The 51,620-nt window shown below is 42.5% G+C and overlaps 1 protein-coding gene across 1 annotated transcript; it reads right to left on the bottom strand.

Annotated features, from left to right (window-relative positions):
- Positions 1 to 369: 369 nt before the first annotated feature.
- On the bottom strand, positions 370 to 50,887 carry LOC133021669 (FERM, ARHGEF and pleckstrin domain-containing protein 1). The gene is made up of 26 exons (XM_061088616.1): positions 50,708 to 50,887; positions 24,861 to 24,965; positions 24,726 to 24,768; positions 24,516 to 24,594; positions 22,713 to 22,810; positions 22,123 to 22,237; positions 20,084 to 20,231; positions 19,843 to 19,938; positions 19,588 to 19,751; positions 19,415 to 19,483; positions 19,256 to 19,331; positions 18,198 to 18,408; positions 12,461 to 12,648; positions 12,084 to 12,173; positions 9,895 to 10,028; positions 8,367 to 8,448; positions 8,024 to 8,261; positions 7,799 to 7,929; positions 7,154 to 7,222; positions 6,745 to 6,834; positions 6,329 to 6,411; positions 5,346 to 5,458; positions 4,934 to 5,100; positions 2,742 to 2,849; positions 2,014 to 2,165; positions 370 to 1,590 (listed from the first exon to the last, which is right to left on the bottom strand). Exons 1-26 carry the CDS (start codon positions 50,885 to 50,887, stop codon positions 1,509 to 1,511), a joined length of 3,111 nt encoding a protein of 1,036 aa, XP_060944599.1. The 3' UTR covers positions 370 to 1,508.
- Positions 50,888 to 51,620: the final 733 nt, after the last annotated feature.

Below are 51,620 nucleotides of genomic sequence, written 5' to 3'. Positions count from 1 at the left end.
ATCTGAGCTTTCTAAAATCATAATGTAGTTCCATTGTGTCTGGATGCTTGGATATGCATCACCCACCCTATTTAAACATGAAGACCTTGTGCAGGTTTAGATGGTTTAAAAATTATGATTTTTTTTAATTTTGAGCAAGACAGCACTCGCTGTACAGAACAAAAACAAGGCTCTGCACATAGCTTCTCATTGCATTGCTATACAACACCACACTATACAATTATATTAGTGTGTCTAAAGCAAACTTCTTGAGCAATGACGCCACCTGTAGGTCACAGCTGTAAATACACTTGTACAAACAAGTCTCCTGCCTGTGGAGCAGCAACACAAAACACAAGCGAACACAAATCAAAGTGTGAATATGTGTTTTATTGCTTTCATTTCCAAAGAGCTCTCTGACGTCTGGAAAAAACGCTGCGATTCCAAAGCAGAACAGAGTTTTTTTCCCCCCGTCTCATTCACTTCACTGCAAAACCCTGTCGAATGCACATTTCCATTCATTTATACCCATAAAAATATGTGGGCGTCTTCGTTCAGGAGGCAGCCTGTAGTTCAGTGAGGGCGACAGCACTTCGAACTGAAAGTTTCTCTTTTTTCTCACACATAATCTTTAAAGCTTTCACTGACACACGTCTTCATAATTCGATGATTGTGAACATTTCTCACATTTTGTCATTTCCCTGCTGAAGGGAAACTGAAGATTTCAAAAGAAGATAAATAGTCTGAGGCCTATTCATACAACAAACATCAGCAGATAGAATATTTACTTGAAATGGAGTTAGTGGTGATGGCAGCTACCTCTGGCCACATCGTGATCAATCCTAGGATTATGTTGAATAATACAACAAAAATAATTTCATATTTTCATCACTTTCTTTTTTTTAAACAAGAACACATTGTGCCGGTCCGGATGTGAACACAGCATTGACCTTTAAAAAGGTGGCCTGTTTTACATGATTTTAAATTACATGGTTTGAAGCATAGGAGACGCTCCTTTATCCCCATTGTAACAAAATACCATTTAAAAAGTTCAGGATGTTGCTATAAATCAGTTTTGGCACCAAGGTTGCAGGACAGTTTTCAAAGCAGCCGTTTTCAATAAAATGAACCAAGTAGACAAAAGTGTTGTGATAATGCAGTGATAGTTTAACCATCTATTAAAGAATGCTGAGTTTCTATATCACCACGTTCCAGCTGATGGCAAAAATGTTAAAACCAGAAAGATAAGAAGTGGTTGAGACCATTAGAAAACAGTATAAAATGACATCGGTAAAAAAAGGTTTCAGAGTTGAGAGTAAAAATGCCAAAAAAATGCAGTTTCTGATGCAGTCTAAACCAGCGGACATGTCACCATTAAAGCATTAAAAAGCACCAAATGTGCATGGGCACGTGTACAAATGTCCCGGATATACTGTATGTGGACAAGAAAAGCAAAGAGTCCAGGAGGGGGGGGGGGCAGGAAGAGCAGACGCCACCCGAACGAGACAAATGTGTGGAAGCGAGTCGACTCAGTGAAGATGAGACTCCTTGTTGTTCAGGAAGCGAGCGCGGCTGGAGGGGACCGTGGCGCTGCGGATGACCTCCATCCACCTGTGGGCAGAGAGAGATGCTTCATGAGTCCTCTGACGTCCGGGATGCCACAAGGCGGCGAAAGCTGCCTTCAGACATGCACTAACTCTGGACAATTTTTTAGAAATTATGTTGTATAATATATAAGAACGCAAACGTCTAAGTCAGTTGCTCCAGACATTTTCTGGAAATGTTTCCTATCAGTAAGCTGACAGACAGACGCAAAACTGGAATAATACAAATATCTCAAGGTGAAAAAGAGGAGCCATAAATGTAGAAGAAGTTGCAGAAGATGTCAATTTGGAAAGTCAACGAGATTAGAGAGCTTTCAGTGATAAAACCGTTGAAAAACATTTGATTTCCTCATGATCTTGTGAAAGGCAAACATCCCTGAGTTCATGTCTGAGAGCAGCTTTAGCAACTTTGAGTGTGGACAATAAATACCTCTCAAAAGTATATTCACTCTCCGTTCGGAAGTAATACACGTGGGACTTGAACTGCAGTTTGAAGACGTAGTCCTTGTGAATGTTTTCGGTGTCTGAGGGGACGGTGACAGAGTAACCCAGCAGAGGAAGGCTGGCCAGTGGATAATCATCCTGAGGAGAAAGAGACATGATAAATGACACTGAATTAAAAGTGACGTGTAAATTAAAAGCTCACTGGCATAAAAGAAAAATAGCTAAAATAAGGACCAATAGTGGAAGACATGCTCAAAAGATGTTGTTATTTCAAAGGAAGACATCTCTCATTGGTAGAACTGCTTAGAACTAATAGACAACTAAAATGTCAAAAAATTCCCCAGCTAGACTCAGGGTTTAAGATTCCTCTACCGATACATCTTGTATAAGGAAGTAAAACAATAAAAATAAAATTTTTTATTGATTACAGAATTTAAAGTCTGCTTATGGAGAAGAAACTCACAGAATGTGTTGCACAAGGAGCAACTCAATGTTTTCTGAGGTAAAAAGCGAGGTGACAAACTGCATGGGAAAGTGTGTTCACCACTAATATGACACAGAGATTTGACATTCAATACAAAGGTGTGATGCTTCTCAGCCCAGAGGAGGGAAAACCCTTTGATAGGCTCAGAACGAGGAGGAGGAGGAGGAGGAGGAGGAGGAGGAGGAGGAGGAATGACTGTGGTGTGTTCTCTGTGTTCACTGGACAATCACCTGGTGAGATTTGTAGAAAAACAGGCTGAAGTTGGTGAAGACCACCCAGAGCTTCTGCCAGCCGTTACTGTTCTTGAACTTCCTCAGTAAATTTCCAGACAGTTGATTCTGGAAAGAAGGAAAAAAGGAATTTGAAATTAACAACAAAACCAATTCATAGACATTTAGGCTCTTCAACAGGCTCTCTTTTATTCTATTCTATTATATTCCTGACTTTAATTCTACTGTTAGCATCATAACATGAACCATAAGAGTCTAGCAATGTTAAAAAACAGATACAATATATCCACACAGCTCTAGCAAGAGCACCAATTCATCAACCCTACCTCTCATGTTTTAACTTAATTAATTAACTTAAATATCTTCAATTTTACTATGCGTAAATATGTACATATATATAATATACACGTAGATATATATTTGTTTAGGTGAACTATAAATTACTCTTTTCTTATTGGGACATACACCTACACATACACATCACTGTTTAGAACTATAACTATAAAGCTGTTTGTACTCTTCTGATGCTCTTTTATGATCGTGGTGTTTACCATCAATTTCATTCTGAATCTTCAGGTGTCAAACACAAACTCCTATCAAAGGAATTGATGGATCACTATACTAAATACAACATGAGGCACCACAGCTAGTTCTATTCTATTTTTGTTCCTGTGAAGCCTTTAGTAACATTGCCTGATGGAGCAGTGGAATTTAAACACACACACACACAGACACACACACACAGACACACACACAGGGCCTCTCCTGTCTGCCTGGCTCCTTTACCTCTAGACTCCTGCAGGATTCACTAAAGGAGAGGCTCTGAACACGGTACCAGCAGATAACAGACAGAGGCACCGGTCCCTGGCCACTGGGGGGCCCCACCGAGGGGGCCTTATTACCACTGACTGGACTCGGGTCCTCTACCATGGAGGAACGCACAGACGCATGGGGAAGAGAGACAGAGAGAGAGAGAAAAAACAGACAGGGAGGGAAGGACAGAAACACAGAGACTGAGTCGGTGAAACACAGGCATGCAGTGGCAGGGGTTAACACATCGGTCACATGGTGAGTGTCCAGGCAAGGCTGTGAAGAGGAGGCTGTTACAGAGGAAGAGCAGAGCTAGACCCGGACACAGCTGGGTTATAGGGAGGCTACATCCCAAAACAGGATCCCATCTGTGAGTGCGTGATCAGGAACGTTTCGCAAATCTAGGTGCTGCTCTCTCTCTCTATTTATAGACATTCAGACATTTCAAGTGCCAGGAGGGGAGAGAGAGGACAGAGCCACACAGGAAAAGCCACAGTTTAGAGTTTGGATAAAGGAAAATTGGCCACGCTGAGCCACAGGAGGGAACAGGTGGGAACGGTATTTTCACTGAGGCTGCAAATAAATCGTCTTTAACACACAGTGGCTGGAAAATGAGCATTTATCAGATGTAAAAATAGCTCAAATATTGAGTTGTATGGCTCATTGTTTTCAGTTTTTAGACTTAAAGTAGTTTTTATAGACTAGAAGCACCACAGAACATTTCTTCTACATGAGGACGTCCCATTTTGTTTTTATTGTTGATTAAGCGTCATGTATGTGACCATCCCGTCATTGGTTTCATGCATTTCTGCTGATCGACAGTTGGTGGCGGTAAAGTGCAAAGAAAAGTTAGCAGGAGAGAAGAGGAAAGCAGGGGTCGCTCTGCATTCCTCTTCTTCAAAGGGGTCACTAGCTTCATATTTTTATATTAAATATGTAAAAACAATGTGTCAACAGGCACAGCGTAATAAATCAGTGATGCAAAAAAATGTAAACAAACTGTAGATTATCTATCTTAGTTTGTATTGTTGAGTGCTTGCATTTCAGTTATAGAACAAATTTGTAACCCATATGTTTCGATGATTAGGTCTCAGATTCTTAACCAATTTTTAAATGTTTAGGTATTTAGGTTTTTTGCAATTGTGAAAACTAAAAAGTGAAAAGAATGAGCCTTAAAATTAATCAAATATATATATAAAATTATATCCTTAAGCATAGTTAAGGTGATGCAGTGCAGCACAGGAGGATACTGTTACCACAGAGACATAATCACAGTGTATTCAGATACAGACACAAACAGTCAGAAGGAAGAAAACAGCGAGGCAGGAGGTGGGAGGAGGGAGGAGCAGGTCTGAGGTTGAGTGCTGAGGTTTGGCCGGTACCTCCACAGCTATGCTAAAGTCCACCATGGACACACTGGTGTTCCTGTGCCAGCACACGTGCACCATGGTGTTACCACGGTGAGGGGTGGGCCTCTCCGGCGCGGCTTGCGGCACGGCGGTCGTGTCGTCCTCGGACTCCACCTCCGCCGGGGAGTCCTCAGGGCATTCTGGGAAAGTCAGGAGGTTGTTACTGCTAGAAGACGAGCATGGCGGTGAGGAGAGAGGGGCTCAAACACAGACAGAGTCAGATTATTCAGAAAGCAAAGGGAGTCCTGGATTTCAGACGGTGTACTCATAGTATTTTGTGACAGTCACTGATGAGCCACTGTTTGTTTTTCATTCCTCGATGGATCAACTCTGGAGACTGAATCATGCGTTTCATATTGAACTCTATGTTTGTGTCGTAACTTACTGTTGTCGGTCAGATTGCAGGTCACCAGGTCAGAAGAAGTCCCGTTGCTGGTTTTTGTCATTTCTATCGCCGTCTTTATGTCGTCCATCCACTTCTCCATCTCCTTCACTGAACTAGAGTAAAAACACACACACATGTCACACAAGTGTTTGTTGGTCAGTCATAGTACCAATTGGAGTCATGTTCGTCCAGCTGCCAAATTTTCACTTAATAAAACACTAAGTCACAATCTGCTCATTACTGGAGTCTGGATCAGCAAAATGTGAGCTTGAAGACAGGAAAAGTGGTAAAAACAACATCTCACAATCAAAGAAATATTGTGTCAAAAACAAATAAGTAAATAAAAACACAGGAAAACACATGAAAAAAAACTACACACATTGTGATATTATTGATCGTTTAACAACAATTATCTATTTGAGGGGACTGTTGAGCCTTAGTGAAGGTATGAACTTCACCTTCTGGTAAAAACTGTGATTACAATTTTTTTAATGCAATTTTGCACAAGTGAAAGTAACATAAGTAATGTTTTAAATAAATGTACAGATGAGTTTTCCGTCCCACATTTACACACAGCTCCTCCTGTCAGGCAGGTAAGGCAAAGGACTGAGCCTGAGAGGCAGAACGCAGGGAACAGGAAGTGGCTCTGTCCATAAATCTTAATTGCTGTGAGCTCACTGTAATTAAGAGTGATGAGCACACACAACTGTAAACATTAGGGGAATCATATTAGGATTTTATATGGAAACACACCCTCCATCCCCAGTGGAAATTCAACCGTAATGGATCAACCTGTGAGGCTGAATCAATAATACAAAAATTAATAATGTGCGTATTATATTTTTATATATTTGCGAGAACTCAGCTGTGCATGTCTAGTGTTTTCCCAGACAGCTCCATATATAACTCTCCACACTCCAGAAAAAGAAACACACACTCACACAAGGTGTCTTTGGTGGACAGGTACAGACACACACACTCACCTTGCTGCCACCACCACCGACAGTCGCTCTCCAACCAGCGTGAAGGCGTGAGGAACGCCCCACTCGTCTTCACTCTCCCTGACCTGCCAGAAGAACGCACGGAAAAAACCCCAGACACAGATAAAACATTAGAGACGAGCGGTATCTGGGACAGAACGGACCGAAATAGACGGAACGGCAGAGGAGGAGGAGTGAGAGAGAAGGATTTGTGAAGATGTCCTCAGAGTGTGTGCGAGAGCGACTGTATGAATATGCGTGTGTGTATGTGTGCGTGTGTGTATGTGTTGGGTGGAGGCAATCCCAGAAAGACCAGTGGCAGCCGCTCAGCCGTTAAAAGAAGTTAATTCGCAGTAATGACAAACTGGTGACAGCCGTTTGCAGCACTTTGTATTCAGTGAAAGTAACACAGCTCTTACTTTCATGCCATGTAGCGGCAGCTGTCCGTGCACTTTGAACTGATTGGTCGTCGTCATCCCCCGACTTGTGTACAAAATGACATCGTTGAACTACAGCCAGAAAGAGGGAAAAGAGAACAGGGGCATTTGCAGTCTTTTAAATCAATTCTCAGTTTTTCTACAGAAAAATAAATTCCAACAGTTAATTACTATTTCTTCACCACAATGTTCCACTGTACAAACATTTTTATTGCTCTGTTTACAAGAACATTTCTAACCATAACAACAGAGCCTGAAGAACTTGTTATGTTTTCTCTGCCAATACCATCTGACTCATGTATAGGTGGGAAGATAAAAGTCTAATTATTTTTCCGCTGAGTTCACTCAACTAAATAATTAGATCAGTAATATCTGAGAAAGTGGGCGTTACCAGGAAGAACATTCGCTGCTGTAGGCCTTTTCCAGACAGTTTGCTGAGGCAGCCTAACCTGATGAACTCCTGAGAACGAGAACATGGACAATTAACACATCATTATTTATTACATACAAAAAACAAACAAACTTAAAAGCAGTTTTTTTTGGCATTTCAACCTCCACCGAGCAGGTTACTTTTGTTGTTGTGAGCACGATTACGCAAACAGTACTGAACAGGATTTCAAGAAACTTGGTGGAAGGGTGGGAATTTGGCCGAGGAAGAACCCATTTGATTTTGGCACGGATTTGGACAAAGGGGCGGATCCAGGAACGTTTTAAAATCCCTTTCTTTAATAAAACCTTTTTTTTTATTATTTGCACCAATTTCCCAAGGGAGTTTTTCATGGATCTTGGTCGAAAATAATTCTGGTGTATTAAGGGGACTGATTCCTATGAGTGTGTGAAATTTGGTGAGGATCAAAATAAAAATTCTGCTTTAAATGTGGTTTGGTGACGTTGGGTTAATCGTCTGAACCAACGAGAAGTCGGTCCTGCTACTCAAGGCACATTGGTCCATATGATATGTGCCCACAAGGTCGTCCTGTCTCTAAAAATGTAGGTAGACGTTTGAAAGACACAGAATCAAATTTCGTCAACTCACCCGACCAGGAACAACAAGATTGTCAATGCCAATCAAATCCTTCTTCAACTCCAGAAGCTTCTGGAAGTTCTCCATCTTGATTAAACTTCCCTGGAGCAGCTCCACCACCTCAGACACATCAGCCAGAGCAGCTGCAGAAAAACCCCACAGGAAAGCCGTCACTGAATATCTGAACTGGATTATCCTGCTGCTCCAGACCTACAAACATAGATTCGAGTGTCACACCTCTGCAGTCCCTGAAGTCCACGTGAGTAGCGGCGTAGTGTTTGCACAGGCGCTCCAGGATCTGCTTGTAGTGAACGAGGCGATGCAGCGGGCGCAGGATGAAGACGTTCAGGGGGACGTAGCAGACCTTCTGCAGCTCAAAGTCCCTGCAGAGACCCTCTACCTTGCGGGACGCCCTGCTGGCCTTCTCCAGCTCCAACAGGACTTCGGACTGCTTGTGCAGGTTTGCCGTCAGCGGCTGGGGACACATTTAAGTGTGGGATATGCCAAAAAACATATGAGTGTGGATGCATTTCAGTTTTTTACAGATATGCATGAGTTTTAAAACCAATCGGTGCTTCACCTTCAAACCTTGCAGATTCTTCAACATAACGTCTCCAATGCGCTGATAGTCTCCTTTAATGTGAGCGTTGGAGCGTCCTTCCCTACAACAGATACACAGCAGATTCATTAGGTTAAGACTTTTGGTTTTTGCTTTTGAAACACCTCAACTTTAAAACGACTAGACTGCATATTTATATCAAAAAGCTTACTCTTCTTTCTTCTGTTTTATTTTCCTTCTGAAAATGTGCATTTTTTAAATGAACCTTTATCAATTTGGATTCAATCCTCATTGCAAAGCAAATTTTACTTCAGAAAAGAGGTGATGGTTTCACCCCTGGCCATTTATTTGTGGGTGGGTGAGTTTATAAGCAAGGTTACGCAAAAACTACTCAAATGATTATCATGAAACCTGGACGGATGTGATTTGGATCAAGAAAAACCCACTCAAATGTTGGCACAGATCTAAATCAAGGGGGAAATCCAGTTCTTTTTTGTATCACCTTCTTAAACAGGGTGATAGGGTGTTTGAAACATCTGCTTTTGATAGCTGCCTTCTCCTTAAAGTTAGTTATTATGTTTATTACTGTTGAGAGTGGAATAACTGACTAAACAACAAACCAGCACTTCCACCTTATTGATAATTCACATGAGTTTCACCTCATCTCAAGTTGGAGAGAACTTTGAGAGGGACCCACCAGCAGGTGTCTCCCTTGAGCATGACTCTCCCCGCATTGGGAGTATAAGTAATTTGCTGCCACTGTATTCACTCAGAAGATTTATTTTTAACAGTGCATTTAAGGAAACATCTCTCAGTCTGTAAAACACACTCATCTTCATCTGTGACAGACTGATCTATAATGTTGGTCACAATGACAGAGCTACATATATCCACTGGAATATTTGAGTATGCAAAGAGAATAGAGAGACACTGTGTAGTGCTGGATAATTTACATACACATTTGAATCTGGTTCTTTATCACCTCTTTGACTAAATATTACTTCCGGCTTTAATCTAAAGCTCTAACAAAGATTTGCTATAAAAAGCACTGAAGTAAACATACAGTATATTACTGCAAGTCTGCAGTTAAGGGCCCTACATTTTACAGTCTGACAGGCTTTATGAATCACTGTCTGCACATCTGAATGTGTGTGTGTGTATGTGTATGTGTATGTGTGTGTGTGTGTGTGTGTGTGTGTGTGTGTGTGTGTGTGTGTGTGTGTGTGTGTGTGTGTGTGTGTCTGTGTGATTCAGCGTACGTTCGATAAAGCACAACATCATTAAGGAGGTCAGACAGCCGAAACCCACAGGCAAAAAAAAAGGCCGGCGACAGTGTAGAGCGGCTGTTGCTATGGAGACGATAGCTCCTCAGGTCAACTAAAGGGACCAGTGTTGTTGCTACCCCCCCCTCTTAAACTAAATGCCAATGAAACTCATTAAAAATGGTGGAGGTTGAAGTAGATTTGGAAAAAAAAACAAACAGACACGTCACTGGAGGAGTTCCTGACCCTGCAGGGAAACATCTGGGTGGGTGGGGGGGGAGACTCACCACATCGCCAGCCGCTGCTCCACCTCCTTCAGAAAACCTGCGTGAAACTTGTGCAGAGGCTCGAAGGTGGAGTGGACGGTGCTCTTCAAAGAGTCTGGAGTCGCCTCGTCCTCACCCACTGCACTCTGAAAAGACTGCCATCAAAAACATACAAACACACACACTTAGAGAAAAGGTCCGCCAGCGCTATCATTGGTGTTTTGCTTAATGTGATGTTGGAATATCTTCAAATGCTTCATAACCCTACAATCTGTATAACCTAAGCTAAAAGGTTAAACTGTCAATAAACCATAATAAATAACAAAAAGTACTTAAATTGTATTTAAAACAGACATATTCTTTCATTGAATTTTGCTAAAAAATAAACACAGAAAACATATTGATCCAAACAATTTCCAAATATAGAAACATGAACCAAATATTTTTAAACATCCCATAAGTTGTAAAAAAAAAATGGTTTTGAGAGCACATAAAGAAGTGTAACAACGTTAGCGTGTAACTATGTTATAGTGATTGTTTCTGTTTTAGATCAATTCAAACACAATCATGTCAACAACAATCTCTTGTAGTGAGTCAGGGGGCCACCAGCAGGGGTTAAGGGAAATCTATAATTATACATATTTTACACCCAGTATTGAGGGTTTATGTTGTAAAATTAGAAACCTGCTGTGAAACCCCTCATACTCTGATGAATTTGGGGGGTTAACTTTCTACACTTTGAAAACAACACAACAAAAAACTAAAAAACTTTTCCTATCTGAATCTAAAGTCTACGAATAGAGGATGTGGTGTGCTGCACAGATTAAAAAACCCTTCAAGGCAGATTTGTGACTTTAGATAAGAATAAAGTACTTGGCTCGTCTACAACACCACAACCTACCAAGAGAGATACCACAGGGGTTTTCCAGAGGGGGGTTTCTTGTTCAGAACCAATAAATCCAAGACATTTAATAAACCTGGATGCAGCAGGTATGAAATGTAAGTACTGTGCTTTGTTCCATGTATTTCCTGAATCCGTTTTGGGTTTTTGTGTCAAGACCCTGCTACTCTGTTCCAAATCTTACTCAGCACTGAAAGATGTTGTGTTAAAGCAGCTTTTCACTGGACGCTTCCAGAAGCCGTCTGTCTGTTCCGTTGCCCGTCAGCTCAGTGACGTCTTTAATCCTTTCATCGCCTGAGGACAGCGCAGGAATCAGAAGCCAATCACTCTTAACACATATAGCTTCATTAAGTCAAATGTTGCATGTGTGTGTGTGTGTCAGCGGCACAGTGGACACAGCTTTATTTAGCTGACGGGATGGTAAAGGGAAGTGGCTTTTAGGAAACTTGAGTGTTTCTAAAAAGCACCGGCTGTTGATATGATGACTTCACCCCAAAATGTGGTCATACCAACTAGTGTGTGGAAGGAGAAGGAGATGGAGACAGCACTCACACACACACACACACACACACACACACACACACACACACACACACACACACACACACACACACACACACACACACACACACACACACACACACACACACACACACACACACACACACACAAACAAACACACACACACAAACAGACACACACACACAGCTGAAACAAGAACGAGGACACGAGCCAACCCAAATATTTATGAGATGCCTGAGAGGCTTCTCTGAAATTTACAAGACGAGAAAAGCTGCAGCCTTTGAACCCGCCAGTAAAAAGAAGTGATGCTTCTTCTCCGCTTGCGTGTCGAGAATCAGACGAGCGGCTTCAATAAGAACATCCCTCCTTGTTTTCAGCAGAACGAGCTGCACTGCACATTTAATATCCTGTTTTCACGACGGTTTCTTCTTTGCAAAGTTATCAAATGAAATGGTGTCCGTGTGCTCGAAGCGAGCCGGCGAAATTCAAAGGAACAGGCTGAAACAGGGAGTCGCACGCTGCTAAATCCATCCATCTCTTTAATCACAAACACAGTTTAGTATTCACAGCCTTCAGTGAGACAGATAAATGTGTTTTCAGGGCACAGAGTGTGTTGAATGAATAAAAAATGGATTCACATCTGCCAAAATATCCCTGTATCACCGCCTGGCGCCGTGTTTTTTTGGCGGACGAGTTTGCAAAGGAGCAGCTAAGCGGAATAATCGATGTTGTCTACCCGGAGGACAGGGAAGAGGATAACAAACGGTGGACTTGGACTTGATCTTACCACAGTTATCACCTCCAGGTCCTTCAGATATGTTCGCTCTGTGGTCAGCAGCTCCTTGGCGATGAAATAGGCCCGATCTGTTGGAAACCTCTGCGAAGACAACACAACAGAGAGAGGATGCTGAGCAGGGGAGACCGAGCCATGTAACTGTGAGCAGCTCCAACAGTATTTGGTGCCTCATCAGTTGTTTTACCCGTCTAACCCCATTCTCTGTGGAATATTCTCAGCCTCAGCCCCAGTGGAGGTTTATTTAGGACATGTAATCTAGTTCCACTGCTATTTTGGGCATCTCACGATGGCTTTGCAGCACAACTTCAGGGTAGACAATCTTAATTAATGATGGAACAAAGTTATCCAAGCGCTCTTTGGTGACCGACCTTCCTCCGCACCTCGTCTTCGTCGTCGGTGCGAACGCTGCAGGCGTCATTGAGCAGCGGGCTGGTGAGTGGGGAGGGCAGCCGGCCGTCGGGACTGTGGCCGCACAGCTCCAGTGACTTCTGACCGTTGACCATCCCGTGGGAGTGAGTGGAGGACGCGGACAGGTGGGGACTGTTGGACGCCACAGCTGCCCGGTGTCCCGTGGAGGTGAGCAGCAAGACGAGAGAAGATCAAAGTTAGAGTGATGAAAATATGAATAATAAACAATATACTTTTGCTTTCACCTACTCTATGTCACAGATGACTAGATTTTGGTTTTTAGTATAAATATTTCAATTAAAGAAAATCTCCAACTGTGTCTTTGTGCCAATTTCTCAATTGTGAGGATTTAATGCATTTGTGTGTTTTCTATCACGGTGACATTTTCCTCTCTTTGGTTTCAAGGTCACCATGTTCACCTTGTAGAGATTTTTTTTTTTTAAATGGATTAAGAGAAAATGATCTGCAGATTAGTGATAAAGAAAATAATCATTACTCACAGCTCCACTAAATCCAGAGACACTGACATTTCGATGCTAATTAAAGTTTCTGGCATTCATTTCATCACCCGACACTGCAAACACCCCCCACTGGGAAGCTACACCAGACTATATTAGTTCTTTATTTACAATCAGTCTAACAGGATCAGAGTCTTCTTCACAGGAAACACTATCACGTCTAACTGGGAGGATCTGCCGGGACAAAAAGTGAAAAGTCAGCCGTGACTCACTCGACAGTCCAGACGGCTCTGGCAGCCTTTTGTGCCCGTGTCAATCAATACACAAGCTGAGACACGTACTGCAGGATGATTAAGAGGAATGAGTTACTTAGTGTCGTCTACTCGGACGATCTTCACTCAGCTCTACTTACTAGATTACAGCTGCAACCTACCCCCCCTCTTTCTCTGCTGCCCCGTGGTGTGTCAGCACAAACACAACAGTGATGCACACAGAGCAGTGCAACTCATGACTGCAATTAGATCAACGTGCTCGGGAAAGAGTCTAAAACAACTACGGAAAGGGATCGACTTAGACAGACTGCAACAAGTGAGTCAAGAAATAAACATATGCACCAAACAACACCACAAAACTACAGGGGGGAAGAGGAGGGAAGTCCAACATCTAACACCAGACACTGACTTACTGAAAGAAGATTCAGAGGTCTCTCTTCATTAAGGTCATTTTTATTGACTCTAAAGTGACATATAAACACTCCAGTGAAGTTATGTAGCAGCATTAAAACGGTCAGTGAAAGACAGAGCTAAGGGGAAAGATGTGTGAACTCATACATAGACTTCTAGTGTGTTAACTACCATTTAAATCAAGTTTTTTTTCCTGTCTTTATTCAAGATATATTCCTTGCGAGTGTGTTCACTTCACTTCTGGTACCGGTTTATGCTTTTCCATCCTCAACGGCTTTAGTACATGTATTTCGCTTGCTTCATCTACACACCCATTACAAGGGCGGGACAATTTAATTTGTCAACGGCAAGCCTGGCATTGTATTGTTTGGGAAATTTTGACAGACTTGTTGAATGAAAAAATCCAACAGCATGAGCTCGAGGAGAGGAGATGAGCTGAAACTGGAGCCAAGGAAATCAGTCCAAGCAACACAATTTCTGAGTTTGAGCACAAGCGAAGCAAATCTAAGCAAAAGCAGAGGCTATTTGAGTGCAAGAGTGGGGTGAAATCAAGCCCTACTCTCAAATTGAAAGACCCTGCTCTTGAATAAAGATAGGGAAAAAAACAGCAAATGAAATATAAAAAATATAATTTTCAATAAACAGCATCGTGACACTGTTGTGATTGTCTTACTGGTGATGAGCAAACATATTTTCATCCGTGTTGCATCCATGTTACTCATTAAAGTGAAAGTGAATCGTAAAAATACTGAATATAAATATGCTATTTTAAATATATTGCATAATTCCCTTTGTTTTAAACCCTGCTCTAACAACAGAGTCTTTAATCTTTAGGATAATGACAGTGTGGTGACTGTGATCACTACCTGTGTGTTACAGTACATTCAGTTCAGCACATGCAGAGAGCAGCCAGGGCAGCGCAGTGTGATGCGCACCAGAACTCTTCTGTTCGGGTTTAGCACAGCATGCATTGGAAACAAAATCCCGAAGGACATCAGTGGTTAGGAGACACACACAGATCTCACCTACAGACCTGAGACGCAGAGCCGAACAAACACGTGTTAAATGGTTTGGAGTTTAAAGAGTAAATTTACATCTTCTCCAAATTATTCAGTTGTTGTGCAGCACAGTTTCTCCTGGTCTGTGGCAGAGCTGTGTGCATCAGGGAGGCTTCCCCCCCCGCTGCAGTGATCCAGCAACCCCCACAAAAAAAACAAATATGTATTCCCTCTCCATAATTTTGCATTAATGCATGTCGAGGACGATGTTGAAACACCAAATAATTTAGAAATCTAGAATCATAAATATTCAAACACAGCTTCGGTTTTTGATGTAGATGCTAAAAAAACATTTGGGAGTAGTCGACTGTGACGGATGAGCCAAGAGCGTGTGTACTTTGAGGAGTTGCCTTTAAACTGCCTATCACATGCACAGTTCATACACACACACACAGCAGACACACACACAAACGCACACAAAGATACAAAATCCCCTCTTCTATTTGCCCATATATCCCCAAACTCCTGTCATCTCTAACCCAAACCTTCTCTCTCCCTGTCCTCTGGAATAACTACGTGTTATCTGGATCACTGCAGAGAAAGGAAACCCACATACTGGTAATCTTGATTTACACAGACACAGCTGGTGAGTGACAGAACAGGTTTTCATGCAGTAACAGAAAAGATACAACAGTTTCATGCTGACAGACAAGTGCATACACTGGACAAGAAAAAAACAAACAAAAATAGCAGGAATGTGACATAAAATCATTATTTTAACAGAACGAAACATGAAGACAGAAGTGAAAGCACGAAACTGAAAAAGAAAGTGCAGCTGCATTTTGTTATGAAGATTGCAAAGTTGCTGGCAGCCACCACAGCTGTAGAGGAGTTTGTGATACCAAATTATTGGGCAGAGACACTCGAGCGGGAGTCAAGTGCAGAGGGAGATGTCGGGGGTGACCATAAGAGCTATAAACTGTAGTGAAGTGGCAAAACTGCCAGTGCAACAGACATTTACACTCAACTCAGCTTAAACAAGCCACCACTGGTCTCTAATGCTATTAGACAACAGACACTACAACACCCTGAGGTTATATTTAGACCTGTTGCTGCATTTCTTGTTAATCACAACAACTTTAGTGAATAAAAAAGCTCATTTCACATTAGAATCCTTCCAAGGTCAAATCCTCACACTTTTGTTTTGCACCTTTATAGATCTTAATATAATTTTGTATGTTGATTTGGTCAAATGTCAGATGTGCAACAAATCAAATACCAAAAGCCGAACCTCTTGAAGGATTTGAGGAAATTAAAAATCATCTTTGGTTAAAAATCGGACAAATTTCTAAATATATACATTTTGCAATTGAATGGTTATAATCACTCAGAATGCTGTTATTTTAAGCGTGAAAGTGTCATTAACAAAAGTGTGATGATTTGACACGCAATGACTTCAGTAAAGTTGTAGCAGGGGGAGCTTAACATAAACAATAGTTGGAATCGGTATTTGCAGCATATTCATCAGTTTCCACACTGACACTGAGCACACACAAGATGCTTGATAGATAGATATTCAAAACACAGCTTAGAAACTTTCCCTGTCAACAGACATTTGAGCCCAAACGACCTCAAAGTCTGTTTTGGAGAAATCTGCACAAAGTTTGAAAACAACAATCGTTAAATCATCTGGTACAAAATAGATCTGACTACAGACAATACTGTTTGTGTATTTCCCTATGGGAGATCATAAGGCAACAGAAACTGAACTGAGCGTTCAACAACTCCACAAAACACTGACTGAACAATGACGTCTACGACAAAGTCGAGTAAAGTCAAAAGTGTGCAACTGGAACATCTCTGAGTTCCTCTTTGAGATTAAAACCCACATAAACAGAGACAATAAACGTTTTTATCCATTAGTGTTAAATCCTAAATTGGCACTTGTGTATTTCTGTAGAGACGTGTTAACACAAGAGGCAGAATGATAACGATGAACTCCTTCCATGCAGCAAACAAGAAAACACTGATACAGCCTTCCATCCCTTAGTCTTGCAAAGGAAAACACTTCTCAATAAATGTAAAAGAGGGTTTAAAAGTGCTCTGAGTAGAAAGTAAAATACTTAAACTGAGTTTAGTGTAGACTTGAGAACAATCACCTGTCACCTGAACAAGGTGTGACCAACTGGACACCGCTTTCCTCAAAAGAATCACCTTTTTTTCTTATTTGTTCCGCAAAAGTTTGATAATATATCAAAACATTTTCTACACTTTCCATAAATATACTTCTCTAGCTTGTTGTTTTGCTCTGTTGCTGCATTGTGTGTATATTTGTATTTTCAGGGCAATTTGCAGCTTGTTTGCTCGTCCTTGTCATCATCCATAAAGTTTTTACCGTCCATGGAGTCAGACCTCATATTTGCAGCTGCAGCTGTGCATGTACCCACAATCAGCATGCGATATAGTTCTCTCACTGTCATGCAATCGCCCAGATGTTCACCTAACGGCAAGAACTGGCTTTCCCTTCACCATCTGAACCCAAACCCTTCATACTGGGCATGTTCTGAAGCTCTCTGCCCTAACAGCTGAAAATCTGTCCACTATCGTCATCGCTGAAGACATTACTGTCCTCGTCTGCCTCCTCGTCCAGCTGGAGGCTGCCAAAGGAGAACTTGTTTCTGGGTAAAGGGGAATTGGAGCCGGCCTCCGCAGCGTTACCGAACATCAGGGGGCTGCTGCAGTTGCCCCTGTTTGTCTCCACCTCAGACTCACTGGACTCTGAGCCGCTGGTATTGGAGCAGTCGTTCATCTGAACCGCCCCTACTTGTGTGGCACCAGCCTGCCCCAAGCGTTTCTTCCCGGGGCCGGCCCTGGATCTGCCCGGTGCCGAGAGCCCATTGGCCACCATGCGGCGCTCGAGAGCAGCCATACGCTCGGCCCGAGACAGGACGGGATGCGACTCCTGCCCTGGCAAGGACGCTCCCTGGTCCGGGTCTGTGTCAATGGGGCGCATTTTGTGGAGCTTCTGTAAGTGCGAAGAGCGACTGGGCATGGGGGAGTGCCCCCCCTCATCACGGTGAGGGTGAGCAGAGCTGTAGCCATTCTGCTCAGCATGATTGAGGTAAGGTACCGGATGAGGAGGGTCCGGGGCAGGAGTGGGGACGCCGCTCCTCGAGACCATCATGTGTGGGACTGTGAGAGGACTGCAGCTCTGCCTCTCTCTGCTCTGAGCACTGATGTCTGCCATGGTGCCATAGACAAGGCTTTGGTCAGACCTCTTGTACGACTGAGACTGATATAACTTGTGACTCGGTGTGAGCAGTGGTTTAGAAGGTGAAGCAGACTCCCTGTGCTGCATCCTACCTGTAAAGTTCTCCTGCTGAGCCTGAACATCACCATTCATGTTCTCAAACCCAGACGCCTGGTGGAGCACGGCCTTCTCCCTGTGAGTCATACTAATGTCCTGATCCCTGCACGTGTTATAGTCATAATCTATGTTATTCCAGCCAATGTAGCTGAGGGAAGAGCTGCTGGCTGTAGCAGCACGAGATGGCAGACCTGTACTCTGAGGTTCTTGGTGGATCTGTCGCGTCGAGCCTCTCGTCTCCTCAGTCCTGGACACCGATCCCGTTCTCTCCTCGTGGCCGTTTCTCTGGTGTGAGGGGCTAGCCCTGGTGGTGAGTGAGGCGTTTTCTGCGCTCACCAACACCGACTCTTTCCAGTGACGCTGAGGAGGAGTGTCGACTCTGTCCATGGGAGGAGGACCTCTCTGACAGACACACACAGAGGCATAGAGTTAAAGCATTTCAAGACTTTAGTGTTTTATCTGTCAAAAACTCTATTATTCTGTATGACTTGATGGTAGAGTTGTTTTGATGAGTAAGTTTGTACATAAGCTGGTAAAAGAGACATATCTGCTGTTGGTTTTGCTGATCTGTGGTGATGATGTGCCACTTAATGTTACACAAAGCCTAAGACAGCTCCCAGCGGATGTAAATGTGTGTGTCACCTGTATGAATAGAGCCTAAACGTTTGGTATTTTGTTAATTTGGATAAGCACAAAGAGATGTCGAGTGTGATGCACTCAAAACCATCTATATACCGCTTATCCTGAAAGGGTCGCTGGAGCCAATTTGCTAGAGTATCACACAACTATTCACAATCACACACAATTTAGACTCTCTAATCAAGTGAACCTTGAGGAAGCCTTAGTGCCCGGAGGAAAACCCAAGCAGACACAGGGAGAGGATGCAAACTCCACACAGAAAAGCCCCTTGCTTAAACAGGAGTTCAAACCAAGACCATGCTAGCTGTGAGGCTAACCACTGCACCATCGTGCCCCCCTACATACTCAATAGTAAAATATTATACATTATTATATAGTGTGACTTGCATTTATGAAAATTATTTGATATGGAAGAACTTTAAAGATTGTTTAGTGTTGATTGATTTGAATAATGCAAGTTTTTAAACATTGATATGACAGTGTAACAACTGTGAGAAAAGTCCACAGGGGACAATAAAGGCTTTCTTTGTATAAATAGAAGCGTTTCATTGGGGTGACACAGACTTCATGTGACCCGCTCCAGGCGCACTTCAAAGGCTAAGACACTCACTTCTGTTGGCACTTCATGGTGACGCGGAGAAGGCAGTGGCGACAGGCGGCTGTTGTGTTGGACCCGACTGTGTTTCCTGGCAGAGAGACGGTTGACTGTCAGTGTTAAACACTCACACAGAACAAATGAGTCAAACATACACTCCTCTGCAATCTTTACCTTTCAAACGGGATCTTTTTAAACTCGGACTCCCTCACATGATCAATCACCTGCTTCTGTGTGCGACCGCTGCAGAGAAGAAGCACAGCGGAGATGATGACAATGAGCTGTAGTCGACTTTTTAAATGACGGGACATTGGGACTGGAGACAGAGACATAGAGACTCCCTCTACCTGAATCTGAAGGAGGAACCTCGTGTGAAGAGCACAGGCTTGGGTTTGACCTTCGGTTCCTCAAAGAGGCGGAAGAAGGCGTGGTACTCGACACAGATCTTCCAGAAGACTTTACAACAGTCTCTGCTCCCCATCAGGAACTCCAGAGTGTCCTGGTATGAACTCTGGCGCAGCGCAGAACATTTATTACATTTAGTGGATTCGATTTGTTACATGATTTAATTATTCACAGCAGAGCCTAGCAACATAACTTACATTTAAATCTGGCCTCAGCTTGATGAGGAAACGTTTCCTCTTGAAGCTCAGTTTACGGACTTTAGACCAGTTGAAGGCGTTGATCCTCGTGTGTCCCTGCAGCGACAAAAACAATGAATCAACTTTTAATCAGGCTTTTAAAGATATACCTCTTTATACAACCAAATTTATCTCAATCGCACCCCTATGGTTTGAACTTTCACCTCTTACATCATTGACCTTACAAACCAGCAGCACTGACCTGAATGACCAGGACGCCGGTGTGCCCCACAGACAAGCCCAAGGCCGTGCCCTCACGATCCTTGGCAGGGTGAAGGCGGATCCCGTACATCTCCAGCCGACGCGCCACTTCTAGTAACTGATAATCTGATTCTGAAGGTGTGTGACCTCTGCAACACAAAACAAGACAACAAGGTTAAAACACAACAAGAAGAAGATCAAGAATGAGGCTGGGAATATACTATATTTCCCTTATTGTTGACAAATCCAAGAAAAGACAAAAACTAATAATTAGTTGATCCTAATAAGAAGTGTTGCATAAGTAGCCAAAGACTGATATACATTATCATTCTGCTGTCAGGGTTTAATATGATAACTTACTTGTATTACCTCGGCCAAGGAGGTTTTGTTTTATCCCATGTCTGTTTGTTGGTTATTTATGTACTTAGCAGGATTATGCAAATAGCAAACTTAATAGCATTAATTCTACTTGCAGGTTTTAATACTTGGATTTAACAAGAGCAAACCACAGCATTTATTATCCTCTCAGAACATTTTGGGAAATAAATGAAACCCTGGCTCATCATCCTGCTTTGAGTCTCTTTAATTGAGGTGAAAGAACGAGTCCAAGTTCTCCACGTGTTTATCTGTGTTTTTGGAGCAGCGCTGGTGGAAGGTCAGGGAGGGGCTGCGCACGCTAACTAACTTTCCTAATTCTTATCAGCGGACCCGTTTCCTGCGTGTGGTAGTTAATAAGAGATTTAACTCCGCATGGCATCCGAGCAGAAGGAGTGCAGTTACAGTTATCAACGCAGAAAGCCTCGGGGGGGAAAAATAAGAAAAAGAGGGCAGTCAAATCTAATCTAGCTGCTTTCATGTAGCAGGAGCCGCCCACTGTGAGTCCATCTCTGACACAGCTCACTGTAACACAGAGGTGAGACGAGGGTTGGCAAAGATTTGGCTCGTACTCAAACGTGTGCACGGATGATTTTGACATTTTGTGGCAGGATGGTGGGAGGAGATCTGGAAGGTTTCCAGTGATATACTCCCAGCAGCTTGTCGCTCTTAAACTTGAGGCAGAAAAATACCGAAAAGAGCCAAGTTCAATAACCATCTCCGCTTGGTATAAGCTTCACATTAGACAGCTGAGTATACGCTCTGAGAATGTACGTTTTTAACCTTCGAAAGCAGCTGACAACAGCTGTGCGAGTCATGTGGTGGGATGAAGGAAGCTCCAAGGCCTCTTTTGTTGTTGTTGGAGAAATACTCAAACTCCAGAAGCTGTAAAACAACTTACAAAAGACGGGTTCTTCTGAGCTGATCTACGATAAAGAGCTGCACGGAGCGCTCCTGAGAAAGAACCCATTTATTCAGCAGCTGCTTTCCTGAAGGTGCCACCTGTATAATAAAATTTCCCCTACAGGACGTGCCCAGGGCCTGACGCAACTTTTACTGTTCACGGGCGTACAGAATAATTTGTGTTGAGCGGCGGCTTCAGTGACTTTAAGAGCAAAGTTCAAGACACTGGATCCATTGAGAGTCTCATTTAAATGTTGTGTACACCTCATAGTTCTTCCTGGGTTTCTTCATGTGAGGACATATTGCCAGGCAGAAAGAGATGAAGGAATATCTGAGTCCCGGAATTACTTACACTTCCCCATAACTGAGGATAAGGTGAAGTAGCAGAGTAGAGAATAATCCTTGAAACGCCACATTGTCTCACAAAGACAGACAGAGACAGTTGCTATCCATCCACAGCCAAGCTGAGTGTTGGGAGATAAATTCAAACTGGGGTGTTTGGAGACTCAGTTATCAGTTTCATGTGGGTCTGGTTTGTAGTTTTATTCCAGAGTGCTAATATCTGTATCATTGAGAAAGTATAAGAATGCCCAGCAACATTTCAAACTATGCATACCTGCAAAAGATTTATCTTAAAAAGATATTTAAAAAAATATATTTTAAAGCTCGACAGAAGGAGTGTTAAATGAATGTCAACATAATTAAACTCATAGATAATATGTCAAAAATATTTAAGAAGGCCTAAAACTTCCAGAAACTCACATATTCTTTGAGTGAAACTCCATGATCTTGTCGATCAGGGGCATTTGATCTGGGATGTAGTTGTTGTTGAGAAGGTGCGACCGGCACTGACTCTCCTCAAAGTCCCCAATCTCAGCTGAAAAAAAAATAGAAAAAAAGACGTTATTGTATAAATACTTGCTACAAGATACTGGCGGGTTATAAAAACATTCTTCAGCGCTGCTTGGCACAGAATGAAACGCCCTTCGTCCACTAGATATTCCCTCATAAAAACATAGCTGTGGTAAATTGTGTCAACATGGATACGTGCGTATGCAAGTTGAACTGATCTCCATCCTCGTTCGTGTTGTTTTTGATCACGACTGAATAACGGGCTGAGAAACGTCAGGTTGAGAAAATGCTCAGTATTTCCTGGCGTGGCACCGTGAGGCTGCTCTGAATCAGTTCTGCAAGATTATGTCCAGGCAGCTGACCGAAAGGTATCCATAGAAACGCACCCGAGATCCGTTAGCAATGGTATACAGTGTTCTACACGACAGCGTTTGAGGATAAACTCAGATCTGTCGAGGTTTTGGGCTCTTGAGCTAAATGAGGAGCCTTGAGGGACTTACACTGGATAATGTGGGAGACAATCAGTGCCGCGCTGCTGTCGTTGCAGGTCAGACGTCCAGAGGATATATCCTGTTTGATCTGGAGGGCAAACAGGTACCTGCACACAGACACAAACTGCTTTAACAAGGGGGAACAGCTGATGTGGTGGTTGGTTCCAGCAAGAGAACAAGACAAAAAGAAAAACCTCTGCATCAGCTCATAAACAACATGAATCACTGAATCTAAATGAGCTGCTGCAGCTAAACGTCTGAATAAACACAATGTACCCCGGCTCTTTTTATTTTGCACAAGACTCTTAGTCAAATAGAGTTGGCAAAGTGCACATTTTGGATTCAGTAAGTAATGAAGCTGCACCGCTGCTTCTCTCGGATGAGAGCCAGAACCAATAAAGTCGGGAATAACAGGCTTAGAATTTGTTAAAACGATAAAAGATAAAGTAGGAGTATATATTTCAGAATTTTGCCTTTGTTGGAGGGTGAAGATGCAGACAGGAAACAGGCTGAGAGAGATGGGGTATGACATCATACAGCATGTGTTGTAACTATTTGGCAAGCTTGATAATCTGTGTCTCCATCTCAATGCGTCAAATACATAGTCTGTTCAGGAGGGAGGCTTGTGCCGTAGTGGCACTGAACAAAATGTATGGACATATGGAGATGGAGCGTACCAATACTAATATTAGGGTGTAAAAAAAGTCCACTATATCAGTCAATATATGTGTATATGTTTAAACTGTTTTATTGTCCAACCCATATGACAAAGACATTTATATGAGGTTTGGTATTTTACAGTTAATAAGTTAAACTGTATTATAAATAACTATAACTAAAGAGAAAACCAAAGCCGCTTTGTTTATTCAGTAAAATGAAAGTCTTCATATCAGCAAACATACTGTAAACGCCGAAACAGATGCGTCTGTGAAAGGCTCATATCAGCTGATATCATCGGTCAACCATTAAATGGGTCAGGCTCATATATTTGTATATATTTAAGCGGGCATGTGTACAGTGTGCAAGTATATGAGGGGTTAACTGTAGCGGGATTAATTTGTGGTTTTGGGGTAGTAAATTGATTTTAATTATCTAATGATCTATCACTGATTGATTTGTTTATAAAAAGTCAGAAAACCATGAAACATGTAATTCCAGTTTCCCTGAGCCCAAGGCAACATCTTCGCATGTCTTATTGGACCGACAAAAAATCCACAAACAAAATATGTTAAATTTCAAACGACATAAAACAGAGAAACCAATTAAATCTACTCACTGAAGAGGAATTAAATATCCTCCTGGGACTTTGAGACCTGCGCTATTCACATACAACACATGCAATAAAAATATTGTTTGATTTCTATAATAATCATTATCAAACCATGTATATCAGTGTAAAGATCAGCGAGCTACCATATATTAGTATACCTAGAGTAAATGTATTTATACGAATATCATAAAGAATCATTCAACACATTTGCCTAATATTTCTCCTCTCTGCCAACTCTGAAAACATGTCATGACACAGCTCTACAGAAAGCTCACAGACACCAGGAAGTCATTAGTGCCACGCTCATCTGCAGAGAGCTAAATCAGAAACATGGCAGCCATGACATGACAATTACAAAGCTGAGGAGGGAATAAATCTTATAAGTAGCGGAGCGCATGTTTGCTTGTGCGCGTCCACAAGCGCTTCCACTCACAGCTGAAGTCATTTACTCTGACATATCCCACGTAAACGGTTTTCAATAAATGCCAACAGGAAGATGCGTGTAGAATGTGGAGATTTATTCAGGTAAAAGAGGAGCTCACCTTGTCAACTCCTCCAGTAGCTGTGCGTGGTCTGGAGGGAAGAACTTCACGGCAAACCTCAGGATCGTGTGCTTCGGTCCTAGTGTTGTAATAATAACACAAAACTATACATTACTTTCTGTTTGGTTGTGAAAAACACAGCACATTTTCATTCACATGACAAAAAAAGATTCCTTGAAAGAAGATGTGACAGCATTTTTAATCACTTACGTCTGAGCTGCTTGATAATTGGCTTGATGTGATCCAACCAAACCTGTAGAAAAGAGGAGAGAAATATGCAGTATTGTGAATTCTGGGATGTATCAGAAGAGGCTCCATTTCACTTTCATTTTCCTCCTCACTCACCATCATCTTCTGATGATTCTGAAACTCCAAGCCAAAGTAGTCGCCCTCGATGAGGTTCATGTGGGAACACACCAGGTCAAACAGCACTTTGCCCGAGGCTTTTTGCTGTGAACGAGAGGAAAGAACGGCAAAGAATTCTGGTTAGAATCAAGTTTTTTATGACCAATGTACAATAACCACATCTATTTTTAAAGTGAACTTTTGTTCCAGGGAAATGGCTCGGTGACATTTAATACTCTTTATTCAAAAGAAAGAAGACCAGACTTCAGGAAGCAGATTTTTTCACAAAGGAGCAGCCAGAAACAAAAGAGGGTGGGGCTTTGTGGACCTGTCAATCTCTGCGGTCGCTGATTTCCACCAGATTCACGACGGCTCCTGTGTCCTCCCTCCTGTCCTGACATTCAAAAGCTGAGTGGGCTCAAATCTGCTGCAGCTGGAGGAAGGGGGGGCTCAGGACTGTATTTGATCTGTTTTTTCTGAGTCACTGATGATGGACCAGCAGACTTTAGAGGATGATACAGCATCAGGGATAAAGAGGGAGTCTCCCCACCACCTCTGTCCTCGCTTACCCCACACGCAAGCACACACAAACACTTGGTAGAACGATTTATCCACAAAATTTTTACCAAACAACAACAATGTAACAACACATTAAAACCCCCACAGGAGCCACCTCAGAAACGTTTTTCCCATGTAAGGTCACGTAGAGGTCAGGGATTTCCACAGAAACAACCTCTGTTCCCTGAGGAAACACAGAGTTCTGTCAGCCACACAGCGGGAGAGTTTCTGCCTGGCTGCCCCCCCCCCCCGTGACTGGTCTGAACCAGTGCAGAGCGTAACACGGGAGTGTTTAGAGTCGCAGTTTCCGCCTGGTTTGGTTAATGAACCAGTGCTGAGTCTGAGAGGGTTTTCAAGGAAGCAGCTTCTGCCTTAAATCAAACGGAGAGTCAGTTTCTTTGGCACAGACACTAATACCACATGTCTCCTCACGCAGCTGAACTGTGCTGACATCCCAGTGTAAATCGGTGTCGTTTTAAAGAAACCACACTGTCTGTGTTCCTATTAATGCTGAAAGAATACAAAGTTAATCTCCAGCAGCTTAGTGAGGGGGTTTTACACTTCCACAACCGAATCCATAATCTTCCCTAAACATGCCTCCCCACTCTCGCTGCTCCTCCCCGTGCGAGGCGCCGCAGAGAGCGTCCAACCACCAAGGAGCAGCTGTTTCCATATGGTGACGGAACGGAGCTGGTGAGGGAGGCCACAGAAAGGCATGGCTTTTTAATGAGGTGCTGCAACAAGTGGGCAAAACGACCAGCTGAATGAATTTCTACAGTGCGAGCAAAGCAAGTTGGGCAGAGGAAAGCGAGCTGAAGGCAGTGGAGGCTGCAGATTGTTTCTGTCTCTGCTGAAGCACGCTCACATGCAGGCCCATAAATCTGCAGAGGGAAATGACCACGAGCCGGAGCAGAGATGGGTATAAGGCTGATTAGAGCCAGGCGGCGCTTGATTAAACGCAGCTGTTGTCGGCCGGAGTTGTGGGGCTGGCGTTCGACGGCGCCACGGCCGACACGAGGAGGCGACTGGTTTTCATGGAGCACAAGTCAGAGAGAGAGCGCCGGCCATCTTGCCACAGCCAATCAGACAACAGAACATAACCCAGTAATCACTCGATGATTTCTTTCTTTGTTTTGAATATGAAATGATGAAACCTGGAGTAAGGTTCTTTTACGTGGCTAAAACTAGAGAGTGCATTCCTCCGCCAAGGCCCAACAGCCCTGTTAATGAAACCACATTAAAATTCACTCAATGCATCTCCACCAAATTTCACACACTCGTGAATATCAGTCAAGTCTGGATCTGCACCAAATTTCCCTGACCCATTTCACTAATTTTGTGGTAATCCTCCATGTAGTTTTTTCCCCTAATCCTGCTGACTCACAAACAAACACAGATAACCATCAGTGTTAATCTGCTGCTATCACAGCCATGTGCTATTCTGGAAAGGCTTTCCAAGATTTTGCAAACAGGCCGCAGGGGCTTGATCCCAACAAACCCCTTTCTTTATGGACCTGGATTTGTGCACATGTGGAACATTCATGTTGAAACAGTCAAAGCTATTCCACAAAACCATTCTTTATTGAAAGATCATTGTCTGCTGCAGGTTTATCCCAAACTCACGTGAACACTTTTTCACGTGGGTCACTGCTGCTATTCGCCCAACAGGCGCTAGTGTCTTATCTAAACATTTTATACTATGAGGTTTCATTTATTTTAATATTAGTTTCAAGATGTATTATTCTATTCTGTTAAAGGGCTATTCTCAACTTTTTCCTCATATATACTTGAATTTGTGTAGTTTTTTTTCTCTTGTCTATGTTGTGGGCGAGCTCTCCATGACTAATTCCAATCAACCTTGCTCATGTGGCATTAAAGTTCAATGTTGAATCTTGAATCAGATTTTATGGTTTGCATTAAGTGGAACTAAGGTGCCTTGCTAAACCTATGAAGACAGCACCAGACCAAAAGTTCACTTCAGTATGTGGACAGGGGCTTTTAAGAACCGTTTCAGTATTGAATCCCTGACACATCTGATCTGATCTATGGCTATAGGCTCTTTTCACAGCAGAGTAGAAACAGGTATTTCTAATAACTCTCTTAACTGTAGAATATTCATTCTGTCTGGGCAATACAATGGTTCATCTGCCATCCATTCACTGTACATATTCTCACAAGTATTATTGTTTACTGATGCTTACTTTTGACTTTTGCTGCTGTAATATTGCAAATCTCCCCATTGTGGGACTAGTACAGGATTATCTTATCTTAACATTAACAATGCCTCTGTTCTAGTCATTGGTCCAATCAAGCCATGAGGAGAGAAGACACATTTACATGCACACAAATATTCAGATATTAACCAGATTTAACAAATCGTCTGAATAAGACACTGAAAACAGTATGTTCTGAGTACCTTAACCTGAGTAAGGTAATATGATCTACACCTGTACTTTTCCTTCTATGACTTGTCAAAAGGTTTTCTGTGACAAAGGGTCCATTGAGTCTATTCATAACTGCATCACAGCACTCTCCTCGGGGGGGCCTCCACAGAACGGTTAACATATCAGGACTCACACAATAGCACATTTTATTGATAGCAGGTTATAGCTGCCAAATGGGACTGGTGAATGTTTTCAAATACAATAGAAAGGAACTCGAGCCAGGCCAGCAGACGTGCACTGAGATAAATGTGAGTGTCAGCGTGCTGTCGAGATCAAACTCACTCAACAGCTACGTAAACCTGAGGGGAGCATTTCACATTGTTGTGGCAACTTCAATACATCCCACTTATTTAAATTTTGTCTTGCTAATGGCAGTAAGTGAAATGTTAAGTAAGGTATCATCAAAGTTATTAACATTCATCCAGTGGGGAATATTAAACTCTGCACAAAATGTTATAGAAAGGAATAATATAGGGATTTTTCAAACTGAACCAAATTCCCGAAAACTGTTTTCTAATTACATTACGACTTTATTCCACAAATTTAATCTTGTAATAAACCTCAACAGATAGATTTACAAACGTTATCTAATTTTATATATTCTATATTATAGCACCAGCAGTAAGACTGTGTGATTTCCCCACTCATCTAGACTATAAACTACACTGCAGTGTTCACTTTAACAACTGTGCGTAAATGGAGACACTGTAAAAGCTGACTTTATTTATAAGCAAGTGGACAGTTGAACTTTAAATTTAAATTAAAAACGGGAGGTCCCACAATCGCACGGAGCAGACGTGAGGCCTCTCCCTCAGCGGAAAGGTCACAGCAGCATTTCTTCCATCACGTACGATGCCAATAAAATACCACCAATCTCCCACCAGGACATACATCCTGACGCACTGGGAGTGTCTGTCTTGTCTCATTCGGTTTCTCACTCGGCTTCTAGAAAGCTTCTTCAGTATACACGTCCGTGAGCACTAGCACTGTTGCCCTGACCTCTACATGCTGTGACAGGACAAGGCTAAATAAAGATGACAGCGACGTCTGCACACATGTACGTGTAGGTTTCCACTCGAGGGTATAGGCCGAGTGACCACCCCCACCCTTATCCTCCCCCTGACCCCCGTCCCTTGTTAGCAGGCTCCTGTCAGCAACCAAAACATAAAAGGTCAGGAGCAAAGCAGCTTGGTGTTCCCTTGAATGCTCCCCCTCCAGGAGTTGTTGGTATGGTCCAGTTCACTTGCGATAAGCCAGGCGAGGCGGTGCTCACCAAACTTCTCTGGGGGGAGTGTCGTGGGTGGGTGTGGTGGTGAAGGTGGTGAACAGGATGGCACTGGCTTCGGAACAAAGGGAATGGCTTCTGATAAAGTACTAGAGAAGTCAATGATTGTTTTGGAGCAGAGTTGTCAGCCATTTTTAAAAAAGGGACATGACGACTTTACAAATATTTTTTTTTTCTCATGAGCTGGTTGCATTTGGCTCCAGTGCAGATTCTCTTATACATTATATATGGAGCAGTCAGTGCACGCCGGGAGCTTTTCAGCTGTGACATTCAGCCACATCACAGGAGGCTGATCAAGGTCTGAAGATGAAAGAGACTGTGATTTGAAGGAAGGGAAAAGAAAATGGAGAAGTGGGGAAAAGGTCACTTTCGGGAATCAAACTATCAGAAGTGTTCATCAGATAACACGGACAAAATTTGGCTTGGGCAAAAGAAAAGAAAAAGAACGTTCTTGAACTGACTTCAGGGGATGAGGTTTCATGAGTCACAACTCCTACATAGATCATGTGAAGAAGAAGTTGCAGTGGAAAATACCAGGAATGATTTCAGATTATTTAAAGTGAGCCATGGCTCGTATGACCCCAGTGGCAAGTTGATATACAATCTCACATTGATTTCACAACGCTGTCATTGAAACCATATGTGCAGCCACCGGTGTGTCTTTCTGTGGCTTCTGTTGCAATTTACCAAGAGCAAAGCTGTTTGAGGAACCTCAGAACATACAAACATACATATATTTGTTTTATTTTCCTGTCTGTCGCCTAATTCACAAACATGTACATCTTCTTCTGGTATTACCAGTAGCTAGTAGGAGGGATGAAAGGGGATGCAGTCCCTTTAAACCAAAGACCAAAAATCATCTCTCTTTAATAATCTGCCATTTCAGCCATTCCCTCTTAGTCACCACCCGCCCCCTGCTACGTGCACAGATAGAGAATTTGTGTGTGCAGGTGAGCGTCCTATAGTTTGTGCAGCTAATTAAATCACAGGATGTGCAGTTAGTTTTTAAAAGTTGACACAATGGTATTGAAAAGACCAGTAAGACAGCGTCATGTGCCTCTCTCCCTCATACAAACACACTGAACCATCAACAGCACCGGCAGAAAACCAACAAAAAAAGGAAAATGAAATGATCACATACAGAACTTTATCAAATCATCTATAAAATGATTTGATATAGACCTTATTTTTTTTCTGCTGGGCGTTCTCCAGATAGCTGGCAAAATATATATTTTTTATTAACTTACAATACAGTGCATCATGCAGTTCACAATAAAAACGGCCCGTTCAAAAACAAAATGAAACTAATTTCCAACATGATTAACACAACACATTGGACAGATACACTTTTCTTCCTCTAAAATAATGTCATTCTATTGTCCAGTTTCCACAGGCAGAGCACATGTGGAAATCTGCAGATGTGCTGCAGATGCGCAGGCGTACACACGTGTGTGCATGAGCATATATAATGTGCACTGTAAGGGAAGCATAAGACAGAGAGGTCAGTGGCAGCTGCAGCTCATTGAGATTCAGGTCATGTGCTGCAGAGGTTCCCAGGGTGACTCGACTACAGCGGGAGGCTGACAAAGAGAGAACAGCGGCGGGCGGCAAACATACTGATAATCCTGTCAAATTACTTGCATGCCATGTGTGACCATGCATATATTTCCAGCGTAATTAGGACAACTTTAATGCCACTGTGCCTTAAAATAAACATGAAATGAAAGAACACACACACACAAACACACAGAGGCAGTGTTTTGGGTCAAGGAAATCTGTTTGTGGTGAAACTGTTTCAAGATTCCTCAGCTTTCATTGTTTTTTCTTCTGAAATTTTCCGAGCAGCAGATGAAAAAAATATGAAAGCAAAAGTGATGATTGGGCTGCCACAGCTGTCAGAGCCATTCTGTCACAGTAGGACAGCCTCTAGGCCCCGGGAGGACAAGCGTGGAAATAATGTCCCCCGGATTCAATAGAGGGTTGAGAGGGAGGGAGAGGGAGAGGGAGAGGAGAGAGAGAGAGAGAGAGAGAGAGAGAGAGAGAGAGAGAGAGAGAGAGAGAGAGAGAGAGAGAGAGAGAGAGAGAGATGAAGGTGTAGCTGCCCAACACCCTCCACCTCCTCCCCCTCCTCTTGTAAAAATGTCTCTCCACTTTCCTTGCCTGATCTCGTCCTACAAGCAACATATTGATTTTACATAAATATTAATCAAGCGTCCGGTTGTGACTCTTGTGCTGCTGGATACAGAACACTACAGAGCGCTGTGTATTAATGAGGGGACGTCCCTGTGCTTGTCATAGCCCCATAAATCAGAAGAGATATCTAATAGGTTTCATCATTAGCACAGATAGTGAACAAGCAGCAGCACAGACCGGACCAACGTGCTTTCTAATATATGAAGCCATGATATGATGTTAAACATGCACTGATGCAGCACACCACATCATTCTGTCACGTCTGCATGAGCCTAACTAGAGTCTATCATTAAAATAAGCAGAGGGCTGGAAGGGGGGTTTAAGGCAGCTGGAATTACCACAAAGATTGGCCTCTTTTTTTTTCTTCATCTGCCTGATTCTCTTTCACAGCGTCTGAAACTCCGGACCCATGCTGGTTAGTCCCCACTCGCACCCCCCCCACCCCCCCACTGTACCGAGGATTACAGTCACTCAGGGGGAGGATGCGTCACTTCACATTTAGTCACGAAACTCCATGTTAGGTTTCGTTAAGCAAGATAAAGGCCGAATGAAGAACTGAATAATACATTCTTAACCGCTGATATCACATAAGCATGAGAAAATATCAAGAGTAAAACCACATGAAAAGTCCTGGTTCCAAAATTAAATATTCATTGTTAAGGAAATATATTCTCAAATCACAACCATTGGCAAGATATTGTTTTGAAATGATTTTTCAATGTATCATTTTTTTAAGTGAAAATGCTAAATATTAGCTGGTTCCAGATTTCATTGTCAGCGTTTGATGTATTTATTTTTCATGTATGATATTTAAATTCAAATATCACTGGGTAAGATATTATTATTGAATTATGCAAACTATCTGAACCAATCACCTCAGGCTGTTATGATTATCATGCACATTTTTTCAATATTTTCTGACATTTTATAGAAGAAAGATTAATCAGTTAATTGAGGAATTAATTGATAATGAAAGTAATTGGTTTCAGCCTTAATATACATGATTTTGGATTAAGTAGCATCCAAGACCAAGTACGTGTAATTACAGTTTTCTTCCGCGTGTGATTTGTTTTCTACCACCTGCAAAATTAAGACAAATTGTGCTCCCCTCATGTAGCTGTGAATTCTGCACAGCCCTGTAACTGTGAAAGTACAAGAAATCAATAGGTTAATTAAGAGATTAATTAAGTGTAACTGTGAGAGACAACTCCAAAAGGTCAGGCCAAGAAAAAGACAAGCCTTTCACATGTATAATCTGAACACAAAATGGTGTCATGGAGGTGATTCTTAATGATTTGGATTGATTAAACAGTCAGTAGGCTCCAGCCATGACCTACTTAACCTGCAGGTCACATGGTGTTGTTACACAATACCCCAGAGAGCCGCAGATTATCACGTGAACCATCCGGTTTGATTAAACTCCTGATAACACACTATAGCAGGCTGAAGTTTAATGATAACATGTGATGTTCAGGAGCATTCACAATGTGCGAAAAGATTAAAAATCTAACAAAATAAATGCAACATGAATTAAATTCGGGAAAAAATCAGGAGCTGGAGGAAAAACCCAGTCTTCCAGAATGGCACTAATTTCAATCAGTCATCTGCATAACAAGCTGGAAAAACTGCAACCCCGAAAGAAATCCCATTCAATCCACCGTCTGTCACAGTCGACCAAGCTCAAGCCCAAACCAGTCAGAGCTACCTTCCAGCTTCATGCATCTATTCCCAGTAAAACAAGCCAGTACAAACCAGGAGCCTCTATATCCTCACTGAGCACAGTGCATGCTTCTCAGTTGAGGGACAGTAAAAGCAGAAATGTACGACAGTGCCCGTTTCCTAGTTTCCTGATTTGGAGTACAGACACTGCTGGGAAGGAAAGACAAGATCAGACGTCTGAAATTAGAGTCAGAGTGTGTTTAAGAGGAAGTCGAACAGCTATCGAATTAGAAATCTGTTATTGGCTCGGGCTGGAGCCGAGACCGGCAAGCTACACTTCACCAAACTCAAGCCCGCACAAATATACCAGAAACAAAACAGATGGGAAACATTCTTGTAGAAGAATTAAAATCCAAAGTATGTTAATTAAATATAAGTAATTGCGCCACCGTGCCTGTATAAACAGCCGCCTGCTAATATTGGAGCAGACAGGCTGATCTACATAATCACTGTGAAGTCTGATGAGGGACTGTGTGTGTGTTGGACGGATCAAGAGTGAGCACAGTAATAATATAGGACGCCATTAAACCACAGCGCAGAAGCATAGGAGCATAATTACTATGTAGATCCTGGCTTGGCACAACTTCATAGCCAAGTACATTCATAATCATAACACATACAAATACAACTGCGGTAACAACTGACTGAGGAATCAAAACAATCTATACTTAGACAGCAAGTCAGGATGCATAGATATATAAATATTGATAACGTGAACATTAATCTATTATTAACACATCTTGAGATGATAGTGGAATTATGGATATTTAGATCTTGAAGAGACAATGATCAGGTTAACAATCCTGTCATGTTCTGAAGTTGTACAACTGGACATAAGCAACTGGAAAAGCAAAGCCAATGCACATTTGTACAACTTGCAAAGATTTGGACTTGGACGACCGATAATCTCCACACAAAAAAACTGTAATCAGCATGAAAATTGCATGATCGCTCCTAAATCAAGAGATCTGTGCAGCGTTGTGACATTTGACAGATTTTGACATACTGTAGTGGCCTTATATTGGGACCAGTCCAAGACAAACACTGACTAACCTGCCGGTAGTCAGGCTGTGAGATCGGCATCTTGATAAGCACATCTGTCAGGAGGATGAATTACCTCGGCAAAGAGGAAGTGCTCACTAACATGGATTTAAAGAGTTTGAGAACAGAATTTGAAGGAAATAAGCCTTTTGTTAGCTTAGAAAAAGTCTTAACAGCATTCATTTAAACTCGTGAAATAATATTGAGTTTATGTATTTGTTCAGTACTTGATATGTTTGTCGTTGTCATCTATACAATAGACGTCTGTATATACATACTTTCCCATTCACTTTGACGATCTCAGACTTTTAAATATATATGAGCATGAAGTTATGAAGTTAGCTTGAATAGAATATTTCTGTCTGCTTATTTTATCCTTATTTAATAAAAAAAATTTAATCACACATGCAATCACAATAAAAACTGAACATTTTCTACAAACCGGAATCAAACAGATCAGAGAAATAACTCACAGGACACAACTGACCGACACAAAAATGTGTCGGTCAATCAGCACGGTGCCAAAGAAAAAATATGTCACTATGGCATCTAAATGTTGTCCCTAGATGAAGTGTAGCATCACCACTGATCAACTTAGGGCTGGAGAGCAGTTTCCTGCCTCACTACGACTTCAGACCACCACAGACTTTGTGAGGAGGACGCACTGGGAGAAAGGTGGATTTGGGAGCTTGTGTGGGGTTAAAGAGATTCTTTCCGAAGGATGGAGGAGACGAGTTTCAGGTCTTGAGGGAGTTTCAGGTCTTGAGGGAAGCTTTGTGTTGCTGCTACTGTCCTGCTGCACGCTCCCTCCACCCATAATCTCCACCCGTAATAAATAATGACAGCGGCACATGCTGCTTTACTCCTGAGGCCAATCAATTGGCCTCCTCGAGATTAGCCTTAAACCACTTAGCCCTGTGTGCCGCAAATCCAGAACCCCTCTGCCTGTGATGTGTGTGAGTCACTGTATTGATAACGACTGTTGTGAGTTGACATCAAAGAAACAAGGTCAGACGAGGAGGAACTTCACCGCACACACATGCACGCAGGCTAGGAGTCCATAACATGCAGACACCCTGACTCCACGGATACTCAGGCCAAAAAAAACAACATTATATTTAATGTATTCATTTAGGATTCTATCGCTTTTTTTTTTAACAATGAACCTCAAATAATCACCCAGTCAGTCTGCAGGGATTTCAGAATATAGTTGACCTTAGATCACGCAGATGTAGGGACAAAAGCCTGAGACCAAGGCTGCGCTTCCTGGGGATGAGGATTAAGGTCAACTGCCAAGAAAGAACTCCGGGCTTAAAAAAGCAACCGGCGCATAGTAAGATACCTGCTGAGTGGCCCGGTTCACAGCTGGCATTAACCTGGACGGCTCTCAGGCTACAGCCAGACCTGAGAGAACGATCTCTGTCCACACAAGCATTTGTGCTCCAGATGTGTAATAATCCAACACACCTGAGAAAACATATCACATGATCATCCATGTACACTGGGCATGTGGGTATCGGTGAAAACAGGAAGCAGGAAGCCAATTCTAGTGACTATGACATGACTACAAAGCAGCTCTGGAGTTTTCAAACTAAAAACAGAGCCTGCAGTGTTGCTAAACTTCTCCGTTTTAAACCCTGTCTACCCTAATGCAGATATTTTGAATACAGGGTCAATGATACTTCACTGCATGGATTGTTTTATGAATTGATGTGAAATGTCTGAGATAAAAGAGGTGACAATGTGTATGTGCATCTGAATAGCTAAGTTAAGTGGGATACCTGCGTTGATCAATACAGTTTTAGATTTAGAAAGATTCTGGAGGCACCAACCTGAACGGTTTTGTTCCAGGGGTCGAGTAATTTAAACGCATGAGATTCAGTGCAGCATTACACCGCTCATGTTAATGGAGCACAGTTTTAAACCTTCAGCCCTCTGTGTGAACCACCCTGTGGCGGGAGCATTACTGCTCGCTCTCCACGGCGTGACAAATGTGGAAGCCGTCGGTGAAATCTCACAGTCGGGGCCAGTGGTTGAGAAACTCGGGCACAAACAGGCGACGAGCCAGCAAACAAACTCGAGAGCTCACACAGGCTCGGCAAAAGAATGCAGCTGTTGCTCTGCATCTGCAGGTCACTGGGTCCGGCAGTTATTAAGGCCCGTGTTGCAGAATACCAATTCCTCTCCCCTGGAAGACAGAGCAAGACCAGTAGCCATGGCAACATAAAGAAAATGGTGATTCCTGATCTCTAGAAATAAAAAAACCCCATAGAAAGGAATCATCTACAGTTGAAAGGAATCTTGTGGTTAAGGTTAAAACACATTTAATTATCTTTATCTTCATATATACCATTTTAATCCTTCTAGGCGTAACGTGTGCTCTACTTTTAGACTTCAGCTCTATTCGTCTGTGTTATAAAGTCATTACTGCGGCCATAAGCACGGTGGTGGTGGAAGCCAAAACACAGAGGGTGAAAACACCACACCCTGCTCTGCTTCTCCAGCTTCTCAAAGCACACCCAAAAAAAATTTGAACACTGGTCTCAGAGAGCAGTGGCTGAATGGTTGTCAGAGAGTGAAACAACCCACTTGGACTCATTTAAACAATAGATAAGATGTGACTGAGACTGAGACTAACAGGTTGAATACAACACAAGTGTTTTTAGGTTTGAAAGCAGGCCTGGTTTGTCTCACCCTGTGAGGTTAGAGAGCAAACACTGGGCTGTCATTCATTTTCACAAGTCTGGCTCACTTTTTACCCGAGCAGGATCTCCATGGTAACCTGACAGTATGCAGCATGGCTACCCTGTGCTGGGGGAGGGTCTTTTTATAATTTTTAGAGGAATGGATCAAAACTGTGCAAAGAGGCGTTTGACTAACTAATCATGACACGGCTAAAGCTGAGGGAAAAATGTGCATGAATAAAAAACTAAATGTGACGTGTATGAAGATCTGTGTGGAGCAATGAGGAAACTGTAGAACTCCTCAAATGCATGTATTGAATGAACAGAAATTCTGCATTTACATCTCTTTGTTTTGCATTGTCTGCGATGTGACTGAAGCTTTTTCCAACTACAACATCATCATCAGCCCTCTTCTACTGTAAATGTTTAATAGCACCTGAATAGAGGGTCTGGGGAATATAATGTGCTGAACTCCAATAATGGATAGAAACTAATGTAGTCATTTATGGGAAATTCAATGTAACACTGCATTTAAATGAAAAACATGGGCCAACAACTCACATCAACATCTGATACTAGACAGCAAGTTACGGATTTAATCAATTTAAAAGAAAAGAAAATATTAATTCTATAGCTTATGTTATCTGGACTGAAAATAAACTGAAATTCAAAAAATATATTACTAGGCTTTATCTAGCTGTATATTTACCCTTTGCTGTTGTAATGAACCACTTTTCTCCACTGTATCACACTTTAGTGGATCAGTTGGTCTTGTAGGTTTTGTTTTTGAACCCAGCCTCTTCTTATGTTTTGCATAATGTGCTGGTTTGATGAATCTGGGGTTAACTCACTGAAATATTAAACGTATGGTGGTGACTCAGTCTTCACACTTTGACTGCACTGCTGGTAGAAACAGTTCTATTCAAACAGTGAAGGTCATATTTGACTCGGCAGCGTCACCAATTCTCTTACGTCACAGTCACTCAAGTGTAATTTAACTAACCCAATTCATCTTTATTAGGCTAAATGCTTCCATGCTGCCTTTCCGTTTAAAGACGACTAACTGAGCTTACATGAACGAGCACCCACACAACATCACTGTGTAATGGATATAAATTAAATCAACAGAGTGTGTCGTAATAAAACCACAAGACCAGCAGAAACAAGATTAGCCAGTTTGCCTCGATTCAAATAATGAGCAAATATCAGCAGATTATGCATCTAATCACAAAAATACAAAGCATAATACGACATTCATGGGCCATTTTTCCACCAGAATTTATCTTTCACATTTGAAGAACACAGCAGAAGATTCATCTGGTCAGGCTGGTTCAAGACAACAGGAAGGCATCCGGAACATTCCGGTGAAGAGTGGTATCTGGGTAGAGCATGAAGGAGCCAGCAGGATGGATGAATTCTGCTGAGGTCATCATCTTGCTGTTTACAGCACATCAACACCGACGTCTGACCCTTATCAAAATCTCTCGGAACAGGTCAGATGTCCAAGTTAAGTGTTCATTTGCGTCCTCCAGATACATGGTACATCTTTTCCATCCTGAGATTTTTTATTTTTTTATTTTTTGTCTGTTGCTCGCTGTAAATTTCCTGCTGTTTTCTCACATGGGCTCTCTCTGACATTTTACAATCGGGCTGGCAGGAGAAAATGTCCGGACCGACTGACTCGGACATTTGGGCTCTCACAAATAAAGTCATGAATCTGGAAAATGTCTGAACTTCAGCACATGTCTGAAAACAGGATTGTGCATTAAAATGACATAAAGGATTTTAACCTGCAGCAGTATCAAAACTGAATGCAACCAGCTCTTAACATGGCTGACCTTGCCATTCAAATTCTGCAGCTCACAAAGACCCACAACAGGAAGGATTCATCATGATCCGCTAAAGCGAGCTATTCTTCAAGCCCTCGCGGTGACAAACATGCCGAGGGAGTCATTGGCCAACGTGGAGACCCTCCGGAGACCTGAAATATCTATGACAGACCCCCCCGCTGGTTACGTGAAAGCCAACGTCCACTGGGACAAATTCTTTGATGACTATTAAGGGGCATTCCCATACGGACACTAGGCCTCAGTGACAGAGCTTCGATTCATTTAGAGCCAGACTTCCGCTCGACACTTATCAATAAAGATAAGCTGAGTCTGAAGCTCAAAAGAACCCTAGAGTGAAAACAGAAAAGTGGGAGAAACTGAGCAAAGCTGCGTGAGTTTGGATGTGTTGCTCCAGGACGGATTCCGGGGAATCTAATGTAACAGTTCTGTGTTGGAGTGAAGTGTTGTCCTTGTTAAAACCTTTCCAGCAGGCATGTGCACAGCTCGGGTTATGGTTTGAGATTTCACTCTTCTTCTTCACTGATACCCACACACACACGCACCGAGGTCCCTCCCTCAATATTTGCTCCATTCATCGCCCTCCCACACGTCTCCTCTATCTGCCCAAGAGACCCCAAATTCAATTACTGCCCGGCTGCAGTGGGAGGTAGGCTCAGCTGCTCAGGTACAGCTGAGAGGAATTCTGATATGCAACATGTCAAGCAAATGCATCATGGGAAAGAATTCTACTGCGGGCGGAGCAAAAAAAAACACAGCCAGGGTGAAAATGCTGCAATTTCTGTTTTAATTACCAATGAAGCATGGCAGAAAATATCATGGGAGCAGTGTACATGTGGAGCAGCAACACACACTTCTTTCTCACTGATGAGACCATTTGAGGAGATGAGGGCAGGAAAGGTGAAGCCAGAGTAGTTGGGTTAAAATAAGGTACCACAGGAAAAGGATAATCCAGTGAAATCATGCTGCTAGTCCCCGAATGACATGTTAATTATCCCCCCTGAATCTAAATGAGAAATTCATAATTCATTGAAGAGGTTTGGTGTTGCTGTGAAGCCGCAGAGGCAAAGCGGCTCCCATGAGGGTTTCACTCTTTATTCCGGACCAGGAAGGACATCACAGAGCCAAGAGCAGTGTTGAAGCCACACCCATCGTGTGCTGTGCCGTCTACCTTCCCTGCTGCTGCTCAGTCAGATTCAGTGCCACAGTTCAAGAGCCTAATGAAAGGATCTGAACGCCGTCATCAAAGGGAAAAGCTCGGTGGAATAATGTATGTGCACGGGCGAGAAATGTCAGAGGATCCACCTTCATGCCTCCGTCACAAAGGGATCACAGGTGACGTTTGCATTCATTGGCCTCGCCTCTCCTTTGTGAAGTGATGAAGGCAAAGAGTCGCACAAACAGACACAGTCGACTTCACCGCCGTCTGAGCCACACAAACGTGAGCATGTTCCACAAAGACACATCTGTCTTGGTTACCATAGGAACAAGACTTATTATAAAAGGCACGTCTTCTCCCAAAGCACCTGTGCACAGTATAGAAAGCAATGCAGCAGTCAGACATAAGCTTTGATCGTTTTGTCTGTGCAGGATTGTCTCACTGTGACATGCACCACTATCTGTTCACAGCTTTAGTGCTTTATAGAAAACAAAGAGCTGACATATGATTAAAGTAAAAAAATTCAAACCGATGTCACTTGCTCATGTAGACGCCCACACACATTCCCACCAGATTCATGATGGATATCTAATCTAGCATGCTGTAAGGAATAGCTTCAGTGTGGGAGTCTGCTTTCATCGGGTTTTTGTCAACTGGGCATCAGTCTCAGAGCCCATCAACGATAGACTGAGGACGAATTAGCCTCTGGGCTTCAGATGTAGACAGCTAATATTTCAAAATACGTCTTTAGACTGATTTTTAACCCACAGATCAAAGGTTTCGTCAAAAAAACAAGCAATATTACTTTTTATAGGTGTTATAGGTCATGGTGACATTGTGGCTAATCTCTATTTCAAAGCAATCTGCATATAAATACAGATAAATAAAAAAGCAGATAGTGCATTTTGGTCGAAGTTACGCCTCCTTTGCTCTCCAAGGCAACCAAAGTTTGCTCAAACGTGATTGGTCAAACTAGAAAAGGAAACCAGAAGGCTTCCTGCTCAAAACCTCGTCCCTCCACATCTACAGACTCTGGATATTGACCTGCAAAATCTGTTCATAGACATTAACAGAACTGGAAACACTTTTTGTTATCTATTTAGGTTTTACTGCAAGATTGACAACTTATATCCTCACACTTTATTAACACACAGGTTGGTTGGACAGTGGCATGCTGTTCAGTATCTCTATCATGGCTGGAAGGTTACTGGTTGCCCTTGACAACAGATTCTTGCAATCCCAATGCCGTCCTGATTCTGATACAACTCTTTCTGATGAGGACAATTCAATGAAACATATCCTCATCTTTACGTCTCACGTCCAGCTGTGTGGGGTTCCAGTCTCCTCTAACCTGTTTGTATTCTTAACCATCAGCCTCCAGATCATTTCCCCCTGCTGCTCCTCTCCTGTGGCTCCCAGGACCCGATTACATTTCGGGGGAGATGGCTGTATGTGGGAAATCAACCAACCTACTCAACCCCTCCGCCCCCACATCCTGCTGCGGGATTTCAATTTCCGTGCCACGAGAGAGAAGAGCCAACCGAGGGGTTCAGAGTTCATGTGAGGAAAAGCATGAGAATGTCAGTCAGTGCAAGAATGATGCAAGACCCATGAATAGCGTTGGTCACATTACCCAACACTTTGAACATTTTCAAGCTCCAACGTGTTTTATTCACCAGTGGAAAATCAAAAAAGAAAAGGGGGGGGTTTCATCTTTGTCCCGCTCGTGTGAGCCTTGGAAACCACAGCACTGCCTCTACAGTCGCACACAAATCTTCCATTTATGCTTTAATGATGACACTAAGCATATGACCCACCCCCCCCAAAAAAATTCCCAATCCCTGCCACCTCAAACACAATGCCATCTTTCAAGGGGAAACTGGGTCAACCAGCGGTGACACCTACAGGAGCTAATAATTCTTTTTAAAAAATGAATATCTGTCATATCTTAAGTCGGGTATTTGCATGCAAAAAAGCAGCGAGCTGGGCTGTGTCTCCTGAATACGTTAGTCATAATTGGTGTGCAGCAGCGAATCCCTACGCTGGCGCACTACACTCACATTAATGCTCTGCATGGAATCCCCCCCCCCCCCTCCCCTACTCCTCCGTGGCAGATATCAGTGGAAGACAGAAATCTGCAGCACAGCAACCGAGCTCCGACGCTCCTCGTCCTCCTCCACGTGTAGCCATGGCAACTCACACACAGACCAGCGTGTGGCCTTTCAAAGATTAACTTGTATAGGGTTGAAACTCACAGCAGTCGATGTATGTTAATGGAAACGGCATCGTGCAAGGATCCAAACCACCCTTCAGAGGTAGTGTATAAATGTATGCTGCAGCTCAAAGGTCATGGCAGTCGTCGCGATATAGAGCTTCCAGCAGCGGAGAGAGGGATGAGAAATGACAGGTAATTCCTTTCGATGGCAGGAGGTCACGTTAAGTAGCTGCATGCAGAATAAGCACAGATTTAAGTGGGTTGAATCAATACAATCGGGATATCAGGGTTTATTAAGAGAAATAAGAAATCTTTCTCTATTCCTGAGGCTCCCAAAAGTGAACAAATGTGACATATTAGAAGAAAAGACACTAGTGACAAACATTAGACGACTAAATGTTGGATTCCTGTCTCTTACTGTCTTCCCGGTCAGGGGAACATGGGAAACAAAAACACACAGGCACTATGTATTACCTCCGCTATTTAAGTTAGGCTTTCATCTGTGTCTTTGTTTGTTTTTTTAACAGGATTGCGCAAAATTTACAAAACAAATTAACATTTCTTGATTAACACAACAAAACTTGGAAGGATTTGGTATGGGTCAACGAAGAAGCCTTTCGATTTTTGGTGCAGTTCCGGATAAGGGATGAGTTTCATTTTCGTTGATTTCTCAGAGAATAATTCATGAATCTTAATGGACAAAAAATCATCCAAATTCAAATGTATGTGTATGCATTCTAATGTGATTCTAGTTCTTACACTGTCTCTAACAATCCTCTCATTCACCACTGTCTTTCCAGACAAGCTAAACCTTTAGAGGGGATTTTGCCATGGTCACCGTCTTGCATCGTTCTCCTACATAAAATCCATTCTCCACAACAGAAGCAAAATAAGGCTAAAAACAACCATCTGCGTCAGAGGAGCCACAGCGCTGTTAATCTAAATAGATCTCAGTGTCACCCATGCATGACTCATATTAGTGAAAGGATATAGTGACAGTAATGGATTCAGAAAACTCACTGACATGGTGCGAAATGGGTGAGAGAGTTGGATTCGTAGCTCTGAGCTGCGTAGCTCCTGCCCCATTCTCCCGAATCCTCTAGCAGCCAATCAAATCCCATTTGTATTCATTTTTTTGGCCAATGACAGCTCATCAAGCAGCGCTGGTGCCAAATGATCCTCTGCGCCCAATTTATTCAAGCACCACCTCAGTTCTCCAACCTAAGACGCTGTGAGGCTGGGGAAGCAGACCGTGTCCCCAGCACAGGGCCGACTCTAACAGGATTTAGAACAGAGCTTGAGACCTCTCTCTGTGCTCTGCCTTCCATTACAGTCCACGTGTCATATTTTTCAAACACACAAAATGAAACAGGATATAGTGGGAATGTTCGGTGGTCTGTAATGTGTGTTGAATTTCAATTATTTTAACCTGTCTCACTGTGAGGCGGCAATGTAGCAGAAAAGGAAATTCACCAGACGCTCTTCATATTTGTACATGTGAGCTGGAACTACATGGTTTTATTGTTTATGCTCATATATCTATTATTTTTCCTATTAATGCTTTCTTGTATAAGCTACAATCAAAAATAAATCTGATGTGAAATAAATCAAGGAATATGTTTTAGTTAGGTCAGAAATAATCGATATGTTCATTAGCATTAAATCTGCTTAATAATTCGGTCAATAAAATGTCAGAAAGCTAATTAAAAACTCGACGTTGGGCCATCAACTTGTTTTTTATGTTCAGCCTGGAGTCCAAAGAAGAAGGATATTCAAATTAGTATAGAATGAGAGAAGCACATCACTTATAGCTGAGATTCTGGCACGAGAGAATGTTTGGCATATTTACTTGAAATGTGACTTAAACGAGTTGCTGAATAATTTTTCAATTCACGGACTCATTATTTCAGCTCGAGTCTTCAGCAGACAGACTGGTTCTGGCTGTGGCTCCTTTGTGTCTAACCCTGTTAAAATCAGTGTCAGGAACCTATTACTAATGTTTCTGCAGTGAGGAAAACTATGATAATCCACATCCACAATCTTATATCATGATACACAACAATAGAACTGCAATAACCCACCTTATATATTAATTAATGTAAAAAAAAAATCCCCAAATCAGTATTCTATTTAAAGTTAGTGCAAGAAGTGTATTTTATGATTATTACAATTTGCATGTAGTTGTTTTCCAACTGCATATGTCACGTGAATATTTTGGTCGAATCATGGTTGAGTGGTGTGGTATAAATTGGGCTAATAAGCTCAGATGGATAATAACCACCGGGCACATTCAAGTCAGCAGGAACATAACCGAGGTAGGAACTGAACCGTGAATAAAATTGAGGTCTAAACCAAAACATGGATTTGGAGAATCGTTAACGCCCTGTTATTCAAATAGGTTGTTATCCAATCCCTGGACTTTTACTACCCAGACTCTCCATGTGTATCTGATCATCGATCCACAGGAGGCAACAAAGCAGAACAATCCCAGTTCCCCTCTGAACTGCTGGTCGCTCTGTGGCTGAAGAACCCCACAGCCTCCGCTGAAGACAGAGCTGAAAGAAGCCCTTCATCATGTTTCTACTCATTAAGTCAGGACCTCATTGCCATTCAGCTGAAAGCGAGGCACACTGGAGCCGCTCTAATTGTTTGCCATCACAATGAATGGCTGACAGCAGAATACGGTGAAAAGAGCAGCGAGTGGCGGGTTGATGTTAAGCCCTCTGGACTGGTGTGACAGTCTTGCTCTAAAGCAGGAAGGTCCTTCCTCTTGTGACCTTGCCCCCTTTAGTCTGGGTGGTCCCTGCTGTGAACGCTGGCTGTAAACAAGCTTTACAGTTGGTTATGGGAGGGGGGATCTTCCTTGTGCATCAGATCTTATTTTGTGTGGTCACAGTTTGGTTAAATTTAACTGGTTACAAGCAGTGGAAGCCAAAACATCTAGTCATTAGCTGCTGCATGTCATATCTCACTCTGTGCACGCCTGTATCTTCTCCTCTGTGACCGATGTTGACATGTGAGTGATAAACTGTGGATCCAACCATGAGAATGATGCACTGAGATCATGGGCAGCACAGCCAGATTCTCAGTAAGAGATAAATTACACCCTGACACATGAAGTCTGCAGCTAATACTGTGACTCAGAGGGTCCACCTCAAGCTGAGTATTACATGGGCATGTGTATTAAGTATACAAGGATTATAGGCTTCCATGTTTTCTCTCATCTGTAGAGTATTAAACGTTGCTAATCAAAAGCTGATACTGAGTGTATCAGCCCCACATGCAGCACCGATGCTTCGCACCAGCTGCGTCCTGTGTTCAGAAAACAATGCAAGAACATTTCCCTCTTTGTTCTGGTGTTATTAACATACAGTCTTGTGGCTTTGCAGCAACATTGAAACAGATTTTTACAATCTAAAGCACATGGAGCAAAAAAAAGGTAGGGTATCGAACAACAGCAGAAAGAAAGGTCGCAGAACTGGGCGCATGGGTTCAAAAAAGGTTGACTGTGGTCTCTTAGGCCCTGTCCACGCTAATTTTTAAAAATAAACCTACTTCTGCGTTTGACGTAACTAAAACAGAGAATTTCACAAACACCTTCCAATGTGCAGATTTAAAAAAAAACTCTGGTTTCTGCTTGTTTGAGCATTCGTAATCGTTTTGGAATTATTGTCTTGACGGAGATATTTTGTAAAGATAAGAGAGAGATTGTTTTGAAAACCAGGGGGGAAATATGAATTCCCAAAATATCTGCAGTAGTGTAGACAAAGCCTTAATTAATCATCGGTTTGTTTGAAGCACGGCATGCGATGAACAGAGTGCCATCTCCCATTCCATTTAAAAACCAAGTGCGTTTGCACCTCTGTGAATTACTGTGGATTTGCCAGGTAGTAAAACCGAAGGGTTCTCTGTAGAGGAAACAAGTCTGTTGGTTTAAATACCTTTGGGTATTGATAGGCTGTTCAAATTATTATCCAATTTCATTCATCATTACTGCTGCACGGCCCCTTGTGTGTGTGTGTGTGTCTGTTTGTGTAAGCAAAGTGTAGGAGTGCTGTATACCTGCCTTGGCACAAGTTACTATGAAGATAAAGCTCCATTAAAATAACAGTTAAAAAAAAATAAAAAATAACATATAAAATAGTGATGTCTTCTACTTCAGTCCAGGTTTTTGTCAATCGTTTTCTGCTGCCTCAAGATGCCAGGAATCAACAATACTCCCTCACTTTAAGAGCTCTACACTGGGGTGTGTTTGGTATTTAAACATGATTGATATACAGAAAAATGATTAGAGCATCGTTCTTAAACTAGCAAAGATGCCTGGTTGATGCTTGGCGACACTTTGCACCGGGTGTTAGGGCCCGACCAAGAGTCCAGCGCCACGTCAGCCATGTTTCACTTAGTTACAGTGCTGCTTTGAGCTAAATGTTCACAATGATTAAATGCTGATATTTACCATTTTAATCACCTTAGACCTAAACACTATTCACAGCTGAGGTTTAGGTTAATTCACTGTCCTCAGTATCCAAACAAGAGATAATCCCAGATATTTCACTGTATAAGTGACATTTTTGATTTATCTTCAGTGAACAAAATTCTCGAGCCATGCATCCAGCAGCTGTTGGGACATTTGCTAATTGGAAAACTTCATGGGAAAAAGGGGAATCATCCAAACCATTAGGGTTCATCCTCTGAGGACCATGAATGGGCTTCATTTCATGTCAATCCACTATATTTCAGTTTCAATCAGATGAGTTGTATTTGTGCCTGTATATTCATTTGCTGGTGACTGTATTGGTGAGTACAAAAGTAAAACTAATTCAGAGTGGTCTAACGAGACAGACCATTCTCATATGGAAAGCATATGGGTTTGTAATTAATGAATTTCTTTTCACAGTAGCCTTTTACTCGGGCTGAACTGTGACTGTAATGGATAAAGCGACGGCTGGGGAGGACAGGCTGCAGTCCTCAGTGGCTCATTACGGAGAGAGAGGTCGAATCGGAGCAGAAGTGTTAAGTGAGAAACACAGTGTGTGTCTGAATTCCTAATGTTGGAGTCTTTGCTGCTCGCGTCAGGACTGAATGAGAAGCCGGACATTCCATATTAGGTTGTATTTGTTGGTCTTTCACCAATAAGGTTTGGCTAATGGAGCATGTTTCCTTGATTCACAGGAATGAGCATGACTCCCCTCCCTCTCTCCCTCCCTCTGCTCTGCCATCATCACCCCATCCCCCTTCTTTCTATCCCCTAAATCCATGCTACAGTCACTCTCTTCACAGGCAACTTCTGCAGAGCGTCCACCAGCCATCAGCAAACATAAGCATCAAAACATCGGCACAGACAATGCTGGTGTGTGTTCGCCTGAGGACTGCGAGACAGACGGGCGGCTGCAGTTTGGGATTTCCTGCTCTACTGAACTCTGCACGAGTGAAATAGGCAGAAGCAAGCTGTCAACTTGAAAATAATTCCCTTCAAAATCAATAATAAATAGGTGCAATCAGAGAGGCTTTTTTCGGAGCTTTCTCGAATCATTGCCAGTCCGGCGTCCTCCAGGTTTGTGGAGCCAGACATCATCAGCAGCATCCACACAAGTGTGTTCACAGCCACAGTGCTAAGTAGGCCACAGCATGGTATGTGACCCACGAGATGGCTCCATGGCCCCTTTTTGTTTCTCAACCATCTGATACTCTGCCCGCTGAGGTGGAAACTTACCCCTCTGAACCAGAGGAACCGAGCTGGAGCCTCCAGTATCGGTGACAGGGTGAGGGCGGGACGTTTTATGTTTTTTTCTTAAAGAGAAGACAGCAAAAAAAAAAGTCCTGCCTCCTCACGTTGACTATAAAAACATGTGAGATTAACAGCTTCTTGAACAACGCCGTATGTTCCGGCTGCTAACAGCAAAGACTGGATAATTGCTTGACAGTTGTGTGTTGTAGACCGTGCAGTTATCTCGCCCCACCGCTGCAGGGGGAGAGATTAAGAGATCAGATGCAGGATCTGTGTTGATGTATGTTTTTTGTGTCTTCTCTCTCAGGTGCCCCAAGTAAAGATGAGATTTGTGGGATAATACTAGGTTAATGAAAATAAACTCCTAGGATCCATTTGCCCTTGCTAAGTCGAATTCTTGAGAGGCATCTATACCTTCAAAATGGTCATGTCTATCAACAGCATACATTTGGAATATTATAAATCCATTTTGCCTTTACTTTGTACTTTAATTCAATAGGAGAAAGGATTCAACCGTAGCACTGAGCTAAATCTAAAAACTTGAACATGTTTCATGTTTTGCACTGATTTCTTTTTACGATAACAGATTTTTCCACCTTGGAATGTGAGCTCATGAGTGAGGAAAATGTGTCCTTGGATTCCTCTGGGCAAAAACAATATCAAGCCAGCTGAGATTTATATCTCAAATGCTGACTTTGATACATGGAGGATAAAATGTGTGTTAAATTGAGCATAAATAAAGCTCTGTGTTACCGGAGGGTCTTTGTTACCCTCTCCTGAGCGGCGTCTTGACTGCTGAAGAGCCAGAACTTTTATCTAGTATAATCTCTACAGAACCAAACCATAACTGCATGTGTGAGGTCCACCCAAAGCCCAGCAAGGAGAGCCAGGGTCACACATGTGTCATATCTCTGCTGCGACATTTGCTCATAAAAAGTTCCACTGTGTTTATCCCAGTGTCAGAGCTGCTGTTCGGTTGACTGATTCTGAAGGTGATTTCACACCAGAAAGTCCAGAGCAAGGTCCAATCCAATGTACGTGTCTTTGTTACATTGTTAATATTTGATCCGGTTAGTTTTGGTTTCCCATTGCAGTTTAGGGAGCAAGCTAAAGACTAACTGGTTTGTAGACGAGCAGCAGCTGACGTAGGCGTGTTGTCAATTCGTCGAGTAGTAGTCATGAATGATCCACTTCATTTTCTGGATTTGGTTTCTACTGTAATATCATTTTGGTATTACAACCAGCATCCCCCACTTCAGGCGCAGCACTCAACACTAGTTTGAATTGGCTTCATCATTCCAATATCATATCATCAGAGGCGAAGCTGCAAGCAAAACTGGAGAGCCTGGGCAACTCCGTTTAATGCTGCAATTGTTCTGAAATCGGTCTGAATTATTCAAAAGCGTGTTTTCACTCTGCAAATGAACCGAACCATGGTTCAGTTTGATCTGGACTGAGACCAGTTCTTCTCGTTGGTCCATTGGTCCCAAGTGGTCCGAGGCACCTTTCACACCTGATATTTGGGTTTGAACCAAACTGAAAAGTCAAACCACGTAGGTGTGAAAGCGTCATAGAACTTTATAAACAGCTACTGTATGCTAACAAAGCTCAGCTTGAGCACTGTATTTGACTACAGGCTTGATTCCCTTCTCCATCTGTTCTACCTGATTTCAGATGGAGGCATCACCGGCTGAATGATAATCAGCTAACAAAGGCGGGGATTGAAGAGGGGCAGCACATAAGCTTCCTGTCTTGCAAATACTTGAGTGCACATTCCCGAGAATTTTGTCTCGTTAAACAAAAACAAATTAGGCTTTAATGCCTCACCTAACCCGGAGCATACACAAAACAGTGTAGTCTAAATGAGGCCAATCAAATGGGATCTCAATGTGAGAATCTAGCGAGCCTTAAGTATTTAGTACAACACATGATACCACTAGAAAGATTAGCAGTCATGCACGGGAAGCGCCGCCGCCTGCTTTGAACAACATTTACCCATACTGCCTTGGGAAACAGCCAGAAGGGCACATCTACTACCCTACGCTTCACACTCTCTAACTGGCAGTAAAGCTGCGGAGCTTTACTGCCAAACCCCATTCATACACATCAAATGAGTCCCCTGTGACTGCGGCTGTATCCGTTTCACCAACCCTACTCCACGTTCCTCTACCTCATCTCGCTCACGTGTGGGCTGGACGGGTTGTGGTCAAAGAATATGGCTGGTTCTTTTATTTTAAAACAAATTACTGTCTTTTCACATGCTCCACCCTGTGTGCAGTCTTATCATCTTCTGTTATTTCATGTATTTTTCCTGCCTTTTTACAATTTGCACAGAATCCAGACCAATATTCAGTTTCTAGGGCTTTGAGACATCTCTAACTTCAGATTTCAGCTTTCATGCTAATAAAATAATTAGTAATTAACCATCTGTATCTATTTTTAGCTCCACTTACATAATCCATTGTCACATAATCTGTGCAAATGGATTAGACCAGTGTCTATATTTGGGTGTCTGTGATGAGAAAGTTAATCCTCTGTATTCTGACAGTATGAATGGAATTCAAAGAGCAAACCGTCTTATTCCAAAGATATTTTAAGAACTGTTGTGTGTCTTGTCCATGGTTTCCAAGGAAAACCTCAGAGGTTTTCAGGAAGTCACAGTGGAAGAAAACTTGTGTTGCAAATGCAGAAGCACAAGTTTAAGATTGTTTGGGATATTTAGAAGCAATTATCAGAATTACAACCACAATAAACTAGAAGAACCTTGATATTATGAGAAACATTCTATTCTCATCCATGTTTTCACCATCATGCAATTGCCATGCCAACCTGTTACCAGACTGCTGCTGCTGCTGTTGCTATGACGAAAATGGGAAAAGCTTCTTGGCCATTGTGCAATAATGAAAAGTCACCTTCTGGCATTAGTATTCCCACTGAGATAACAGGCTTGGCCGAGAAAGCAATAACAACTCACCGAGATGTCAAAGAGCTCCTCTGTGTCGTCCAGCATACGGACCCTGATGGTAACATGTCGTCCGGAGGGCATGGCCGGGGGTCTGTGCCCGGGGTCCAACGTGCTGATGCCAAGAGTCTCTGGGGCTCCGAGACGCTGCCCTGCTCCGGACGCCATTTGTTCTGGGTCAGGCTCCACCATGGTACACTGCACTACTCACTGCCCGGCCTGCAGAGAAGCTGAGAAAACATAAAGTCAGAGATATAGAAATGCTATCTTGCACTCAATCACCTGCACAAGAACACACAAAAATGCAGTAAAAATGAACCCGGTAGTTAGAAACCTCCTCTAACAGAGCATCAATGGTGCAGAAGGTGAAATACAATGAATCCATCGCGGCCCAGAGTACAAGGCTGCACCACCCTGTGTGTCACACCAACAGAGTAATTGCAAACGCAGTATTTGCACGTTCCCCACTAATGGCTGATAATTCCTGCCTGTGGGAGAACCAATTACTGTAAAAAAAAAAAAAAAAAGATCCAAGCGTGTTCTTGGTTTCAAAGCAGAAATTGGGGAGGCATAATTTGATTTGACAGACGAGTCACAGGGCCGGAGTGTAAAATCAAAGAGTCAATACGATCACAATTGATTTGGGAAGTCGTAAAAGCAAAAGGCATTAGGGCCGAAGACGCACAGTGTGACAGACATATTTAGTTTTAACAGGTCTCAAGGGGAAATGTCAAATTTCTAATGTGAACTGACTGGGCGGTAAATTTGACTAATTAAAGACAACGTGTAAAATGTACATCTAAATCTACTGCATTTAGATTCCTCTGTGACTTCAACCCACCTAAATTTACCACATATTGATTTACTTTCAGACTGACAGGTCTATACAGTGGGCAAGACAGAATGGATAATGGTTGAAATTGAA

Source organism: Limanda limanda, chromosome 16 (assembly GCF_963576545.1).
Source record: "Limanda limanda chromosome 16, fLimLim1.1, whole genome shotgun sequence".
Lineage (NCBI taxonomy): Eukaryota > Metazoa > Chordata > Actinopteri > Pleuronectiformes > Pleuronectidae > Limanda > Limanda limanda.
This window is presented reverse-complemented; position numbering and strand designations above follow the sequence as displayed.

Excerpts from the sequence above, each read along its gene's own strand:
- LOC133021669 (XM_061088616.1), bottom strand. The coding sequence starts at position 50,887 with ATGGTGGAGCCTGACCCAGAACAAATGGCGTCCGGAGCAGGGCAGCGT. Across the intron at positions 20,232-22,122 it reads GAGTTTCACTCAAAGAATAT|AGGTCACACACCTTCAGAAT; the intron begins GTGAGTTTCTGG and ends TTTGTGTTGCAG. Across the intron at positions 1,591-2,013 it reads AGTGAATATACTTTTGAGAG|GTGGATGGAGGTCATCCGCA; the intron begins GTATTTATTGTC and ends CTCTGCCCACAG.